This window comes from Oncorhynchus mykiss, chromosome 25 (assembly GCF_057628025.1).
Source record: "Oncorhynchus mykiss isolate SJ-2025 chromosome 25, ASM5762802v1, whole genome shotgun sequence".
NCBI lineage: Eukaryota > Metazoa > Chordata > Actinopteri > Salmoniformes > Salmonidae > Oncorhynchus > Oncorhynchus mykiss.
The window spans coordinates 51,303,514-51,375,602 of record NC_143046.1 but is presented as its reverse complement, the minus strand read 5'-3'; the positions used below and the strand labels follow the sequence as shown (position 1 = coordinate 51,375,602).

At 42.1% G+C, this 72,089-nt stretch overlaps 2 protein-coding genes and 1 pseudogene across 3 annotated transcripts; all 3 read right to left on the bottom strand.

Moving 5' to 3' along the window:
* Positions 1-1,633: 1,633 nt before the first annotated feature.
* On the bottom strand, positions 1,634-12,725 carry si:ch211-266g18.9 (transforming growth factor-beta receptor-associated protein 1). Its single transcript, XM_021584358.3, has 12 exons — positions 11,471-12,725; positions 10,534-11,278; positions 9,925-10,119; positions 8,327-8,481; positions 6,879-6,961; positions 6,339-6,683; positions 6,175-6,232; positions 5,774-5,917; positions 5,495-5,635; positions 5,222-5,381; positions 4,504-4,925; positions 1,634-4,358 (listed from the first exon to the last, which is right to left on the bottom strand). The coding sequence occupies exons 2-12, from the start codon at positions 11,219-11,221 to the stop codon at positions 4,218-4,220; spliced, it is 2,532 nt and encodes an 843-aa protein (XP_021440033.3). The 5' UTR covers positions 11,222-11,278; positions 11,471-12,725; the 3' UTR covers positions 1,634-4,217.
* Positions 12,726-42,022: 29,297 nt separating this feature from the next.
* Positions 42,023-63,280, bottom strand: LOC110505253 (4-galactosyl-N-acetylglucosaminide 3-alpha-L-fucosyltransferase 9). Of its 2 annotated transcripts, XR_016491870.1 has the most exons (3): positions 62,879-63,280; positions 46,698-46,910; positions 42,023-45,768 (listed from the first exon to the last, which is right to left on the bottom strand). XR_016491870.1 is itself a non-coding variant. In XM_090220450.1 (2 exons), the coding sequence occupies exon 2, from the start codon at positions 45,758-45,760 to the stop codon at positions 44,672-44,674; it is 1,089 nt and encodes a 362-aa protein (XP_090076576.1). In that variant the 5' UTR covers positions 45,761-45,768; positions 46,698-46,821; the 3' UTR covers positions 42,023-44,671. The 2 variants fall into 2 exon arrangements, 1 of the variants encoding a protein (XP_090076576.1); XM_090220450.1 differs by lacking the exon at positions 62,879-63,280 and having other exon boundaries at positions 46,698-46,821.
* A 2,526-nt stretch (positions 63,281-65,806) lies between these two features.
* LOC110504174 (glycoprotein endo-alpha-1,2-mannosidase pseudogene) lies at positions 65,807-68,817 on the bottom strand (annotated as a pseudogene).
* Between the last annotated feature and the right edge of the window lie 3,272 nt (positions 68,818-72,089).

Below are 72,089 nucleotides of genomic sequence, written 5' to 3'. Positions count from 1 at the left end.
CAACCCCACACATGAATGGTCTCAGGATGCTTTACTGTTGGCATGACACAGGACTGATGGTAGTGCTCACCTTGTCTTCTCTGGACAAGCTTTTTTCCAGATGCCCCAAACAATCGGAAATGAGATTCATCAGAGAAAATGACTTTAACCCAGTCCTCAGCAGTCCAATCCCTGTACCTTTTGCAGAATATCAGTCTGTCCCTGATGTTTTTCCTGGAGAGAAGTGGCTACTTTGCTGCCCTTCTTGACACCAGGCCATCCTTCAAAAGTCTTCGCCTCACTGTGCGTGCAGATGCACTCACACCTGCCTGCTGCCATTCCTGAGCAAGCTCTGTACTGTTGGTGCCCCGATCCCGCAGCTGAATCAACTTTAGGAGACGGTCCTGGCGCTTGCTGGACTTTCTTGTGCGCCCTGAAGCCTTCTTCACAACAATTGAACTGCTCTCCTTGAATTTCTTGATGATCCGATAAATTGTTGATTTAGATGCAATCTTACTGGCAGCAATATCCTTGCCTGTGAAGCTCTTTTTGTGCAAAGCAATGATGACGACACGTATTTCCTTGCAGGTAACCATGGTTGACAGAGGAAGAACAATGATTCCAAGCACCACCCTCCTTTTGAAGCTTCCAGTATGTTATTCAAACTCAATCAGCATGACAGAGGGATCTCCAGCCTTGTCCTCGTCAACACTCACACCTGTGTTAACAAGAGAATCACTGACATGATGTCATCTGGTCCTTTTGTAGCAGTGCTAAAATGCAGTGGAAATGTTTTTGGGGGTTTTAGTTCATTTGCATGGCAAAGAGGGACTTTGCAATTCATTTCAATTCATCTGATCACTCTTCATAACATTCTGGAGTATATGCAAATTGCCATGATACAAACTGAGGCAGCAGACTGTGAAAATTAATATTTGTGTCATTCTCAAAACTTTTGGCCACGACTGTACACAGTAACTGCAGTAGAAAACTTTCACATGCATATGGTCGTTTACACACCAAACATTCTATTTCCATCTTCATATGTATGTACACAGTGGAAATTGAGGGTGGAGACATAGAGCAGGACAGGATGGCCAAATGGTCAAATTTATTTCAGGATGGCCAAATTCTACCCTTTGTGGTTTCCATATTCAAAATATCGGTCTGATCATTGAATACAGTATGTCCCACAGAGTCCTCAATGTGGATTTACATTATAACTATTGCTGTCTATGGTTTTAAAGGAAATGGTTTAGACATACCACAGTGAACATGTGCATTGCGTGCTGTATCATGGGCAATGGTGTACTTCCTCAAACAAGTTATTGTATAATTTGGTTATTTAAACATTTTATTTACATTATTCTAATTGGGGAATGTGTCTGGTGAATGGTCCTTAAATTGGAGTACTACACTGAGTCCACAGACACTGTTAGTATGCAATAAATATTACACACTGAGCATATAAAACATTAAGAACACCTTCTCTCTCCTTGACATAGACTGACCAGGTGAATCCAGGTGAAAGCTATTATCCCTTATTGACGTCACCTGTTAAATCCACTTCAATCAGTGTAGAGCAGGTATTCCCAAACTGGGGTAGGTACGCGCAATGCCGTCGGGGGTACGCCAAATAAAAATGTGATTCATATTTTTATTTTTTTATTTTTCGACACATTTTCAAACAGTACATTTATATTTTCCAACGGGATATACATTTGGGTGAATATTCTTCTCGCCTGAGTAGCCTCGTTTTACGGCCCAAAATGAAATTAAACCATCTACTGTTCTAGGAAATAACAACACAATGTCAAATACATGTATCCTAGTCAAATAATTAACATCCAATCACATCAACTGTTATTCTCTCGTGGAAAACCTTCACTCTTGTGCAGACATTTAGAAACGAAACATGACAATTTGAAAAATAAGCCACAGGAGTTTTTTGAGCAAGAATAAAGATGACTTTTGAGTATTAGGACATGTATAAAAGCAACAGACACCATTAATAAGAAGGGGCTAGACGCATTTTATATGGTGAGCTATCGAGTGGCTAGGACAGGCAAGACCCATATTATTGTGGAGGACTTAATTCTTCCTGCTGCCACAGATATGGCTGGGACAATGCTGGTGGAAAGGGCCAAAAAACTATACAGACAATTACTTAATCAAACAACACTGTTTCACAACACATCAGTGAAATGGCAGGAGATGTTTTTCAACAATTACTGCTTTCGCATACAAGCCAGTGAATTCTATGCATTACAGCGGATGAGTCAACAGACGTGGCGGGCCCGGCACAGTTCCTGGTATATGTCCGTTACGTTCATGGGTGGTCAATTAAGGAAGACATCCTCTTTTGCAAACCACTGGAAACTGGGACAACATGAGAGAATATTTTTAAAGTACTGGACAGCTTTGTGACATGAAATGGACTTTGGTGGTCAAGATATGTTGGTATTTGTACTGATGGTGCAAAAGCCATGACAGGGAGACATAGTGGAGTGGTAACTCGTGTGCAAGCAGTTGCTCCCGAAGCCACTTGGGTACACTGCAGCATCTACCGAGAGGCTCTTGCTGCCAAGGGAATGCCTGACAGCTTGAAAGACGATTTCTGGATTGGGCTGCACTCGGAGTATCCTGCCTTGGCAAATCGTGCTGTTAAGACACTGATGCCCTTTGCAATCACGTACCTATGTGAGAGTGGATTCTCGGCCCTCGTTAGAATGAAAACGAAATACAGGCACAGACTGTGTGTGGAAAAGGATATAAGACTGAGACTCTCTCCAATACAACCCAAGGTTGCAGAGTTATGTGCATCCTTTCAAGCACACCCTTCACCATTTTTGATGAACAAAAAATGTTTTATATGTAAGATCGCTAAATAAAGAATGAAAATTATTGAGTATTATTCAATTATTATTTGTGCCCTGGTCCTTCAACAGCTCTTTGTCACTTCCCACGAGCCGGGTTGTGACAAAAACTCACACTCATTCTTATGTTTAATAAATGTATCGTATAGTGTTTGTGTGGCAGGCTTACAATGATGGCAAAAAACAACATTTGAGAGTGCGTTGACCCTGGTGCTAGAGAGGGTACGCAGCTGGAGGTTGAATGTTTGAAGTGGTACGGGACTAGAAACATTTTGGGAACCACTGGTGTAGAGGGAGGGGACAGGTTAAAGAAGGATTTTTAAGCCTTGAGACATGAATTGTGTTTGTGTACCACTTAGAAGGTCAATGGGCAAGACAAAAGATTGAAGTGCCTTTAAACGGGGTATGGTAGTAGATGCCTGGCGCACCGGTTTGAGTGTGTCAAGAACTGCAACGCTGCTCGGTTTTTCACGTTCAACAGTTTCCTGTGTGTATCAAGAATTGTCCACCACCCAAAGGACATCCAGCCAATTGACACAACTGTGGGAAGCATTGGAGTAAACATGGGCCAGCATCCCTGTGGAAGGCTTTCGACACCTAGTAGAGTCCATGCCCTGACGAATTGAGGCTGTTCTGAGGGCAAAAGGGAATGCAACTCAATATTAGGAGGTGTTCCTAATGTTTAGTATAACTCAGTGTGTTTGGACCAGTAAGATTGCAAATTCCCCATAAAACGTGAAACTAATGATTGGGTAAGAAGCAGACACAGTGCCTAGTGGAATTCGTCACACCCCTTGCACGGCTGTCGAATGTTGCTGCCTTAAAGGGATAGTTCATCCTAATTGCAAAATGGCATATTAGTTATTTCCCTGTAAGCAGTCTATCAACAAGGTATGACAGCAATCCATGCTTTGGCTTTGTTTCCCTGACCACTGTTTCAAATGCTAACTTTTTAACAATTGTGGCACAAATTCAATGCAAATAATTGGATTTGGGGCGGCAGGTAGCCTAGTGGTCAGACTGTTGGGCCAGTAACCGAAAGGTTGCTGGATCGTAATCCCCGTGGTGACAAGGTAAAAATCTGTCGTTCTGCCCCTGAACAAGGCAGTTAACCCATTGTTCCAAGGTAGGCCGTCATTGTAAATAAGGATTTATTCTTAACTGACTTGCCTAGTTAAATAAAGGTTAAAAAAAAAACAATGGTACCTATAATTATTATCATTTCCGCGCATTATGTCCAAATCATCCTAAAGTATCTAAAAATGGATTGTGTAACTGAATGAAGTTACTTACAGAGGATTTTGAAGTGAAATTAGAAAATGCTAATATAGGTACCATTGACTTGCATTGGATTTGTGGAAGCTACTCTGTGTAGCTTCCACAGTTAGTGTGAACCAGCTCACCCCTAAGACTACACACAAACTCTGGCTCTGTGAGATCCTTCTGGCAGGTATTGCACACCAGACCCTTATCCAATTTCAGCATTCTTTTTGAGGCTTGGGCCTGAGGGGACAAGAGATGAATATGAATACAATGCACAACATGTACTAATAAAACGGAGTCTACTTCCGCATTACGGAAACCCTGAAGATTCCCATTGTAAACAAAGCAAGTGCATCCCTGAGAAAATATTGAAGCGTGTGCTCACCCAAGTGTACTTGTGTCTAAGGAGTTCTACCTGGGCCAGGCCCCTCTCTACCCCTGCCATTCGTCTTTGATGGAAAGTCCCTCGAAGGGACCCCAACAGGAACTGGGAGACCAGCTGAACAGACCAGGAATCCGGCAGAACCTGGAGGACTGTATCCAGGTCAAAAGCAGCAGTGTTGGCATTCAACAGGTCCACGGCCGCACTCGCTAGCTCATTGGAGCCCAGGTAGATCCGGAGCAGGGTGAGGAAAAGGGTGTGTTCCAGTTCCCTTTCCTGCCACCCAGCAGCCCTCCTGCAGTAGGCCCCTGCAACCTGGAGGTCTCTCTCTTTGTGGACCAAGGTCTGTAGGGCCTGATAGTGGTCACCAGCTCTCCCGAGCAGGATGGCCTGCTCGGTGTGCAGGACTGTCGGCTGGATGGCCTCTGTAATATCAGTCATACTTATATTATTATAAAACAATAATCACACACACTATTCAATCTAACCTGGGAATCAGGTTTCGAGAGAGAAGAAAAAACAAATATGAATGATGAATGAATAGAAGTTTATTAAGCTACATCAATCCGAATGAATATAGAGTTTAGTAAGCTACATAATTCTTAGAGCAACAAGAGTAATAATTATATTTATCCTGTTAAGTAGTTTTGATTAAATAGTTAGGTGAGTAAGGACTTCCTACATTCATTAAGCATGATACATTTTCATATGACTCACATACCATGTACTGTCATGGTGTCATAGAGGGAAGACTGCCACAGCAACTGTTGCAGTTTATCTCTGGTCATTCCTCCATCTGAATCCGTACCCTTTCCATTCTGTAAGGCTCTGAGTATATGGGTGACATATGCGGTGGCCAAAAGGGTATGATGCTTCTCCTCCTGAGAAATGATAAAAAGGGGGGGATACAAATATGTGCCTTTAATTCATTTCAAACAACAGTTTAATATGGGTAAAAGTGGTGTGGTGCTATTGATATACTGGTGGTACCAACCTTGCTTTTCAAATCATGGACCAGAAATTCCAGGAACAACATCAAAGCTAGAGAGTAATTCTTTAAAAAAGTGAGGACATCCTCCTGTGCAAATGTGTCTTGGTCTTCTGGATCTCTTTTTGTGAAAATCTGGATTCCAACCTTAAATGTTACAGTAAAGAAATTACACTAAAATCGGTCAACATGAGGTATAGTTCCGATCAAATAATGATGTTATTTATTATAATTATAATATTTTTTATACTTTTCTACAGTTGCGCTATATGGATACTCAGATACCTCCTGGTTTCTTTGGAGAGCCCAGTCTGCAAACGTCCAAACCACGTCTCTCTGTTTTAGTCGACTGAGAGTTCTCACAATGTGCTCATACACATTTGAACATGAGCTGTCTTCATATTGCCCATCAGTAATTTTCACCCAAGTCTGCAACATCATAAGGACTTTAAGTTCTACCCGAAGTCAACCAAGGTCAAATAACATTTGTGATGACCGTACTTTTACACATCTTATTTTCAGTATGGTCTGAAATCCTAATTTAAGCAGAAACTACATTATCTCATTGTTCACTGTCTTATAACACAAAGATGGTACAAAGTAAGATACAAAGAATATGCTATTGATTAGACTGGCTAAAATAAATGCAAATCATCTATTTATTGAATGCTAAACTCAGAGATTACCTGGATTGCTTTGATATGGTGACCATGACTCTGGTAGAGTAATCCAAGTGTGAAAAATCTGAGATGACAGTATAATGAAATTATAGCAGTATTATATTAAATGAAGCATTGCAAGATTCAAATATGTTGTTCTCAGTTTATACTGAACAGCCACCCATTCTCACCTCTTGTGCAGCTCAAGGAGAGGCACACATTTGTCAATTGAGCAGGAATTGGGAGAGGACACAAGTGCATCCAGGTCTACTCTGTCACCTTGCTCTGTGTACATTCTCAGTTGTGCAGTATCGATATCCTCACTGCACTCAACTCCCTGCTTCGTCCCTCGAACCACCATTAGGAAATCGCCCAGGAAGTCTAGATACTGTTGAAATGTGGTCCTGTCCTCTTGCCGTAGTGCCAAGAGCTCCTTTGCATTGTTCACTTTGACCAGCTGGGAATGAAAGGTCTCACAGAGTGGTTCCATCTCTGGATACAAGCTGATGAGTTCTCTAGGGTCCAACTCCCCTTTGCTGTCAAAAACAGGAATGAATGATTGAAACATTATTGAAATATTTCAACAGACAGCAGAACTAATAATTCAAACTGTTATAACAAAGCAATACATAATGCTAGTGACATGATCTACTTTTACTATGATTGAAGGTAGTCTCTTTAAATTTAGGGGTCCATACTGAAAATAAGATGTGGAAAAGGACTGTCCTCACATAAAAAGTTCTTTGGCCTCTGAAAAATACCCCTGGTAGAATTGAATGAATCCATCCATGCAAGTGATGATCTTATGCAGCTCCTGTCAAATCAAATACAACATTTGTCAACTCAAATAATATCACTTATCTTCTAAGATCTGGTACATATTTACAAATAAGCATATTTTAAATCAATTTATTTTTCTCAAGTCACTGGGGCTGAAGTTAATGTATTTGCAACTAAATCTTACGAGCAACACGTTAATGTATGTCTAAATTTAGTACCCACAAACCCAGATTTCAAAGCTTTCGAGACAGACAAAGTATAATGAAAAAGTCATGAACAGAAGGCATATTCATTCAAGAATACTCAATTCAACCCTCAACCTATAACTTGAGAATCTACCATGATTCCAACAAATCTCTGATACCATCTGTTGCCTTCATCATACACCATGTGCAGCTCAATAACTGATGAACATGATTACCCCGATGAAATATTACATTATATACCATGTTATGAGGGTATTCATTTATTTAATGTTGTCTACACATCAGTTATAAAGTTGTAATATAGAATAAGGTTCTGATGCAATTTTGAACTTGTAGTCTTGTGGATTAGGCTATTGTAGTATGTTTGATTTGATTTTGATTTGATTTGGATCTCTTTTAGTCCGAATTTGGACTAATCTTCCAAGAGTCCTTAAACATTAAAATACAATTTATAATACAAACACACTTTCACATATAAAAAATATTGATTCTTCATCTACTATAGTCCCACAACATTTCTATATACTATATTAATTTTTTTTTAAAATAATGTTTAAATCTATATATTGAAAGGTTTCTAGTTTGCTCAGTTAATTTATTCCATTCCTTTATTGCTCTAAATCGAAATGTTCTTTTGCCTATTTCTCTTTTCTGTCTGGATAACACATGGTGGACAATCTATTCCTAGTATTTACGGAATGTCTGTCTCTTACCAACTGAATACCGTTGTGAATAGAACTTGGCCGTTTTAAATTATGTATATTATAAAATAAAATAATAATGTTGTTTTTTTCAATAACTTGTCGATTGATGACCAACCAAGAACACGGCGCATGACTGCAACAGAAGAACCATATCTCCACCTTAAAATAATCCTTGCTGCTTTATTCTGCAGTCTCCTAACTTGTGAATATGTGAATAGTTGGATTTGTTTTTGTCTTTATTTTCTAGGATGGAAGAGTCAAGGAAGATGAGAGATTAATCATCTGTTAAATTTGTTAAAATCTGTGTTTTACCTTGTAAGAACCCTTGGGTACAAGAGCTTGCATTGTCTGGGTTCGACTTTCCTTTCATTTTCAAAGTCATAACCATGTTTGATTAATTACGTGAGAGTTGTAGTTCTTATTCTTGGTGTTCAGTTAGGCAATTTGATTCAGAGTCAAAAGGAGATCCTGTTTATTGTCAGGGATTACCTTGTAAGAAACCTGTGGAAGATGAGCTTGAACTCCACCAAGCAGTCCCAGTGCCTCCTCCACTCTCTCATACCTTACCAGGGTTTGGATCTGCTCCTCAAATGGTACATGGGACAAACCGAGGATCTCTCTCTCCATAAAAACGTACACACCCTCTAAAGAGAGGATAACATTGACATGTTCTGACAGAAACCCAAAACAGAGTATTTGAACCAGAGTGGAAGTCACAGTATGCAGAATGACCACAATTAAACATTGTCACATTGTCATTGTCACTGACTGACTGACTGACTGAATGAAATGAATAAACATTTAAATGTGTTATTGGGTGGCAGCTTGATTGATTTGTTGGTCAAATACACTGTAAACCATTTCTTGTAAATTACTGCAGAAAAAGGTACAGTATGTTACCATACTGTATTTTTGCAGTATTCAATACTGTTACTGTGATCTTTTTTTACTATTGTTTTTATTGTAAGTAAGCAACTGGCTGCCTGTAAGTTACAGTAAAACAACAGTATAATGCAATACAGTGATCGTATTATGGTAATTGTAATGAATGAACGAATGGGTTAATTCATTAATTTAATTAATTGGGGGTGAAATGGGGTTTGTATTTTACAGTATTTTACCATAATTACATTGAATTGCTGCAAGCAGGTTGGCTGCTAGGTAATGTGTTTACATATTACAGCATATCAAGGAATGCCAGTTTGGAAGCCTTTGTTAAGGCCTCCAGAAGTGCAAGTGATATAAGATCACAATTTGGTCATTTATATCACTTGCAATTCTAGAGGCCTTAACAAAGGCTTCCAAATAGTGACGGGGCTAAACAGACCAAAGGACATGTCAAATACTCAACCATTAAAGGTTTAAGATTTGCAGAAACTCCAAAATGTCGCTTATATACATTTAATTTATAGGACACCACTACCACATTTCAGTTAAATTGGTACAGCACTCTTGGAACATCACAAGGCACACAAGGCATGCCTCAAAATATGTTAATGAGCCAGAAACAACAATACCATGCACCCACTAGTGGTCAAAAGGTTTGGGCGCTCCAAAATACTGTACTGTACTTTTTTCTGTGGGGTGGAAGTTACAAGCCATTGGAAATGCAGCACCAAATAACATATTTCTTACATTAAAGAATGTACTTTGATTTTGTCAACCATTATACCGTTATATTTTGAAAATTCACAAATACAGTCAGTAAGTGAACTGCTACTGTATTTTGTATAGCATATTTTATGGTAATGTCCAAAATACGTAAAATATTTCCCAGACGTTGAATATTTTCACATAATGCTGTTTTTTTTACGGTAATCTACTCTATTCAGTTTATACAATGATTTAGAGTTTTTATTTTATTTTACCTTTAGGCAAGTCAGTTAATAAGAACAAATTCTTATTTTCAATATTTTCAATAGGAACAGTGGGTTAACTGCCTTGCTCAGGGGCAGAACGACAGATTTGTACCTTGTCAGCTCGGGGATTACGATCTTGCAACCTTTCGGTTACTAGTCCAACGCTCTAACCACTAGGCTATGCTGCCGCTCCAAGAGTGATAATAACAGGATGGTTTTACAGTGTACCTGTTGTTGAGAGTAGGCCCCTGGCCCTAAGCAGAGGCACAGTCTGTTTGAGATGCTGATCCACCATACTGTAGACATAGAGAGCCTGAGGCTGCAGGGCCAGGATGTAAGGGTAACACACCACCGCTGCCAACAGCTCCTCAGACCACTGCACTGGAGGCCGCTGGCATATGCCATTCTTCATGACAAACATGCCTGTGGAAAATAAATAATAGTACATCTATACAACAAATATCCTATAGATACGTAAATTGTACCAACCAACACGTTATTTTAAATAACACATATTAGCCACTCATTTTGTAGTTTATAACGATATCTTACAGTAAATGTGTAAAAACAGGAAATCTATACTTTTCCCAGCAGTGGATTTGTATCCTTCTGTGTTCACTGCCGTGATGAACGGCGATATAAACATGACCATTTATACAACTACTAGTGTGTAGTTGTTTATATTATGTACAGGCACAATGCTTGACTATAAAATCAGACAAAGTAGCTGTCTATAAGGTGTCTGCGTCTGGTGTGTTTGTCCACAGGCATTCTTTTGAAGGGCACAGAGCATGTGCTGCGTGCGAGTGTAATTGCTTTCATGACAGCAGCTCTTACCCAAGGAGCCGGGCCCATTTAAAAGGAATTCCCCTTTTCCTGCGGTGCTCACAATGATATTCTGCCTGCTCAGGTTGTGAGGGAAGAGATCAACGGTGCTTCCACTCTTGTGGTCGTGGAGGAAATACCTGTCACTGGTGGCCACACACAAAGTGTTATCATACACAGCTAAGGCCACAGGTTCCTGGGGTAGAGACACCTCTTTAACACAATCCCATCTCTCCACCCCCACAACATGGATCCGGACCACTCTGCTCCTGCTAGAAGCTGTCACCAGCTCCACACACACAGACTGCGATGAGGTTGACAGTGCCGATTCACACACCTCAAAGAAAGACACGTGTTGGATCCGCTTCAGGAAAGGAAGGGGTTCTAGGGAGAACATGTTTAGGGCGCTAACGGAACGATCCCACAGAACCAGAAGGTGATTGAGAACTGGTATCACCCTTAATTGGGTGACTGGGCTGCTTGAGCCTAGCAGTTTCATCCTCCCCTCCCGAGGACTTTGACTGGAGTCCTTCGTGTCACTGCTGCTGGGTAGGATAAGGTGTTGGACCAATGAGTCTTTGGTTCCAATGTATATATTTCTGTCATAACACTCCAGGCTATGGATGCTGAATTTGTCTTTTTCTTTAGGGTTGGGAAGTTTTTCATAGACTTGCACTTGAGTGAAGGCTTTCAAACTCATTGCTGCTGTATTTGTTGATGTATGCCGATGCTGTTCTCGATATTAGATTAGAATACCCTAGACAAAAAAAATAAAGCAAATCATGTTTCATCAATGATCTACAACTGAACCCAAAAAAGTTGGAAATGAAATGTATTTCACCAATGTTGTCACACAGACAATAATGTAAATCTATAATCAAATGAAAAAGTATATTCACGGGGTTTAGATGAACATCTATTCATATTTATTCTAATAAATTGTCCATACCTCGATCTTGTGTTGTTAGAAATCCCTTCTCATGTGAAGTGTAGTTTGACCTCATCATGTGACTCCCATCCTGAGAGGAAGTCTGTGTCAGCCTTTTACACCACTTATTCTCAGCCTAGGAGTACAATTGCACAATGCCACCACAAGTTAAACCATAAAACAGTTTTACAAGGATGAAAACAATCTGTGTGTTGAGGAATTATATTTTGACGTGCCACAAAACCTCAAATGAATTGTAGTGTTTGGTTTGTGGTCAGTCGCAAATGTGTCAGGAAACAGTAGGTGAACAATTCAGTATAAACTGGGGTATGTTTGGTATGGTGCAACATTCAGAATGTTATAGAAATGTAACAGGCCTTTCTGTAATATGGGAAAGAAAGTGCTCTTCCAAGATGTCATGTTTATTTGAAAAGTGTTTCAGCCTTTTAAATAAGCCAGAGAGGACTTACAACTTTTCTATGTACAGTATACACTGTTGTCTATTTTGCAGCAAGTTTAGTGCACTGTGTGTGTGACCTGACATAATTGGTTACGTCCTCTGGGTGGCATCATTGCTACAGGTTTCTTCCCAGAAACAGCCCTCAAAATCTTTGGTGCAAAGGACAAAAGGGCATGATCACATACGTTTTATTAATTAAAGCAAAGCAGTGTCATTCATTTAACACGACAGATACATTCAATTTTAGGCATACATAAAAGAGGGTCACATTTTTTAGTTGAACAAAAGATTGTCACCTTATTTGAACTACTACAAAACAACTACTACATTGATGTGAATAATGATGAACACATAACACGCAAACAGGACAGACTAATGTGCAGACAAAATTATTGGGGTCAACTACATTCCTTTGTCATGTAGATCATCACAAGTTAAATTGTTCTGTGAATTATACATTTAACTTGGCAAACAATTATATTACTTCTCTTGAAAAGGGAAGCTACAGGTGGACATCAAAGGGTCCTGTCCTCAAAATCATCACACTAGCAATGAAACAACAACAACAATAAAACAATTAAAGGTAAATATCGTGACCATCCTCTGTCACTTCTTGCTGGGTAGGGATTTGTTGTGGTGTTTCAGAATACGTTGTAGTAGTAATGTTTCGAGTGTGGTGCGACCATTTGCTGGATTGTTACAAGGTCATAAGGTCGTGACCTCACCCACTAGAGACACGGAGCACTGCATGCAGGTGAAAGACTCACTGTACCGCTGGTGCTCCTCAAAGGAGATGTACTTGGTTCCTTGCCAGACCTGCCACACAGATTCAGACACAGATATGCACACATATAAACACACCTACTGTATCAGCACAGCACACTATGCAGAATAATGCAAGCATAGACAGACACACACTTACAAGTACACACATATGATGTTACAAACACAAACACCAAGAGACAACATGTGATTGCCTGGCATCAACAGAGAATATTCATGGAAAATCTTAGCCTGGAGGGTGAGAAAATAAATGACAATATTTGTAGGGTGACTCACCGGTGACCAACAATTTACGACATTTGGAATAAGATTGACGTGAGGTAAAGAGTTCCTTGGTGCCCTGACTACCTAGTTAATTACATTTACATGATTAGTTTAATCACATAATATTGATTAGATTTCACATTTAATGATGCGAAAGACATGACAGTGGTGTGTGAAGTGGTTTAAACTACAACTCTATCAAAGGACAAGACTACACCACGTGGCACATTGGCTTCACGGCTGGAAATGGTTCAACTCAGAGACTATCGATTCACTACAGAATAAATGAGAAATTCTAGACGACACAAATTACTAGGCTGCAGGTAGAAATTACATAAACCTAGGACGAGAATACAGACAACCGCCGAAGCACCTAATCTATGGGAACATTTCTGAAGGGTACTCTGAAGTATCCATTCTAACCAACTACAACCACAAAATACTTTATGACTTCAATTAATGTTAATCTGAGACTCTGATGAACCCTACAGGACGATCAAGGATTCCAACAGAGAAGACAACAACGACAACAACGTAAATATATATACATTGTAATTATTCTTGAATGAGCAGCCGTTCATGTGCAAAGATTTAGCAATTCAATGAATATAATAATAGACTGTGTGCAATGAATCCATTTTTTTCGTTCCCGCTCTTTCTTAGCCCCACCCCTTTCATTTTGTCTACCAAGCTGTCACATCGGCTTAGCCCACTAGGGACTTTTCTATCATTGTTAGTAACCAATATCTACTGTTTGTTTGTTATGTACTTCTGAGATTATTTAGTTAGTTAGTAAATCAATAATTAAGCCAATTTGTATATTGCTGAATGATAATTTATACTATGGTTCGTGCAGGTAACCAATCATTTTACAATGTTTGGAATGAGAATAACAAGGTAATAATAATAATAATAATACATTCATGACAATGACTAATCGATCAGATATTAAAATATCTGAAGAGTTATATTCTGAATAATATAGCTCTGTAAATCAACATTTTCCGTGGTGCCATTAGTTTAATCACGTAATAATAATTACACATAGAGTATTGATTTGATAAAATCTTCACATTTAATGACATTACAGGCATGACATAAGTAATATGCCTAAGTCCAGTTACAGCTTGTTATGATCAAGTAGAAACAAAAAAAGAAGTGTATTTTTCATTGTTTTTTTGGTGGCATTACAAATGTGAATTCATATTTACAAAACATTTTACCAAACAAAAGACATTACAAAGTAACCTTTACTTAGGCATGTCATTTAAGAACACATTCTAATTTATAATGACAGCCTACCCCAGCAAAACCCAGATGAAGCTGAGCCAATTGTGCACCGCCCTATGGGACTCCCAATCCCAGCCGGATGTGATACAGCCTGGATACGAACCAGGGACTATAGTGATGCCTCTTGCACTGAGATTGTTGTTCAATTTCTTCAACAGATGATCAGGTTTATATACAGATGAAGTCAGAAGTTTACATACACTTTAGCCAAAAACATTTAAGCCCAGTTTTTCAAAATTCCTGACATGTAATTTCAGTTAAAATGTATTTGGCTAAGGTGTATGTAAACTTCCGACTTCAACTGTATATTCGTCTTCATTTCAGCACCAATTGGTCGATAAAAAAATACTCTGATCTTGTATATTATACTATAAAAGAAATAGTGGTTTGATTCATCCTGAAAGTTGACATATTAAATTGTTCAATCCATGAAATATTGGAAGGTGAGAAGCGAATATGGGTGGAACAGTAGTCCTATAAATCACACACATCCTCACTAATCATGTTACTGTGATGACAATGGTCCAGTCGTTGTGAACCGTGTGCCAGGCTCCAGGTTTAAACTACTACATATGGTCTGCGTTGCAAAATGATTCAAATAGGCTACATTTCCCAAAATATTTCACAACTTGTAATAAGTTAGCCTAATATGATTCACTATTACTAGCGATCTTCGGGAACAACCACATGAATATGACACAAAAAAGAAATGTAAACTAACGGCATGATGGAAAATAACACTGAAGTGACAGTTATACATTAAACATTTATGTGGGTGTAACAGACGGTGGCTGCCGATAGAGGGTAACATTTAACACAATACAAATTGTAAAAAATACAGAAGCATATACACTGTTCAAAAGTTTGTTGTCAAGTAGAAATGTCCTTGTTTTTTAAAGAAAATATATATTTTTTGTCCATTAAAATTACATCAAATTAATCAGAAACACAGTTAAGACATTTTTCATGGTGTAAATGACTATTGTAGCTGGAAACTGATTTTTAATGGAATATCTACATAGGCATACAGAGGCCCATTATCAGCAACCATTACTTCTGTGTTCTAATGGCACATTATGTTAGCTAATCCAAATGTATAATTTTAAAAGGCTAATTGATCATTAGAAAACCCTTTTGCAATTATGTTAGCACAGTTGAAAACTGTTGTCCTGATTAAAGAAGCAATAAAACTGGCCTTCTTTAGACCAGTTGAGTATCTGGAGCATCATCATTTGTAGGTTTGATTACAGGCACAAAATGGCCAGAAACAAAGAGCTTTCTTCTGAAACTCATCAGTCTATTCTTGTTCTGAGAAATGAAGGCTTTTCCATGGGAGAAATTGCCAATAAACTGAAGATCTCTTACAACGCTGTGTACTACTCCCTTCACAGAACAGTGCAAACTAGCTCTAACCAGAATAGAAAGAGGAGTGGGAGGCCCCAGTGCATAACTGAGCAAGAGGACAAGTACATTAGTGTCTAGTTTGAGAAACAGATACCTCACAAGTCCTCAACTGGCTGCTTCATTAAATATAGTACCCACAAAACACCAGTCTCAACATCAACAGTGAAAAGGAGACTCCTGGATGCTGGCCTTCTAGGCAGAGTTCCTCTGTCCAATGGTTGTGTTCTTTTGACCTTTTCTTTTTATTGGCCAGTCTGATATATGGCTTTTTCTTTGCATCTCTGCCTAGAAGGCCAGCATCCCAATGGTAGCCAGTTAGCTTGGGTGCTTTACTACTGTTGTTAAGTCAGTATGCTCAGATCAACCCTACTCCTCGGTCAAGGCATCCAGTGTGCACCAACGCTCCAAGAGAGAAACACTCTGAATTTACGAACGGAAAATCTGACAATGCTCTGAGTTTACGAACACCCACAGCACACTCTGGCACTCCAGATTAAATTTACGAACACACCCATAGTATAGCCAGCCTTTAGTCTTGAAATCTTTGGTTGTTTAGTACATGGGCTCACATGTGAATCCTTAAATAGATGGGTGGGGCTAAAGCTTAAGAGGGTGTGAACAATGCTGAATGGGTGTAGACAAAGAAGAGCTCTCCAGTAGATACCAAGATCCTCAAAAGGTTCTACAGCTGCACCATCGAGAGCATCACTGCCTGGTATGGCAACTGCTCGACCTCCGACCTCAAGGCACTACAGAGGGTAGTGCATACAGCCCAGTACATCACTGGGGCCAAGCCATCAAGTCCTGCCATCCAGGACCTCTATACCAGGCAGTGTCAGAGGAAGGCCCTAAATATTGTCAAAGACTCCAACCACCCAAGTCATAGACTGTTCTCTTTTTTTACCTGCATTTTTGGTTAGGGGCTTGTAAGTAAGCATTTCACTGTAAGGTCTTCCTACACCTGTTGTATTCGGCGCATGTGACTAATAACATTTGATTTGATTTGAAAATATTCAAGGGCCATTTTCTCAAAAGTGAGGTACAAGTTTATCAACTTTCAAAGCAGAATTACTTTCCCATTGTTCCTCAACTGTAGTGTATGATACACGAGATCTTCAGTTTCTTGGCAATTTCTCACATGGAATAGCCTTAATTTCTCAGAACACGAATAGACTGATGAGTTTCAGAAGAAAGTACTTTGTGTCTAGCCATTTTAAGCCTGTAATCGAACCTACAAATGCTGATGCTATAGAAACTCAACCAGTTTACCTTCTTGTGGGCCGGTGGCAAGATTCGGAAGTTCGGATGACTGACATGCCCAAAGTAAACTGCCTGTTACTCAGGCCCAGAAGCTATGATATGCATATAATTGCTAGCATTGGATAGAAAACTGTTCTAAAACTGTTAAAATGATGTCTGTGTGTATAACAGAACCTATATGGCAGGCAAAAATCAGAGGATTATCCATCCGTAAAAAAAAAAATTTGAGCTGACCACCCATTGAAAGGATTGTTTATGGGAAAATCAAAGGAAATCCTCCCAGATTGCAGTTCCTATGGCTTCTACTAGATGTCAACAGTCTTTAGAAAGGGAAAGGGTTTCAGGCTTGTTTTTTGAAAAATGAGCTAGAATTTGTAGTTTTTCAAGGTGGCTCTCATTTTGACTGTAGTCTTGTGGGGTGCGTGGATGAGGGTGCGCACTTCATTATTTATCTCCGGTATTGAACACACTATTCTCTGTCTTAAATTTGATTGTTTATTTACATATTTGGGTACCTGAGGATTGATTAGAAATGTTAGAAATGACTTGTTTGTATGAAGTTTATTGGTAGCTTTTGGGATTCCTTTGTATGCATTTTGAACGAGTGGAACAAGTGGATAACTGAATCAAGCGCACCAACTAAACTGACTTTTTTGGGATATAAAGAAGTACTTTATCGAACGAAACTACCATTTGTTGTGTAGCTGGGACCCTTGGGATTTTAAACAGAGGAAGAAAGTCAAAGGTAAGGGATTTATTTTATTGCTATTTCTGACTTTTGTGATGCCTCTGCTCGTTTGGAAAATGTTTTTAATGCTTTTGTACGCGGGGCGCAGTCCTTAGATAATCGTGTGATATGCTTTCACCGTAAAGCCTTTTTGAAATCTGACAAAGCGGCTGGATTAAAAAGAAGTAGCAGCAGCATAAAAACAAAGGGGAGGTTCAATGTAAATAGTCCGGGTGGCCATTTGATTAGCTTAGTTGTTCAGCAGTCTTATGGCTAGTAGAAGCTGTTAAGGAGCCTTTTTGTCCTAGACTGGCGCTCCGTTTCCTCTTGCCGTGCGGTAGCAGAGAGAACAGTCTATGACTTGGGTGACTGGAGTCTTTGACAATTTTTGGGGCGTTCTCTGACACCGCCTTGTATAAAGGGTCGGCAGGTAGCCTAGTGGTTAGAGCGTTGGGCCAGTAACTGAAAATTTGATAGATCGAATCCCTGAGCTGACAAGGTAAAAATTGTTCTATCCCTGAACAAGGCAGTATACCCACTGTTCCTAGGCCGTCATTGTAAATAAGAATTTGTTCTTATTTGTTCTTAAATAAGGTCCTGGATGTCAGGAAGCTTTCCCCCAGTGATGTACTGGGCCATACGCACTACGCTCTGTAGCGCCTTCCGGTCAGATGCTGAGCAGTTGCCATACCAGGCGGTAATGCAAGTGGTCAGGATGCTCTCGATGGTGCAGCTGTAGAACCTTTTGAGGATCTGGGGATCCATGTCAAATCTTTTCAGTCTCCTGAGGGGGAAAAGGCGTTGTCGTGCCCTCTTGACAAATGTCTTTGTGTGTTTGTTGGTGATGTGCTTGGTGATGTGGACACCAAGGAACTTGAAACTCTCAATCCACTCCACTTCAGTCCCATCGAGGTTAATGGGGGGCTGAAAGGCCCTTTTTCCCCTATAGTCCACGATCAGCTCCTTTGTCTTGCTCACATTGAGAGAGAGGTAGTTGTCCTGGCACCACACTGCAGGTCTCGGTGATCAGGCTGTGATCAGGCTACCACTGTTGTGTCGTCAGCAAACTTATTGATGGTGTTGGATTCGTGCTTGGTCACGCAGTCGTGGGTGAACAGGGAGTACAGGAGGGGATTAAGCACGCACCCCTGAGGGGCCCCAGTGTTGAGGATCAGTGTGGTAGATGAGTTTCCGTCAGGAAGTCCAGGATCCAGTTGCAAAAGGAAGTGTTTAGTCCCAGGGTGAGTGCTACGGGTAATCATTTCGACAGGTTACCTTCGCTATCTTGGGCACAGGGACTATGGTGGTCTGTTTGAAACATGTAGGTATTACAGACTCAGCCAGGGAGAGGTTGAAATTGTCAGTGAAGGCACTTTGGTGAAGGCCAGTTGGTCCGCGCATGCTTTGAGTACACATCCTGGTAATTTGTGTGGCCCCGCGGCTTTGTGAATGTTGACCTATTTAAAAGGTCTTGCTCACATCGGCCAAGGAGAGCGTAATCACACAGTCGTCCGGAACAGCTGGTGCTCTCATACATGCTTCAGTGTTGCTTGCCTCAAAGCGAGCATAAAAGGCATTTATGTACTCTGTTAGGCTCGCGTCGCAGGGCAGCTCACGGCTGGGTTTCCCTTTGTAGTCCGTAATTGTTTTCAAGCCCTGCCACATCCGACCAGCGTCAGATCCGAAGTAGTAGGATTCAATCTTAGTCCTGTATTGAAGCTTTGCTTCTTTGATGGTTCGTATGAGGTTATAGAGGAATTTCTTATTAGCGTCCAGATTAGTGTCCCACTCCTTGAAAGCGCAAGCTCTAGCCTTTAGCTGGGTGCGGATTCTGCCTTTAGTCCATGGCTTTGGGTTAGGAAATGTACGTACGGTCACAGTGGGGACGACGTCGTTGATGCATTTATTGATGAAGCCGGTGATGGGGGTGGTATACTCCTCAATGCCATTGGATGAATCCCAGAACATATACCAGTCTGTGCTAGCAAAACAGTCCTGTAGCATAGCATCCGTGTCATCTGACTACTTCTGTATTGAGCGAGTCACTGGTACATCCTGCTTTTAGTTTTTACTTGTAAGCAGGAATCAGGAGGATATAATTATGGTCAGATTTGCAAATGGAGGGTGAGGAAGAGCTTTGCTAGCATCTCTGTGTGTGGAGTAAAGGTGGTCTAGAGTATTTCCCCCCTCTGATTACACATGTGACATGCTGGTAGTAATGAGGTAAAACAGATTTAAGTTTGCCTGCATTAAAGTCCCCGGCCACTAGGATGAGCATTTTGTTGTTTGATTTTGTTTGATTATGGTGTTGTTTGATTATGGCCTTATGCAGCTCGTTGAGTGTGGTCGTAGTGCCAGCTTCGGTTTGTGGTGGTAAATAGACGGCTGCTAATAATATAGATGTGAACTCTCTTGGACGATAGTTTGGTCTACAGCTTATCATGAGGTATTTTACGCTCACTATTTTACGCTTAGTCTATGAGACAAGGCTGATAAGACTGGTGGAATCGTTCATAGAGGGTTCTCTGCAATGGGTTCTACCTAGCACCAAAAAGGGTTCTCTATGGGGGAAACCGAAGAACCCTATATGGTTCTTCTCAGCACCTTTTTTTCAAAGAGTGTAGTTTTTCATGTACAGTATATACACAGGAAGGTCAGTGACTGAGAGGAATGCATCTTATGTTATGGGCTTTTCCTCTGCTGTCTACTCCACAATTCTCGCTAATGTACATAATTAGAATGTAGCATCACTAGTTGGTCGATGTTTAGTGGGAGGCAGACACTATTATATTTACTTTGTAATGTGCTGAGTAAAGGGGACTGTTGAAGAATCTTTGTCAGATAGCAGAGGTTTAATTAGTCTTGGCCTGTAGTATTCATGTGAACCTTATCAGCTTAATATAATGTTAGCTATCATGTTTGCTAACTTCACAAGTTTGAGGACGCAAATACTAATTATACTCAGATGGACTCAAAGTCACAAATGCTGCAAAAGTTGAGACTGTAGATCCAACTACACTTGAACTATTCACACACTTCTAAAATGTGTTGCTTTCATTGGCATGTCTTTCTGTAATGTAATGTACAAAGACAGAGTAGATGTGGCCTATATTTATGAGCAAACAAAAGGGCACAGATCTCATGCTGTGGACTGGCTTAATCTCACAGTGGTTGTGAAATAGCACTTCTGTGTTAACACTACTAAACAAACATTAACACATTGAGGTTTGCTAGTTGAGCACTATCTGTCAGACAACAAAGCGGCTGCATTGGCTTGAAAAGTGATGTGTAATTTCTATTGAAATCCAGCCAGAGTGGAAAAACCCTCTCAGTAACGGGTGCAATAAATGTATGTTATTTACCGACATCCAAAAATTGGAACTGTTAATTTAGAAGGACTACGAGGGTACAGGCATTTGACTGATGAGACTGCCTGGAACATCTAAACCGGAACAACCATCTCAGTAATGGGTGCAATAAATCCAACTACAAACAGATTGGATTCGTTTGGAAAAATATGTTATCTATGGCTGCATTAGGCCTTGAACAACGAGGCTTCAAGAAAGTGTGATTATTTTACTTTGTTGGGTACATTAAGGTGGTGACTTGTTGGGGAGGTGGAGTGATGTTTCACATTGAGGCACAAAGCTTCCCTGCAATGAGCCTTATAGTTGCCTGGTATGGTGATGACAGGATAAGTGGATCCATTGGGTTGAGATGGGGCTTGTTCTAGTGGTTAATGAGAGGCCTCACACAAACCTGTTCCTCAGAGCCAGGCGATACACTTTTTCCGCCATGGAGACCCAAGGTCCAGGCTCTCAGCCAAGTACTCTGCCTAAACAGGATAGCCTCAAAGGGAGTGGGCAGGGGACAAGTAGGAACAATCGCAAACTCTGTGATCTAGCAAAACCTTACACCTCTTCAGGGCTAATCTGTGAGTGCCTGTGAAATTGGTTCCCACCCACTCTTGCCAAGTGAGTCATCGTAAGACAAGACCTGTTAGCGAGCCAGACATCTGATCCCTTCTTCTAAGGAGGAGTTAAAAGCTGTAACACGTTGAATAGAGTAAACATCTACTATTATATATTTTGACAATGAGAGTAGGGTAACAATGATTACATACAGTAATCATGCAGCATGCATCTGACAGGTTTGCTGGTATAGCACGTCATCAATCAACTATTTCTTGATTGATGAAGAAAAAATCTACATGTTCAACCAGAGTCAAGGAAAATGGCTGAGAATAGAAGGATCCTCAAAAAGTTCTACAGCTGCACCAGAGAGCATCTCGACTGGTTGCATCGTCGCTTGGTATAGCAGATGCAAAGCGCTGCAGGAGGTGGTGCGGACAGCCCAGTACATCACTAGGGAAAAGCTCCCTGCCATCCAGGACCTCTATATCAGGCAATGTCAGAGGAAGGCACAAAAAATTGCAAAAGAGTCCAGCCACCCAAGCCATAGACTATTCACTCTGCTACCTTCCGGCAAACGGTACCAGATCAACAGGTTCTGAGACAGCTTCTACCCCCAAGCCATAAGACTGCTAAATAGCCTGCCTGCTAAATAGTCAAGTAATGCTACCCAAACTATCATGACTGACTATCTTGCACTGATACACACACTCACTAGACTCACTTTGCCTTCAAAGTATTCACACCCCTTGACTTTTTCAAAATGTTTTTTTTTGTTGTTGCAAATATGTTTTTTTTTGTACAAATACGAGGTATTTGAGGTAGGGTAAAGTGTCTAGGCATTAGGATAGATAATAACAGTGAAATAAAGAACAGAGAAGCAGCAGCAAAATGATAAATAAAATTGTGTGTGTGTGTGTGTAGGTGGAGGCACATTTATTTAGTTTTGGCACTCCCTGCATATAGCTCCATTCTTGTGTATTTTATGTTATTATTATTAAACTCTGCATTGTTGGGAAGGGCTCGTAAGCAAGCATTTCACTGTAAAGTCTACACCTGTTGTATTCGGAGCATGTAACAAATACAATTTTCAACATTTTTTTTTTTTTACAATTCTGTGTTGAATTGAAACAATAGCTGTTGATGACTTCGCAACTGGTATTTAGGCCTAAATGGCATCATTGATTACATATGACTGATATGGTTCTATTTAATTTGCTCTGTGAAACTTATCCTTTGAAATGACTTCCATAGCCACAGTGAATCTATTACATTGTTAAGTGGAGATCATTCAACAATCATTCTCACAATTGATAATAGTCAATGACAAATATCATGGCTGGGCTTGGTTAAAACCCTGGATGGGAGATCAGAGGTTAGCTGTAGATAAATCAGGTGCTGCTGCCCAGCCTTTTTTCTTTCTGATAGTGGATATAATGTTGAAGATCTGATGTTGTTTAAAAGGTACAATTTCAACATATTTTATACAAGAGTTGTTGATGCTGAAAATTGGTTACCATGATGACATAACCCCGTGGTTTAAATTTTTACCTATTTTCCGCGTAGATTCCATGCCACATGACCTTGACAAATTACATTGAATCAACGTTGATTCAATCAGTTTGTCACCAGTGGGGTGACTCTTTTAATAAAAAAAACGTGTCTCTGCAGGCCTTTTATTTGAAAGACAGAGTGGTTTAAGGATCTCTACAGATCGGTGTCCCATCCGTTTTGTTCAAGAACTTGTTGCGTTAGATAGCAAACGTGTCCACACTGGTCTTGGCACGTGTTCTCTAGCCAGCTCAACAGCTTGCTGATAAGCCTACAGTGTGGGTAGTTTACCTATATTATGAGATTATTATGGATAAGAGCAATATTTTTATTTGTCAAACAGCAGCCAAGCATCAATCATCATGTCACCAGAATAAGACCCTCAATATTTATTGGAAAGGAGCATCAAGCTTATCATTGTGCACTTTCACCACCATGTGAAGTTCATCATAACTTATGTAATCTGTAGCCTAATAAACTGTATGGTTTGTATGAGTCATAGTGGGAGGACCGCTCAACATAGCATGACATACCATAGGCCCACCCACTTGGGAGCCATGCCCACCCACTGGGGAGCCAGGCCCAGCCAATAAGAATGAATTTGTCCCTACAAAAGGGCTTTACAGACAGAAATACTCCTCTGTTTCTGTCTGTCTGGGTGTCTGGTCTCAGATGATCCCACAGGTGAAGAAGCCAGATATGGAGGTCCTGGGCTGGCGTGGCTACACGTGGTTTGCGGCTGTGAGGCCGGTTGGACATACTGCCAAATTCTCTAAAATGACATTGGAGACGGCTTACAGTAGAGAAATTAATATTAAATAATCTGACAACAGCTCTGGTGGACATTCCTGCAGTCAGCATGCCAACTGCACGCTACCTCAAAACTTTAGACATCTGTAGCATTGTGTAGTGTGACAAAACTGCACATTTTAGAGTGGCCTTTCATTGTCTTCAGCACAAGGTGCACCTGTGTATTGATCAATCTGGTTAATCAGCTTATTGATATGCCACACCTGTCAGATGGATAATTTCTTGGCAAAGGAGAAATGCTCACCAAAAGGGACGTAAACAAATTTGTGCACTAAATTTGAGAGATATAAGCTCTTTGTGCGTATGGAACATTTCTGGGAACTGTTAAGGATCGGGGTCCCGTTAGCGGGACAACTTCCGGTGAAACTGGAGGGAGCGCAATTCAAATCAATTCTAATATTTATATTATATTTGAAACATTTAGGTAAATATAAGTGTCTTATATTTGCTGAAAGCTTAAATTCTTCTTAATCTAACTGCACTGTCCAATTTACAGTAGCTATTACAGCGAAAAAATGCCATGCGATTGTTTGAGGATGGAGCCCCACATCAAAATATTTTCCCACTGGCACAGGTTTCATACATTCACAAATAACGATTAAATATTCACTTACTTTTTGCAAATCTTCCTCTGATTTGTCATCCAAAGGGTCCCAGCTATAAAATGTAGAGTCGTTTTGTTAGATAAAATACTTCTTTATATGCCAAAATGTCAGTTCAGTTGGTGCCATCGATTTCAGTAACCCACTCCTTCAACTTGCAGTGAAAGGAATCCGAAAATCTACCCCTAAACTTAGTTTCAACAAGTCAAAATAAGTTTCTATTTACTCCTCAGATACCCTTAAATGTAATCAAACTACATCATTTATTTCGGAAAGAAGTATGTTCAATAGGAACCGACTTTAGCAGGTGCATCATTTCTTCAGGGCGTCCCCTGACACGGATTTCCAAGACTGTGTCCTTCTACAAAAACTGTTCTTTCTTATTTGTTTTTCAAGTTACAAGCCTAAAACCTTGAACATAGACTGCTGACACCCTGTGGAAGCCATGGGAATTGCATCCAGGGAGCTATTTTACAATATGGCCTTTCTCTTGCATTTCTAAGAGGATGGTCTCTCAAAAAAAAACATTTCCGGGTTGGTTTTTTGGATTTTCTCCTACCATATCTATTGTGTTATATTCCCCTATATTATTTTAACATTTCTACAAACTACAAAGTGGTTTCTTTCCAATGGTACCAATTATATGCATATCCTGGCTTCAGGGCCTGAGCAACAGGCAGTACTTTGGGCACATCATTTAGGTGGAAATGGAGAAAAAAGTTGCCTAGCCCCATTTTACATGTTGCGTTTATTTTTGTTCAATGCAAATATAAACAATATTGGTTAGTCTGTAAGAAATTGTAACCTCCATTTGTATGCGGACGATACTGTTGTGTATTCTGTTGCTTAAGGTGGCCAGATTTCTGAAATTAAAACCGGGGACATTTCCAGTTCGGCGGTTAATATATCATTAAAATATCCAATGTTACTATCTATGAAATAAAAAAAAGGGGACAATTCCAGTTTCATGTATTTAGTAGTGCTCCAAATTCGCTCCATTCATTAAAATCAACATCTATTTGTTGGACTACCTGGACCTGCCATTTGGTTTTTAAGGTTTGAAACCAAACTATTTGAATTAAAAGTATTTTAAATTAACAACATGAAAAGGTTACTGTAAGAAATAGAAATAGGCTAAAATGTTGAAATAGGCTACATGTTGTTTTAATTGGCATATAAACACTCTTTTAATAGGTCAGGAGCCAGAAAGGTAGCCTAAGAAGGAAAGAAAATGTATTATTTTGGCTATGTTATTAGCCTATTTCAAGGATGTAGCCTATAAAGAAATACATTGTGAAACATTTGAGAGTGCGACACACTAGGCTGGTAGGGACATTAAGCTCTCCGCAATTAAACAATATTTTGTTGTATTAAATCATTATAGCCAACAAATTACACATATGGGCTTTCACTTAGAATGAAATGCCTTGTTAGGCTCAGTCTACAGTGCCTTTGAATTCATTTTTAGAAACACTAGTTTGGCTTCAGGAGAGCAGGCCAGCAGGGCTTGCAGAAGAAACAAGAACAAATTCTTATTTACAATGAAGGCCTACCCCGGCCAAACCCGGACAAAGCTGGGCCAATTGTGCGCTGCCTTATGGGACGGATGTGATACAGCCTGGATTCAAACCAATGACTGTAGTGACGCCTCTTGCACTGAGATGCAGCGCCTTAGACCGCTGCACCACTGGGGGTGCTAAACACCGTTCAGGCCACTCTTGCCAGGCTGGGCAGGGATGCAGAGTTTTTGTTTTATTTTCTATATGTAGGCCTAAAGGTTTTTAGGCAAAATAACCCTATCAAAACGGAAAGCTCCTTGAAAGAGGTAATATGTTAGGCCTATTGGGCAAAAATCAATTATAGCCTATTGTATAGATAATATAATATTTAAGAGATCAGATTTGTTGTTTATACTGTACATACTTTGCTACAATGACACACTTAGCAAGCTACCTACTTGTTCCTTTCTGTTAGCATGTGCACATAGAAAGTACACCATGCTTTTGGGATACATCTTTTTTTCAGATTCCATTATTATTTTTTGTTGTGGACACTGTATCATTGCACTCCCACTCTTACGCTTGGTCCTCCTCATAAGTCACCTTGATTTTGCATGTTTTATCAGTTTCTTTATGAAAATATTTAGCAAACTCCATGACAATAGGTAAAGCAAGGGGTTATAGCAGCACACAAGTAGCCTACAATTGCATGCTGGGATGGTAATGCCCTGAGCTCAAAGTGAGCGGTACTGGAGAAAAATTGGAGCGGGTGAGAAGGCTGGTGCTCAAGCCTTTGGGAAACTCGCTCACCACTCCAGTCAAATTGGGCACGATCCCGCTCACATACTTTGGTCAGGAAGAGGTTGAAAATGCGAGTGAAGACACTTGCCATCTGATCAGCACATGCTCGGAGTATGCGTCCTGGTAATCCATCTGGTACGGCGGCATTGTGAATGTTGACCTGTTTAAAAGGACTTACATCAGCCAAGGAGAGCGAGATCACACAGTCGTCGGAAACAGCTGATGCTCTCAAACTGCGAAGCGAGCATAGAAGGCATTTAGCTTGTCTGGTAGACTTGTGTAACTGGGCATCTCGCAGGTGGGTTTCGCTTTGTAATCCATGAGTACTGCCACATCCAACTCAGTCTTGTATTGACGCTTTGCCTGTTTGATGACTCGCCAGAGGTCCTAGTGGGAATTCTTATAAGCCCTCTTGCACAAACTTCAGCCATACCTTACTTCATTGTTAACCTACTGGTAAGAGCTACCAGTCCCGTTGTCAGGGATGTCTAACTTTGGAGATCCCTTCGATCTCCACTTAGGGTTAGGTACATCTGCTTTCAGTGTGTTTTTCTTTGCACCTTACTTGTGTGATAATCTCCTAAACTCTCTACAACTGGATGAATTGGTGCCTCTAGGGCAATTCAGCCAGCTGAATGTGGAAGTTTTTACTAAAGAATATGTCTAAGAGCCAGCTGGCATATCAGAAGAGCCGAATCTATATGAATAATTAAAAGATTTAAATAAATAGATTTACCTAATTCGGAAAAAAAATATATAATAATATAGGCCTAAATGCTCAAGCGCACACACATTCGTTCTGACTGTCTGCTGCTCAGACTTGACATTTTTTTATTTTATTTCACCTTTATTTAACCAGGTAGGCTAGTTAAGAATGAGTTCTCATTTAAAACTGCGACCTGGCCAAGATAAAGCAAAGCAAACAACAACACAAAGTTACACATGGAATAAACAAACACACAGTCAATAACACAATAGAAAAAAACAAGTCTATATACAGTGTGTGCAAGGTAAGATAAGGGAAGTATAAGACAATAAATAGGTCATAGTGGCGAAATAATTACAATTGAGCAATTAAACACTGGAGTGATAGATATGCAGAAGATTCATGTGTAAGTAGAGATACTGGGGTGCAAAGGAGCAAAAATAAATAACGGTATGGGGATGAGGTAGTTGGATGCGCAGATAACATGCGCAGTTATCTGTGAGCTGCTTTGACAGCTGGTGCTTAAAGTTAGTGAGAGAGATATGAGTCTCCAGCGTCAGTGATTTTTGCAATTTGTCCCAGTCATTGGCAGAAGAGAACCGAGAGGAAAGGCGGTCAAAGGAGGAATTGGCTTTGGGGGTGACCAGTGAAATATACCTGCTGGAGCGCATGCTACGGGTGGGTGCTGCTATAGTGAGCTGAGATAAGGCAGGACTTTATCTAGCAGAGACTTATAGTTGACCTGGAGCCAGTGGATTTGGCGACGAATATGAAGCAAGGGCGAGCCAACAAGAGCATACAGGTCACAGTGGTGGGTAGTATATGGGGCTTTGGTGACAAAACGGCTCTCTGATAGACTTCATCCAATTTGCTGAGTAGAGTGTTGGAGGCTATTTCGTAAATGACATTGCCAAAGTCAAGGATCGGCAGGATAGTCAGTTTTACGAGGGTACGTTTGGCAGTATGAGTGAAGGTTGCTTTGTTGCGAAATAGGAAGCCGATTCTAGAGTGTTTCCTAGCCTCGGTGCAGTGGGCAGCTGGGAGGAGGTGCTCTTATTCTCCATGGACCTTAGTGTCCCAGAACTTTTGGAGTTTGTGCTGCAGGATGAAAATTTCTGTTTGAAAAAGCTAGCCTTTGCTTTCCTAACTGCCTGTGTATATTGGTTTCTAACTTCCCTGAAAAGTTGCATACCGTGGGGGCTATTCAATGCTAATGCCGTATGCCACAGGATGTTTTTGTGCTGGTCAAGGGCAGTCAGGTCGGGAGTGAACCACGGGCTATATCTGTTCCCAAGTTCTACATTTTTTGAATGGGGAATGCTTATTTAAGATTGTGAGGAAAGCACTTTTAACCTCTCTTGGGTGGGGGGCAGTATTTTGACTTCCAGATGAAAAGCGTGCCCAAAGTAAACTACCTGTTAATCAGGCCCAGAAGCTAGGATACGCATATAATTGGTAGATTTGGATAGAAAACACTGAAGTTTCTAAAACTGTTAAAATTATGTCTGAGTATAACAGAACGGATATGGCAGGCGAAACCCCGAGGACAAACGATCCCCCCCCCCCCCAAAAAAAAATCAGCCTACCCCTATTTTCAATGTCTATCACTTTTATTATAAGGCCAAGTCCTCCCAGATTGCAGTTCCTAGGGCTTCCAGTAGATAGTCTTTAGAGTAGTCTTTAGAAAGAGTTTCAGGCTGGTTTTTGGAAAAATGAGCCAGAAATTGTAGTTTTTCTAGGTGGCTCCCCTCTCACATATGGTGTCCAGGGCACAGCTTTGAGCAGAAGGTGGTCTATAGCAAGCAGCAACGGTGAGTGACTTGTTTCTGGAAAGGTGGATTTTTAAAATAGAAGCTCGTGTTTGGGCCCAAGCTGTGTTTGGGCACAGACCTGGATAGTAAGACCGAACTCTGCTGGCTACTGTATCTCTGCAGTAAATTGCAACTCCGCCCCCTTTAGCAGTTCTATCTTGATGGAAAATGTTATAGTTAGGGATGGACATTTCTGGGTTTTTGATGGCCTTCCTAAACCAGGATTCAGACACATCTAGGATATCCAGGTTGGCAGAGTGTGCCAAAGCAGTGAATAAAACAAACTTAGGTAGGATGTTAACAGGCATGAAACCAAGGCTTTTGGGGATGAGAGCACCTGGGGAATAGGAGTGGAGCTAGGCACTGCAGGGCCTGGATTAACCTCTACATCACCAGAGGAGCAGCGGAGGAGTAGGATAAGGGTACGGCTAAGGGCTATAAGAACTGGTCGCCTAGCATGTTTGGAACAGAGAGTAAAAGGAGCAGATTTCTGGGCGCGGTAGAATAGATTCAATGCATAATGTACAGACAAAGGTATGGTAGGATGTGGATACAGTGGAGGTAAACCTAGGCATTGAGTGATGATGAGAGAGGTATTGTCTCTCGAGACATCAATTAAACCAGGTTAGGTCACCGCATGTGTGGTGGGTGGGACAAGAGGGTTAGCTGAGGCATATTGAGCAGGCCTGGAGGCTCTACAGTGAAATAAGGCAATAATTACTAACCAAAACTGCAATGGACAAGGCATATTGACATTAGGGAGAAGCATGTGTAGCCGAGTGATCATAGGATCGAATGAGTAGCTGAATGGGCTGGAGACACGGCGATTCAGACAGCTAGCAGGCCGGGGCTAGCAGGCTAGCAGAAGGGCCTTAGAGGGATGTCACGACGGAAGAAGTCTGTTGTCGCCCCCTCTTGCGGTCACGTCGGCAGGCCAGTCATGATGAATCAGCAGGGGTCCGTGTAGTAAAAGGGTCCAGGCCAATTGGCAAAATAGGTATAGTAGCCCAAGAAATTGACTGATGGACCACTTCAACTAACAGTCCGGTATGCTCTAGACAGCTAGCGGGCCACGGCTAGCAGGCTAGCAGATGGGCATTCAGGGGATGTCGCGATGGAGTTGCCTGTTGAAAAACCACCTCGGGCGGATTATGTCGGTAGTCCAGACGGGATGGATCGGCGGGGCTCCGTATCGGCAATAAATGGGGTCCAGGCCAATTAGCAAATAGATATTGTAGACCAAGGAGTGGCTGATGGACCTCTTCAGCTATCCGGAGATATGGAGAAAGGGAGTCTGATAAACTCTGGGTTGAATCAGGCTGTGCAGACTGGCAGGAGTTGTCCAGGTTTAAGGTTAGCTGATGACCACTAGCAGTGGGTAGCTGACTACTATCTAGTAGCTAGTTAGCTGGCTAGACTCTGTTGGGGGATCCGGTTCTAAAGTAAAGAAAATAGCAGAGAGAGTTGCAGGAGAGTGTATTGAAGTTGGGGTTAATAAAAATCAAAAAATATATGCAAAGAAAAAAAAATAGAGCGAGAGGAAGTCCAGCTGTGAATACAACAGCAGGAAAATGAGTCGGAAGCACAGTAGTATTTTGGATGCATTTTAATAATGTGGACAATGTTAGCGCACAGTGTAGAATTTGCCAAAACAAAATCTCATATAAAGCCGGATCTATGCACAACCTACAGCGTCATATGCGAACTGTGCACCCAACTGTGAAGCTAGCTGTAGCGGAGCTTCGAGAAACTAGCAGGCCTGCTAGTGATAGTGGTGGAGCCAGCACCTCCACACGTGGAGATGTATCTACTCAGTCAAGTAGGCCTACTCCACGACCCACAGCAACGCAGTCTTCTATGGAACAGTTTATGCCAAAGTCTATGTCTGTAGCAAAACAAGGCTAAATTGATATTGCTTTGGCTAAAATGATTGCCACCTCGATCGTGGAGGACAGAGGTTCTTAGAAATGATAGCTATAGTCTAAATCCAATGTACACAATTCCAAGTAGGAAATCCCTTTCAAAATCACTTATTCCACAATTGTACGAGAGCACACAGGCTTCAGTGCGGGACCTGATAGTAAGAGATGCTCTGAAGATGATGAAGCCCACTGTTGTTACGGTGCGTGAATGAGGACCCAAAAGCGAATTAACGTAAACAGAGCTTCTTTAATAACAAAACATACGTAGGCTCAGATGGACCGGCAGATTCCGACAGGACAGGACAAGGTTGCAGCAAACATGACGATAGTCTGGTTCAGGCATGAAAAACACAAACAAGAATCCGACAAAGACAGGAACAAAAACAGAGAGAGATATAGAGGACTAATCAGAGGGAAAAAGGGAACAGGTGGGAAAAGGGGTGACGAGGTAGTTAGGAGGAGACAAGGAACAGCTGGGGGAAAGAGGGGGAGAAAAGGTAACCTAATAACGACCAGCAGAGGGAGACAGGGTGAAGGGAAAGGACAGAAACAAGACACAACATGACAATACATGACAGTACCCCCCCACTCACCGAGCGCCTCCTGGCGCACTCGAGGAGGAAACCTGGCGGCAACGGAGGAAATCATCGATCAGCGCACGGTCCAGCACGTCCCGAGAGGGAACCCAACTCCTCTCCTCAGGACCGTACCCCTCCCAATCCACTAGGTACTGATGACCACGGCCCCGAGGACGCATGTCCAAAATCCTACGGACCCTGTAGATGGGTGCGCCCTCGACAAGGATGGGGGGGGGGGGGGGGAAGACGAGCGGGGGCGCGAAGAACGGGCTTGACACAGGAGACATGGAAGACCGGGTGGACGCGACGAAGATATCGCGGAAGAAGAAGTCGAACTGCGACAGGATTAATGATCTGGGAAATACGGAACGGACCAATGAACCGCGGGGTCAACTTGCGAGAAGCGGTCTTAAGGGGAAGGTTCTGAGTGGAGAGCCAAACTCTCTGACCGCGACAATATCTAGGACTCTTAGTTCTACGCTTATTAGCAGCCCTCACAGTCTGCGCCCTATAACGGCAAAGTGCAGACCTGACCCTCTTCCAGGTGCGCTCGCAACGTTGGACAAAAGCCTGAGCGGAGGGGACGCTGGACTCGGCGAACTGAGATGAGAACAGCGGAGGCTGGTACCCGAGGCTACTCTGAAAAGGAGATAGCCCGGTCGCAGACGAAGGAAGCGAGTTGTGGGCGTATTCTGCCCAGGGGAGCTATTCTGACCAAGACGCAGGGTTGCGAAAAGAAAGACTGCGTAAGATGCGACCAATAGTCTGATTGGCCCGTTCTGCTTGACCGTTAGACTGGGGGTGAAAGCCAGAAGAGAGACTGACGGAAGCCCCAATCAAACGGCAAAACTCCCTCCAAAATTGAGACGTGAATTGCGGACCTCTGTCCGAAACGACGTCTGACGGAAGGCCATGAATTCTGAAAACATTCTCGATGATGATTTGTGCCGTCTCTTTAGCAGAAGGAAGCTTAGCAAGGGGAATAAAATGAGCCGCCTTAGAGAACCTGTCGACAACCGTAAGAATAACAGTCTTCCCCGCTGACGAAGGCAGTCCGGTGACAAAATCTAAGGCGATGTGAGACCACGGTCGAGAGGGAATGGGAAGCGGCCTGAGACGGCCGGCAGGAGGGGAGTTACCGGACTTAGTCTGCGCGCAGACCGAACAAGCAGCCACGAAGCGACGCGTGTCATGCTCCCGGGTGGGCCACCAAAAACGCTGGCGAATGGAAGCAAGCGTACCCCGAACGCCAGGGTGGCCGGCTAACTTGGCAGAGTGAGCCCACTGAAGAACGGCCAGACGAGTGGGAACGGGAACGAAAAGAAGGTTCCTGGGACAAGAGCGCGGCGACGGAGTTTGAGTGAGTGCTTGCTTTACCTGCCTCTCAATTCCCCAGACAGTCAACCCGACAACACGCCCCTCAGGGAGAATCCCCTCGGGGTCAGTGGAGGCTACTGAAGAACTGAAGAGACGAGATAAAGCATCAGGCTTGGTGTTCTTAGAGCCCGGACGATAAGAAATCACGAACTCGAAACGAGCGAAAAACAGCGCCCAGCGCGCCTGACGCGCATTAAGTCGTTTGGCAGAACGGATGTACTCAAGGTTCCTATGGTCAGTCCAAACGACAAAAGGAACGGTCGCCCCCTCCAACCACTGTCGCCATTCGCCTAGGGCTAAGCGGATGGCGAGCAGTTCGCGGTTTCCCACATCATAGTTACGTTCCGACGGCGACAGGCGATGAGAAAAATACGCGCAAGGGTGGACCTTGTCGTCAGAGAGGGAGCGCTGAGAAAGAATGGCTCCCACGCCCACCTCTGACGCGTCAACCTCGACCACGAACTGTCTAGAGACGTCAGGTGTAACAAGGATAGGAGCGGATGTAAAACGATTCTTGAGGAGATCAAAAGCTCCCTGGGCGGAAACGGACCACTTAAAGCACGTCTTGACAGAAGTAAGGGCTGTGAGAGGAGCTGCCACCTGACCGAAATTACGGATGAAACGACGATAGAAGTTCGCGAAGCCGAGAAAGCGCTGCAGCTCGACGCGTGACTTAGGGACGGGCCAATCAATGACAGCCTGGACCTTAGCGGGATCCATCTTAATGCCTTCAGCGGAAATAACAGAACCGAGAAATGTGACGGAGGAGGCATGAAAAGTGCACTTCTCAGCCTTCACAAAAAGACAATTCTCTAAAAGGCGCTGGAGGACACGTCGAACGTGCTGAACATGAATCTGGAGTGACGGTGAAAAAATCAGGATATCGTCAAGGTAAACGAAAACAAAGATGTTCAGCATGTCTCTCAGGACATCATTGACTAATGCCTGAAAGACAGCTGGAGCGTTAGCGAGGCCGAAAGGAAGAACCCGGTATTCAAAGTGCCCTAACGGAGTGTTAAACGCCGTCTTCCACTCGTCCCCCTCCCTGATGCGCACGAGATGGTAAGCATTACGAAGGTCCAACTTAGTGAAAAACCTGGCTCCCTGCAGGATCTCGAAGGCTGAAGACATAAGAGGAAGCGGATAACGATTCTTCACTGTTATGTCATTCAGCCCTCGATAATCTATGCAGGGGCGCAGGGACCCGTCCTTCTTCTTAACAAAAAAAACCCCCGCTCCGGTGGGAGAGGAGGAGGGGACTATGGTACCGGCGGCAAGAGCTACAGACAAATAATCTTCGAGAGCCTTACGTTCGGGAGCCGACAGAGAGTATAGTCTACCCCGGGGGGGAGTGGTTCCCGGAAGGAGATCAATACTACAATCATACGACCGGTGTGGAGGAAGAGAGGTGGCCCTGGACCGACTGAACACCGTGCGCAGATCGTGATATTCCTCCGGCACCCCTGTCAAATCACCAGGCTCCTCCTGTGAAGAAGAGACAGAGGAAACAGGAGGGATAGCAGACATTAAACATTTCACATGACAAGAGACGTTCCAGGAGAGGATAGAATTACTAGACCAATTAATAGAAGGATTATGACAAACTAGCCAGGGATGGCCCAAAACAACAGGTGTAAAAGGTGAACGAAAAATTAAAAAAGAAATGGTTTCGCTATGATTACCAGAGACAGTGAGGGTTAAAGGTAGCGTCTCACGCTGAATCCTGGGGAGAGGACTACCATCCAAGGCGAACAAGGCCGTGGGCTCCCTTAACTGTCTGAGAGGAATGTCATGTTCCCGAGCCCAGGTCTCGTCCATAAAACAGCCCTCCGCCCCAGAGTCTATTAAGGCACTGCAGGAAGCTGACGAACCGGTCCAGCGTAGATGGACCGACAAGGTAGTGCAGGATCTTGAAGGAGAGACAGGAGTAGTAGCGCTCACCAGTAGCCCTCCGCTTACTGATGAGCTCTGGCTTTTACTGGACATGAAGTGACAAAATGACCAGCGGAACCGCAATAGAGACAGAGGCGGTTGGTGATTCTCCGTTCCCTCTCTTTAGTCGAGATGCGGATACCTCCCAGCTGCATAGGCTCAGCACCCGAGCCGGCAGAGGAAGATGGTAGTGATGCGGAGAGGGGGGCAACGGAGAACGCGAGCTCCTTTCCACGAGCTCGGTGACGAAGATCAACCCGTCGCTCAATGCGAATAGCGAGTTCAATCAAGGAATCCACGCTGGAAGGAACCTCCCGGGAGAGAATCTCATCCTTTACCTCTGCGCGGAGACCCTCCAGAAAACGAGCGAGCAAAGCCGGCTCGTTCCAGCCACTGGAGGCAGCAAGAGTGCGAAACTCAATAGAGTAGTCTGTTATGGATCGATTACCTTGACATAGGGAAGACAGGGCCCTGGAAGCCTCCTCCCCAAAAACAGATCGATCAAAAACCCGTATCATCTCCTCCTTAAAGTCCTGATACTGGTTAGTACACTCAGCCCTTGCCTCCCAGATTGCCGTGCCCCACTCACGAGCCCGTCCAGTAAGGAGAGATATGACGTAGGCGATACGAGCAGTGCTCCTGGAGTAAGTGTTGGGCTGGAGAGAAAACACAATATCACACTGGGTGAGGAACGAGCGGCATTCAGTGGGCTCCCCAGAGTAACACGGCGGGTTATTGATTCTGGGCTCCGGAGATTCGAAAGCCCTGGAAGTGGCCGGTGGATCGAGGCGGAGATGGTGAACCTGTTCTGTGAGGTTGGAGACTTGGGTGGCCAGGGTCTCAACGGCATGTCGAGCAGCAGACAATTCCTGCTCGTGTCTGCCTAGCATCGCTCCCTGGATCTCGACGGCTGAGTGGAGAGGATCCGAAGTCGCTGGGTCCATTCTTGGTCGGATTCTTCTGTTACGGTGCGTGAATGAGGACCCAAAAGCGAATTAACGTAAACAGAGCTTCTTTAATAACAAAACATACGTAGGCTCAGATGGACCGGCAGATTCCGACAGGACAGGACAAGGTTGCAGCAAACATGACGATAGTCTGGTTCAGGCATGAAAAACACAAACAAGAATCCGACAAAGACAGGAACAAAAACAGAGAGAGATATAGAGGACTAATCAGAGGGAAAAAGGGAACAGGTGGGAAAAGGGGTGACGAGGTAGTTAGGAGGAGACAAGGAACAGCTGGGGGAAAGAGGGGGAGAAAAGGTAACCTAATAACGACCAGCAGAGGGAGACAGGGTGAAGGGAAAGGACAGAAACAAGACACAACATGACAATACATGACAACTGTGGACAAAGTTAAAGCAACTGTGGAATACTTCCACAGGAGCGCAGTAGGTGCTGAAAAACTAAAGTCTACACAACTCCAGATAGGGATGTCTGAGCTGAGGCCTAAAACAAGACTGCACTACAAGGTAGAATTCAACATGTTGAAGCGGTTTCCTGAGTCAAAGGATGCCATCATCTCTACCCTGGCCATTGTCAATGCACCTGTTGATGCTCTGACCCAAGAGGAATGGGAGGTGGTGGAGGAGGTGTGCAGAGTCCTGGAACCCTTTGAGCAGGTCACTGTGGAGATCAGTGGAGAAAGGTACAGTAAGCACTTATTCCTACATCATTATTTCATCCAGTATTATATATGTATATGATGCGAATGTAGTATCAGTAGACAAAACAGGAACCTGAACTAATAAGTTACTGTTCTCTCTTTTCAGCTATGTGACAGCCTCACAAATGATACTCCTGTGTAAGGGTCTGCAGCGAATCACAGCCAGCTGCCAGAGAGAAGCACATGTAACCACAGGACATGTGACGGACACCCTTATGTTCATCAATGGACAGAAAGTTCCACAGAATGGTATCAGAAACCGCTGCAATTTGACCCCATGTTTAAGAAGTTAGCCTTCAGTGATGCCAGAGCGATTGATGAGGCTCTTCAAAGAATAACCTCAGCAGCAGGGAGGGACAGCCCCTCCTCCAAAGAACTGCAGATCTTCTGAGCTGGTGGAAGAACAAGGCCTCTGTCTACCCACGGCTTAGACTCTGCATAGCGGCCTCTGAGAGGGTAGTCTCGAAAACGGGACAAATAATTAAGAAGAAGAAACCGCATCAGCCCCTCGAAAGTGAGGCAGCTTGCATTTTTGAATGCAAATCTCTCATAAAAGCGAAATATGGGCAGCATCGCTGTGTGCTGCTGGCAATAAAGAAGAGAGAGAAGAGAGAGTAACGAGGGACCAGTTTAATGTTATAAGTGGGATGCTGCAGTTTTGTTATTTATTTTTCTTTCATATTGTTCAATATTCTATTATTATGTTGTTCAGATTGTATGTGTTTTGAAATGCTACATTTATATTCACTTTGTTTATATACATTAAAAAGTTATACTTTAAATGCAATTATTTTTCATAACAAACCAATGCATTTTTAAATACATTGTGTCTAAGGTAGAGTATGAATTAATTTAATAATTTAATTAGAATTGTTTTAACACCAATCGTAGTCAAAATATTGCAAACTGTTTGACTTGAAAAAATGCTAAACATATATTTTGAAATGAGCCGTTTGGGAGCCAAAAGAGCCGGCTACGTTTTGGTGAGCTGAGCCGAATGAGCCGGCTCACAGAAAAGAGTCGGAATGCACATCACTAATGTCAACACTACCACATATCAGTTAAATTGGTAGAGCACTCTCACAAACGGGTGGCAGAAATGTAGCCCCTTATAAGGCATGCCTCCATGTATGTTGATGAGCCAGAAACAACAATACCATGTAACCACTAGTGGTCAAAAGGTTTTTGGTGTGCCAACCATACTGTACGATACTATATTCTGTGGGGTGGAATTACAGAAAAATTTGAAATACAGCAATTCTTTGCACCATCATTTACAAAAGGTTGCCAGCATCCCACCATACTGTGCGGTGACAGTAATGTACTGTTAAACCAAAGTTAATTTGAAATTTAAGGAATCATTTACTGTTTACACCTAAAATCCCCGACTGCATTGCCATTTATGGCAATTTACTCTAAATAATTCATATGGAACTTTACTGTGAGTTTTATTGTATAATACTGTAAAAACAAGATTATTTTACAGTGTACAGTATCCACACTTAAGATTCATGCAAATCTTGCATTGAATTCTATCATGCTTATCTAAAGTTAGGGTTTGGCCCGCCGTGTCCAACTGAGACCATGGATCAATCTGTGTCAACTCTGCATGTTCGAAGGGATGATTGTGAATGCCAGAGTTCTAGTGAGGATCTTGGGTAACTAACAGCCAGAGAATTGAGGCGCTACCATCCTAACACTGGGCCCTTTTTTTTCAGGATCCTATACTGGTCTGAACATGTTTTTTTTTACAGGATCTAAACAGGATTAGCTAAAGTCTGGGATTTGGGACACTCTTCATTTAGAAGACTTTCTTATTGAAACCTTATGAACATAACATTTAGTCAATCTGGCACATTGTCTTCCAATCAATATGTAACGTATATGAACAACTTAAAACGTATTTTATTTTATCGATTTCTTTATTTTCTTGACACTAAAACACATTACAGTTCAACACAACATTTGGCAAAATACAATGATTTGGCAAAAACCTTGTAATGATTGATTCAACATCTCTTCCAGTAAACTGGCAAAAAATGAGCATTGTTCAATTAGGATTCGGCAAAACATGAAGAATGCACTTCAATGTCCATGACACTAACTTTGTGCCAACTTGAATAAGAAACACATCCTAAGCTGCTCTCCTAATACACTCACTCACAGACTTGAAAAGGGAGAACAGAATTTGTGCAAAGAAAAAGAGAGATCAGAGAACAAACCTTTTGCGACAGATCACCACCACATTGAACCTCAGTTTCATTTCTGTACAACAAAACAGTTTCATAATCATCTTCTGGGACAGTTCATGAACTCACAATAGCTCAATTTGAGACAGCCACCAGCACAATGAGTTACACATGAATAAAAGTTATACATCTCTGCTGAATTTCTAAAAGATGGTTGAAATAAGGTAATGTCACAACAGGATTAGCATCTAAGCCAATAATTGTCTGCATTCTCCTTTGTGTAATTGTCTCACTGGTGGAAAAATGTCCTTCCCACAACAGTATTACCACTGTCTTCAACACTGGCTCTCCGGTTTAAGTGTCTCTTTTCCCCCCATCATTCATGAGCTGCTTTGAAGCACCAACATTATTCAAAGCTGAATACACTTGAACGTTAGCGACTGAAATATTACAAATACAAAACATACACTATATTATGCTACAGTGTTTAGAATGCCGTTTGACGGTCTTGATTGACTGTATTTTATTGCATAATTTGAAAATATGATTGGTTTATACAACTATGACATAGCCAGAAGATCGAAGCAAGGCAATGCCAGTGGCTGAGCTGAAGAATACAATATTTTTATTAGCTACAATCTGTGGCTGTAAAAATGTAGTGGTCTGCTGACACTAATAGGCTATGCGCTGTCATTTTATTTTACTAGCAAGTTATTTATTAATACCTACCTCTGCAAGTTGGGCTCCCGAGTGGCGCAGCTGTCTAAGGCACTGTATCTCAGTGCAAGAGGTATCACTACAGTCCCTGGTTTGAATCCATGCTGAATCACATCTGGCCGTGATTGGGAGGTGTGATTGGGAGGTACACAATTGGGCCAGCGTTGTCCGGGTTTGGCCGGGGTAGGATGTCATTGTAAATAAGAATTTGTTCTTAACTGACTTGCCTAGTCAAATAAAAAAAAGTTAATCTATTAGCCAGTAGTTGTTGGCCTATTCACTGGGCATTATTAGCTAGTGAGAATTAGTGTTAGCAATTTGCTTTCCAAACTTAAATAGCTATTAATGGACAAGCTAACTTAGTTGGAGTATAGGTCAACTCTGGGCTCCCGAGTGGTGCAGCGGTCTATGACACTGCATCTCAGTGCTTGAGGTGTCACTAATGACCCTGGTTCAATTCCAGTGTGTATTACAACCGACCGTGATTGAAAATCCCATAGGGCGGAGCACAATTGGCCCAGCGTCGTCCGGGTTAGGGTTTGGCTGGGGTAGGCTGCCATTGCAAATAAGAATTTGTTCTTAAAATGACTTGCCTAGTTAAATAAAGGTTATAAAAATGGACCAACCAAGGGTAGCCTACATATTACTGTCAGCTGCCTACAATATCAGCTAGATTGATTGACTTTGCTGTGCAGCTCACCCTTGACTGGCGGCAGGCTATAATGCACTGCTGGCGCAGCTCTGCTTCAGCCTTTGGAACTAGGCTATGTCACAGCGGTATAAACCAATCACAGACCGGAACAGTGGAACAAAAAGCCATTTGTTGAACGGCCTTCTTAAATCTTTCTACACTTGTTTTTAAAATGAAAGTTACAGAATTCCGCTTGTCTACCTATAGGCATTGATATGTGTCAGTGGACTAGTTTGTTTGAAGGATGGAACACACCATTACGAATGTCGGCCGTGCACAGTACTCTAGATCATCTTCTGGGAGTCAACAAAAGGTGACGTTTGGACATGTAGAGGCTATGATTGTTTTTTTCCCCCTACATAGTCTATAAGAAAAATACGTATTTACCCTCTTTATACAAATGGTCCCACACAAAAATGAAAGCAGCCTGATAGTTGTTTACACCGTTTGCTCTAAGATTCAATGGTAACCCTTTAGGTGACAATATCTTTGAAGGTTGCATGTATAACTTGATTGAATGCGTATCGTGGAAGATGGCGCAAGTTGATATTTAAAGGCAATGTCACTGTGTTTGCGGAGACTGCATTCATGGTAAAACGCTGTGTATGTTCGGCTCAAACGGAAATGACCTTTACACTTGAATTGCGCCATACTGCGGATCTTCTGCGAAATGGATTGAATCAAGCCCGAACTTGGCTTGAAAGCACCACCAGCAGCACTGCATTGGTGATGTAGCTTTTTGGTAGCGCAGCTTGCTCAAGGTGTTTCAAGAGGGTTGTCGTGTGTTGCGAGGCAGAGGTTATTTTCTCGGTGTGAGCTGGAGGAAGTGGCACGGCTTAGCAAGCACAGTGACATCCATTACTCCTACATAAAGCATTGATAACAGCATAAGAAACATTCATAACACATCCATTAAGGTATAAGTCACATTTATAAAAGACCTTCCATAGTGCATTCGTAAAGCATCCACAGAAAGAACTCAACATTGGGAATGGTGGTAGTTCGGAACACTGAAATGTCCTTAATGTCCTTAACTTTTAAATTCAACTTCTCAAACCTTTTATTATTACTTTTATTGATTGCATTTTTACATGTGTTTGCAAAACATATAGCCAGATACTGTAAACATCTGGTGTATTTCTAGAGCATGTAAGCAACAGAAGTTATATTTCCCATTCGGTTGACCGGTCAGTCTAACTCTGAGGTTCATATATTTGAGGATCAACTGCATGTCATTAGTGACATTAGTCCACAGTTAATTATTGTTTCATGACAAATATAAACATTTTCTTATTTCATGTTTTGGTTGATCACTATCATTTACATTACGAAATAGTATATGGTAAGTAAACCTTGTGTTTTTTACATTTGGAAAGCAAAAGGAAATGGCTAAATTGTTTTTAACAATTGCCGGTGACAGTGTTCTGTTTTTGGTAAAAACATCAGAGGTAGGATATTATTTCAGACCATTTCAAGAATATGCTTTATGCTGGCTATGGATATTTGGAAATTCAATTCAAAGTAAGCGAAGTATAACAACGGCAACATTCATGATTACTTTGTAGTGATACATAATAATGCTCTACAGGGAAGAAAAATATGTGTTCTGACAAAAATGTATTTGTTCATGTGACTTTTATTTTCACATTTATCCTGTCATGTGACATACTATTCAATAATGACTATATGAATGCACTCTGAAGGTCATTAGGGTGCCGATTTCATGAACATTTTATGAATCGTTTATGTATGCTGAATGGTTTGTGTATTCAACCTTCAACGAAAGAGATACACTGTATTTGAACTATACATCATACCAGCATCATAATAAACAAACATGACATAATGACAGGTATTATGATATACACTATCGTTCAAAAGTTTGGGGTCACTTCAAAATGTCCTTGTTTTTGAAAGAATACACTGCACTCCTCAATACACTGCATTTCTGATCAATTTGATGTTATTTTAAATGGACAAATATTTTATTTTCTTTAAAAAACAAGGACATTTCGACGTGACCCCAAACTTTTGAACTGTAGTGTACATAATGTACATACTACCTCAGGTCATTGTGTGGTGTTTAAGTTCAAGGTTGGAGGTATTTTTGGTATAAAAATTTAAAAAACAAATCTAAGAAAGTTAATAGCATTTTCAATCTTTCACAATGAAACCACAGATGTGTGGGCAGATCCAAGCTTGAATAGTTATCCTATTTTTCAAGCACTGAAATTTGCTCAAAGGTTAAAAATATACAAGTGAATATTTAAGACAATGTGGCTAGATGGCAATAGACAAGCCCACACAGATAAGCATATGGTTCATTATTCATGTCAAATGTGTGCTCTCATCATTGTACCACAATAGGCGTAAATATTTGAGAGCAAAAACATTCTAAATTAAATTGGATAATGTTCGCATTGTAAGTAAAATATTAATGGAGCATATGATAGAACAGCAATGCATTTAATGTGATAATGCTCACTAAGAAACCACTATTAACATAATAGTTATCTATTTTTTATTTATCTTCCTTTCCTTCTTTCTGCACTGTATTACTGTACATGCATGATCAAAGATGAGTGTCAGTGTGTTTTGCAGTGCAAATGCTACCTTCAAACAATACAAAATGTCAATTTTTACAGTAAATGACACAATTTACAATTGAATTATTTTCATGTGTTCAATAAAACACTGCATAGATGACTGTATCACTAATACATATGAAGGTCTATCATAAAATGCCTCAATTGAATAAATAGTACATATTTTAATTGACAACTATTTCTTCAATTTCAAAAATGTATTGTATACTGCCATAAGAAAATGTCATGCCAGCCCGATTCCCACATAGCAAAACAGTTACAGTACATCATAAAAAACAAAATAGCAGCAAATTCACATTCAGAGATTAAACACCTATATACACAAAAGTATGTGGACAGCCCTTCAAATGAATGGATTCTGCTATTTCAGCCATATTCGTTGCTGACAGGTGTATAAAATCGAGTACACAGCCATGTAATCTCCATATACAAATATTGACAGTAGAATGTCCTTACTGAAGAGCTCAGTGACTTTCAACGTTGCACTGTCATAGGATGCCACCTTTCCAACACATCCGTTTGTCGAGTTTCTGCCCTGCTAGAGCTGCACCAGTCAACTTTAAGTGCTGTATTTCGTTTTTATTAGGGATGTGGAAACGTCTAGGAGCAACAACGGCTCAGCGGCGAAGTGGTAAGTCACACAAACAGAGTGCTGAAGCGCGTAGCGGGTAAAAATCGTCTGTCCTCGGTTGCAGCAGTCACTACCAAGTTAAAACTGCCTCTGGAAGCAAAGTCAGCTTAAGAACTGTTCGTCGGGAGCTTCATGAAATGGCTGAGCAGTCGCACACAAGCCTAAGATCAGAGAGGTGTAAATATTACCTCCATTGGACTCTAGAGCAGTGGAAACACGTTCTCTGGAGTGATGAATCACGCTTCACCATCTGGCAGTCCGATGGACAAATCTGGGTTTGGCGGATGCCAGGAGAACGCTACCTTCCCGAATGCTATAACTGTAAAGTTCGGTGGAGGAGGAGTAATGGTCTCAGGCTGTTCATGGTTCGGGCTAGGCCCCTTAGTTCCAGTGAAAGGAAATCTTAAGCTACAGCATACAATGACATTCTAGATGATTCTGTGTTTCCAACTTTGTAGCAAAAGTTTGGAGAAGAACTTGACTGGCCTGCACAGAGCTCTGACCTCAACCCCGTCGAACACCTTTGGGATGAATTGGAATGCAGACTGCGAGCCAGGCCTAATTGCCCTACATCAGTGCCCGACCTCACTAATGCTCTTGTGGCTGAATGGAAGAAAGTCCCTGCAGCAACGTTCCAACATCTAGTGGAAAGCCTTCCCAGAAGAGTGGAGGCTGTTATAGCAGCAAAAGGGGATCCAACTCCATATTAATGCCCATGATTTTGGAATGAGATGTTCGACGAGCAGGTGTCCACATACTTTTGGTCATGTATAAAAGTGAGATTTTATGAAACAAATATTAAATGCATTGCAAATGACAACATAAATCATGATTGAATTGAAATGCAAGAGACAAATTAAGGCTGAGCAAATCTGTCTGGCATCAAAATAAAAAAGAGAATGGCTTATTTGGGCCCCTATAACCAGTGAGAAAAACATGTTGGAACATTGTCATTGACAATGTCAAATACATCATGACTGAATATATTTTAAAGCAATGCCTCCAACTGCAAAACAACAATTTCATGGCCCTTCAAGGCATTCCACCCCAAAACCATTTATCAAGGTTATTGAATGCCTTGTACTCCTTGTGCCTTTTGAGATGATCACAAGCGAGGCATGTGTGTTCGGCCCAGAAGTATGCCTTTTTCACTTTAAAGTGCCGTCGCCACTCAAAGTATCTGAGATACATTTCCTCATTCCTGTCCAAGAGCAGGAGATAATCAGCCAGCTCCTTGGGTGAGGTGAAGTCATCCACATGGATAAAGGCTTCCCCCTGGACAAAGTTCTCGTAGTTCTGTCTTGGGGGACCTAAAACCACAGGCACCGTCCCTACAGAGAGTGGGTTATACAGTTTCTCTGTGATGTAGTCTTTGTGAATTGAGTTCTCAAACGCCAAGTAGAATTTACAACTGGCGATGGTAGGAAAGTATTCTTGATCTGCAATGTACTCTCCAAAGGCTTGTCCATAAGCGTGAACCTCAATATGTTTATAGAGCTCATTGTAGTACTTCACTCGCACGTGATCCTGGTTCCAGTTGCTGACAATCCAGCAGATCAACTTGCTTTTGCTCGGTGGCACGAAATCCTCGTCCCCTTGGGCCGTCACAATCGACCCATAAGGCACTTCGATATCAGCATCCTGACGATAGTTCAAAGTTAAATTGAACAAGTTTTCAATACCGGGCAGCTGAGAGGAGTGGGATGGTGACTCTAGGTTCATCCATATCCACTTTTGGAAGGAGGGACGCTGAAGGGGGGGCAGGTTGGAGAGATCAGTACAGATATCCCTGTGATGTATGACGACCCCATCTGACTTATTATATAGGTTCCGATCTGCTGTGATGAAACAGCCCTCGATGTTGAACAGAGAGCTGCAGACACCCAGGTCATAGGTCTGTCCAAAGGGCCAGAGCCAGACGAGTACAGTGGTAAGGTTTTTCTCACCCTTGGTAGAGAAGAGATTTTTAACTTGGATAGTGGATGCGGTTGACTCTACAGGACCTGATAGCCAGCTAGTTGACGGTTTGAAGTACATCAAAACCAGAGTCACAAAACAGCCCAGTAGAAAGGTGCCAAGTAGAAATGGTCGTAGAATTCTGTGGAAAGATGCAGATGGCATACTCTGTCCTATAAAGATACGTAAAAAAAAAGAAAGAAAAGAAATGACATTAAACTCAAATCAGTAAATTCCTTATTTAATCAAAGTTACTCTTTCCAGTGAATAAAATGGAAGACTGTGCGAAATCGGCTACAATTTTCCCTAGAGGCCTGATGACACATTTTCAAGATTGTTTGTAAACAGTATATCTCGTGGCATCCTTGCCTCGTACAGTATGAAAGGGCCAACCACATTAAGATAATGGCTTTTATGTTATTTTGTCACGTCCAATTAATAGTTTGGCAAACATTTTTGTCATGGCTCGTGCAGAGTGAGGCAATTTGTGAACAGAAACACTAGATTAGCTCGCCCAGTTTATAGAGTAGGTGGAGTTTGCAACTAGGAATAAATAGAATAGTTCCAAACGTGAAACTCCGCTGGCCAGGGTAGATCAAATGTGCCTTTCGACAACCAGCAATAACCAATGGATATAAACAAACTACGGTACGAAAGGTACGGGGCAAATTACTGAAAGTGTACTTGCATCATGTTGTGTAGTTTGGTTTGAATAAAGACCGCAAGACGTGGAAGCTTGAACGTACAGTGTGAGATGCTTGGGCTCGTTTGCAATTGGTGAAAATGTATTGCCTCTCGCTGGCATACATTGCAATCCTATAATTATAATCCAGATCTTCCATCTGTAGATGCTCATACTATCAACAAACTATCTGTTGATAAGTAAGTGCTTGCTAAGGTTATGGTTAAAATAAGGTTTAGGTTAAGGGTTTGTAGATAGTTAGTTGACATGTTAATGATAGTCTGTAAAGCATCTACAGATGGACTATCCAAATAAAGTGTTACCTATAATAATTATTCAATCAAAAAGGTAATGTAACATTGAATATGCATTATAGAATTTTACTAGGAGTTACGAAATAAAAAAATAACTATTCCACACCTGGTAGATCTGACTGTGTGCTGAAATCCAGGCAAGGAAAGAAGTCATGCAATCCTGAAGGTGCAGTTTCTACATTGGCTCAGCAATGAGATTGCCCTTCTCGGTGAAGTAGCGTTTGAATGAAGTGTTGCTGCAAACAGTTGGAATAAGGTCCTTAGTCGTCTAGTGAATTTGGTCTGATTTTGAGTTCCCAGGTCATCTCATTGATGTCTCCTTAGGAAAGAGAGAATAAGTGAGGTTACAATAGTTTGTTAAAGAGACAATCTTCAGTTCAAACAATACTCCACTACTGTTTTTGGGATAGAGCTGGAGAAATTCATAGACGGCGCTATGGATGCAAGGACTGACCATGAGATCATAATTATAGTTTTAATCATGTTTTGAGGCTATACAGTGTTTATTTACGATTACAGCGTTTACAAACAATGGAGTAAAACAAGCTTGTATTTGTAGCAATCACAGATTGCTCCTTTAACTCCCTAGAGTCGATTTGACTCACCGGTACAAAAAAAAAAATTACCATAAAAATCTGTCAATTTAAGCTAGAGATATGTTTTTTTTGCATTGAATGTGTACACTAATGGAAAGGGGAGATTCTCACGAACACGATGGCGTGTCCATTTTGCTCTGTCACAGGATGATTCTGAAGGTATCTGATACCGGTTTTAAAAAATGAATGGAAGTATGAAGGTAGTTTTGTGCCTACCCAAATTGGTAGAAACACTTAAAAACCTAGTTTTTTAAGTATTTTTTTGCGTTTCTTTAGGCTATAGTAGTAAAAAGCCAAATTCAATAATTTATCCACATTTTATTTATATCCCAAATCCCCAAAAATCAAAATCAAATAGCTCAATGATCCATAATATGACCACCTTAAAACAATGTTATGTCAGTTGAGACCCCCCCCCATGGCTTAGAATTGTAAAAATGAAATGACAATTAAGGCTATAGACTTGCACAACTGAAATAACTTGCTTACATTACTTTACATGTGTGACTGGCTTGATACTGAACTTCATTAATATCAGTGATGCAAGACAGTGTTAGCCTATTTAGTTAAAGCCAAGGTATAAGTTCCGGGAGCTAGCACAATTCTTCAGGTCTCAGGCATGGATACTCATCACACATGCATACTGGTAGTTCAATTAAGCACCTACTCCTCCAATACACATGACACTCCGAAAAATACAGTATTAATATCTTAAGATATGTCACACATCAATCACACGCATATGAGAATTATGTTATCTTAAGGCTAAGAGGAAAGTGGACACGTGACATATGCTGGCCCATATTTTTATTTAATCTTAATGTAACTAGGCAAGTCATTTAAGAACAAATTCTTATTTACAATGACGGCCAAACCCGGATGATGCTGGACCAATTGTGTGCCGCCCAATTGGACTCCCAATCACAGCCGGCTGTGATGCAGCCTGGAATCGAACCACGGACTACAGTGCCAGGGGAGGTTTAAAATGTCAGTGGCCACTTGACAGTTGGTCCACGCGTGCTCTGAGCACACGTCCTTGTAATCTGTCTGGCCCCGCGGCCAGAGCGTGCTCACACAGTGGTCTGGAACAGCTGGTGCTCTCATGCATGCTTCAGTGATGCTTGCCTCGAAGCAAGCATAAAAAGGCATTTAGCTCGTCTGGTAGGCTTGACTCACCGGGCAGCTCGCGGCTGACAGTTCTGTATTTCAGCCCCTTTTCAGGTGTCCCAACGTTTCTTTCTACAAAAAAACATTTTTGTCAGCAACACGCATGAATCGCCAAATGTCATTTCACTTTTTGGTTCATCAAATGGTGTGATTGCTCTTTTTAGTGGATGAACATACGCAGGTAGCCTACTTTTTGAAGTGGTGTTTTTTTAAATAAGATAACAACGTGACGTCTGGTTGTATTCATACCCAATTAAAAAGGTAATAAAAAAATTCAACAATACATCTGCCATGCTGATCCTCAACACGGGGGCCCCTCAGGGGTGTGTCCCTAGTCCCCTCCAGTACTCCCTATTCACCCATGACTGCGTGCCCAAGTACAACTCCAACACCATCATTAAGTTTTCTGATGACACAACAGTGGTTGGCTTGATGACCGACAACGATTAGACAGCCTATAGGGAGGAGGTCAGAGACCTGGCAGTGTGGTGCCAGCACAACAACCTCTCCCTCAACGTGAGCAAGACAAATGAGATGATCGTGGACTACAGGAAAAGGAGGGCCGAACACGACCCCATTCACATCAACAGGGCTGTATTGGAGCGGGTTGAGAGTTTCAAGTTCCTTGTTCCACCTTACCAACAAACTTTCATGTTCCAAACACACTAAGACAGTCGTGAAGAGGGCACGGCAACACCTTTTCCCCACCAGGAGACTGAAAAGATTTGGCATGGGTGTCTAGATCCTCAAAAAGTTATACAGCTGCACCATCGAGAGCATCCTGACCGGTTGCATCACCACCTGCTATGGAAACTGCTCAGCATCCGAATGTAAGGCACTACAGAGGGTAATGCGTATGGCCCAGTACATCACTCGGGCCAAGCTTCCTGCCATCCAGGAACTATATACTAGGCGTGTCAGAGGAAGGCCCCAAAAGTTGTCAAAGACTCCAGTCACCCAAGTCATAGACTGTTCTCTCTGCTACCGCAAGGCAAGCAGTACCGGAGCGCCATGTCTAGTTCCAAAATAAACAGCGGGGGTGGCCATTTGATTATCTATGCATAGTCACTTTACCCATACCTACATGTACAAATTACTTCGACTAACCTTTACCCCCACACATTGACTCGGTACCAGTACACCCTGTATATAGACTCTGTATTGTTATTTTATTGTGTTAATACTTTATTTTATTTTATTTAGTAAACATTTTCTAAACTCTTTCTTTAACTGTATTGTTGGTTAAGGGCTTGTAAGTAAGCATTTCAGTGTAAGTTCTACTACACCCGTTGTATTCGGTGCATGTGACAAATACAATTTGATTTGATACAATGATTATCTACACTCAGTGCTTGTTCAGTCACAAGCTGGTAATTAGGTGAACTATTTCAATTTTTGCAACCACGAAATGGCGTAGTGATTTCTGCATCTAGCACCTTTAATAACAAACGTGTATGTAATCTGTAAATATAAATCATATGTGAAATCACAAAGATGTTTAGCCACAGAGAAAATTCTGAATCTTGCCTGGCCACGGCTGGTTGAGATAATGAGGGGGCTGGGACATTGACGAGAAAGAGAGTCCATTCTGTCACTCAAGGCTTCTCTGTCAAATGGCACACCCTGCTCCCTGCGGATATAGAACTCACCAGTTTATAGTCCTGAAACCCAGAAATTAGTTACCTCTGGTTCGTTCAGCCATCTCTATGGGGAAAGAATAGTGTTTTGTAATTAACACTAAAAATAAGGTCTGAGGTTAACACAGGCTTAGTAGATATTATACATTTTGTTCTATGAGATAATAGCAGTCAGTTAAAATGACCTTTGAATTATAAAGCCTTTATGTGCTTTTTACAAAAAGACACCATTTCTATTTCTCTCTATTTGAAAGATCCATAGCTTGATCAAAGACAAAAATGCCTTGAACATTGGACTTACTCATATTTTAATAATGGACAACATGCTAAATGTAGCTACAGCTTTTAAAAACATTGTTGTCCTGAATTCAGCTGTAGGTATCAACACAGCTCTGTCTTCAGTGGCAAAGGCAGTCTGGTTGAAGTCCAGTGGGAAGGATTATTTTGAAAGTGTTTCAGTCTGCCGTGAATCATAAACCCTAATGGTACACAGGTAAGAGTCTACAGTGGAAATGGCAAGCTAGCTACATGTGCATACGTTATTGGCTCAACTGTATCAAAAAGTAGTTTTCATTGCTACGTAGCTAGCTAGACAGTTAGATACAGGTATAGTCAGCTGGCCAGTTGCATTCTGCTGTTATTGTTGATTGTTGATGTATTCTTTGTCATGTTTAACTTACTAGCTACCGAAAATAGCCACTGTGGTGTGAATGGTAATTGATTAGCAAGTTAATCAAATCCCTTGTTAAGTGATAGGGACACATGTTACCTAAATTGACTAGCTAGCTAGCCATGATGAAATTATGGCTAAATACATTGGATTATACAGTAGATTAAGAGGTCGTTTTTTGCATGCTCAACTAGCTGGTTAGTTAGATGAATACAGTGGGGAGAATGTACAGTGGGGAGAACAAGTATTTGATACACTGCCAATTTTGCAGGTTTTCCTACTTACAAAGCATGTAGAGGTCTGTAATTTCTATCATATGTACACTTCAACTGTGACAGACGGAATCTAAAACAAAAATCTAGAAAATCACATTGTATGATTTTAAGTCATTCATTTGCATTTTATTGCATGACATAAGTATTTGATCACCTACCAACCAGTAAGAATTCCGGCTCTCACAGACCTGTTAGTTTTTCTTTAAGAAGCCCTCCTGTTCTCCACTCATTACCTGTATTAACTGCACCTGTTTGAACTCGTTACCTGTATAAAATACACCTGTCCACACACTCAATCAAACAGACTCCAACCTCTCCACAATGGTCGAGACCAGAGAGGGTGTAAGGACATCAGTGATAAAATTGTAGACCTGCACAAGGCTGGGATGGGCTACAGGACAATAGGCAAGTAGCTTGGTGAGAAGTAAACAACTGTTGGCGCAATTATTAGAAAATGGAAGAAGTTCAAGATGAAGTTCAATCACCCTTGGTCTGGGGCTCCATGCAAGATCTCACCTCGTGGGGCATCAATGATCATGAGGAAGGTGAGGGATCAGCCCAGAACTACACAGTAGGACCTGGTCAATGACCTGAAGAGAGCTGGGACCACAGTCTCAAAGAAAACCATTAGTAACACACTACCCAGTCATGGATTAAAATCCTGCAGCGCACGCAAGGTCCCCCTGCTAAAACCAGCGCATGTCCAGGCCTGTCTGAAGTTTGCCAATGACCATCTGGATGATCCAGAGGAGGAATGGGAGAAGGTCATGTGGTCTGATGAGACAAAATATAGCTATTTGGTCTAAACTCCATTCGCCGTGTTTGGAGGAAGAAGAAGGATGAGTACAACCCCAACAACATCATCCCAACCGTGAAGCATGGAGGTGGAAACATCATTCTTTGGGGATGCTTTTCTGCAAAGGGGACAGGACGACTGCACCATATTGAGAAGAGGATGGATGGGGCCATGTATCGCGAGATCTTGGCCAACAACCTCCTTCCCTCAGTAAGAGCATTGAAGATGGGTCGTGGCTGGGTCTTCCAGCATGACAACGACCGGAAACACACAGCCAGGGCAACTAAGAAGTGGCTCTGTAAGAAGTATCTCAAGGCCCTGGAGTGGCCTAGCCAGTCTCCAGACCTGAACCCAATAGAAAATCTTTGGAGGGAGCTGAAAGTCCGTATTGCCCAGCGACAGCCCTGAAACCTAAAGGATCTGGAGAAGGTCTGTATGGAGGAGTGGGCCAAAATCCCTGCTGCAATGTGTGCAAACCTGGTCAGGAATCGGTCATATGGACACCGAAACACATGGAGACATTCTTTTACTGTATCAGAGGAGAAGTGAACCTTTCCAACCATACCCTGTTTATGGTTCAACTCCTCAAATTGCGGGCATAGCAGACACTATTAAAATGGATGTACCAATGAACATTCATTCTGCAAATTGCATGCTTGGCTTTTCTAGCACGTATTCCGGTACAACGTATCACTAGCAGCATCTTTGTTAAATAATGATTGTTATACTAGCTGTTTAGTCTGTTTTATAAATGTGCAAAAAGCATAAAACAATTATACAAGAACCAGGGTTTACGTGAAATGTTACATACATAGCTGGACAAGATAGAAATGGACACAGGGACGATGCGCACAGAAGAAGAGAGGCCACGGACAGACAGAGCTGAAACTTCATACTTGACATGTATGATGACATCCTAGACAGAGCTGAAACTTCACTGCTTGACATGCATGATGAAATCCTGGTTGAGAATGAAATGACTGAACAAATGAACAATGAAACAGCACAGCATGTAAGTGAAAGAAATAAGGTTTTCATTATGTTTTACTGGTAAAGGGGACATATACGTAAATGCCCACAAAATAACTTCTTGGTTAGTGGTGTGTGTTTGTAACCTTTATTTAACTAGTCAAGTCAGTTAAGAACAATGATCGCCTACCCCAGCCAAACCTGGACAACGCTGTGCCAATTGTGCGCCGCTCTATGGGACTCCCAATCACGGCCGGATGTGATACAGCCCTGGAATCGAACCACGGATTGCAGTGACGCCTCTTGCACTGAGATGCAGTGCCTTAGACCGCTGTGTGTGTGTGTTTGTGTAACTATTTAACTGTCCTAGAATGCTTAAAAGGATGCTGAAATTTAAAATATTGGTTATCGGTATCTTTTTTTGGCAAGGAAAATATTGTATAATGGTATCAGCCAAAAATGTCATATCAATGCATCACTAATCTAAAATATTGAAAGGAAAAATGTGTGAAAACAGACCAAGTGTTGGCAAAGCCTGCTACATTATTAGTGTATGTGCATTATGCATGGTTCTGGTTCATTTTGTTACAAAAAGGTAATTTTTATAGACAGAAGTGAAAGCCAGGTCAGTGATTCATGTGCTTGAAAGCAGAATCCAGATGCATCGGATGTAGTGATCACAATATAGTAGCCATATCTAAGAAAACCAAAGTTCCAAAGGCCGGGCCTAATATAGTGTATACATTTTGTAGTGATTCGTATGTTATTGATGTAAATAATATTTGTGACCGAACGGGTCGAATTGGTCCTATGTAGCAAAACTTGAGATGGTATTTTGTTTTTACATTGGATAGAAGTAGAGACTCAGAGCTACAAAATGGTATATCATGCACTTCAGTTGAGGAACAATGGGAAAGTAATTCTGCTTTGAAAGTTGATCAACCTTTAACCTCACTTCTGAGAAAATGTCCCTTGAATGTTTTTGGTACCTACTGGAGAGCGCTTCTTTCTCTACACCCATTCAGCATCGTTCACACCCTCTTAAGCTTTATCCCCACCCGTCTCTTTAAGGATTCACATGTGAGGCTATGTACTAAACAACCAAACATTTAAAGACTAAAGTCTGTCATCCCACGTGTGTCTTCGTAAATTTAATCTGGAGTGCCAGAGTGTGCTCTGGGCATTCGTAAACTCAGAGTGTTGTCAGATTGTTCGTTCGTAAATTCAGAGCGTTTCTCTCTCCAAGAGGGTGCAAATATGTCATCAAGGCAAAGGGTGGCTACTTTGAAGAATCTCAAATATAAAATATATTTTGATTTGTTTAACACTTGTTTTGGTTACTACACGATTCCATATGTGTTATTTCATAGTTTGTCTTCACTACTATTCTGCAATGTAGAAAATAGTAAAAATAAAGAAAAACACTGGAATGAGTAGGTGTGTCCAGACTTTTGACTGGTATTGTACCTGTGGGAAGCATTGGAGTCAACAAGGACCAGCATCCCTGTGGAATGCTTTCGACGCCTTGTAGAGTCCATGCCGTGACAAATTGAGGCTGTTCTGAGGGCAAAAGGTGCAACTCAATATAAGGAAGGTGTTCCTAATGTTTGGTATACTCAGTGTAGTTTAATGTACACTTCAACTAGTATACCATTTTAAATGATTTATGGACAAACTACAGCAACACTTTGTTTTATTAAAAATAAATGTCCCGAGAATTTAATCCAGATGCATTTCGGTAATGAGAATTTTGGTTGAAAAATGTACAAAATTCAGGCGAAATTGTAAAATATACTTAAAAAATACACTTTCCCAAAAACATCTTATTCCTCAGAATCATAGTTGATTTTTGTAGATCATGGTTTTGGTAACTCAATTTGCTACATACATTTTAAAGCTGGTTTCATGAGAATCATACACTTGCATAGAAGCATCACTCCAGCATATCACACCTGTAAGGAAAGATATCACAGACACAGCTGTTATTTTGAGAATATACAAGAACTCAATGCAAATGGGTCTAACGTAATATCATGGTTTGTGATCACGGATGCTTATGAAACAAGTATTTTTTGATAGGGCAAAATAATTTCTCAGCTGTCAGGATGCAATCTTCCTGCATGTTTATGGACCAAGTACACTGTAGATCAGCACACGTGTGTCTGTGTGCGCATTCTTACTTCTCAAACTATGGGCAGATTTGAGTCATTCACACAGAATGTATCACGTTTTAGGAAAGACCCAGATGCAGACAGTGTCGAAGTAATAAATTATTAGAACAGGGGGCAGGCAAAACAACAGGGCAAGGGCAGGCAGAGGTTAGAAATCCAGTGTGGTGGGACAAGGTACAGGACGGCAGGCAGGGTCAGGGCAGGCAGAATGTTCAAAACCGGGAAAACTATAAAACCAGAACATTAGAAAAGACAGGAGCAAGGGGGAAAACGCTGGTAGGCTTGGCGAACAAAACAAACTGGCAGGTATAAATACACAGGGGATAATGAGGGGAGATGGGAGACACCTGGTGGGGGGTGGAGATCAGCACAAAGACAGGTGAAACAGTACCCCCTCTAGGGGCGCCACCTGGGCGCACGCATACCTGGTTGACCGGGGTATCGGCGTTGGATATCCGCGATGAGGCCTGGGTCCAGGATGTCCCTAACGGGGACCCAGCACCTCTCCTCCGGGCCATAACCCTCCCAGTCAACCAGGTACTGGAATCCCCTTCCCCGAGGTATAGTCTTCAGGATACACCTCAAAGTGTACGCCGGTTGGCCGTCGATGTGACAGGGGAGAGGGGTGGGCCTGGAAACAGGAGACAAAGAGCTGTGAGACATGGGTTTGATTTTAGAAACATGGAAAGTGGGATGTATACGGAGGGTATGGGGCAACAGAAGATGAACAGCAGAGGGGCTAATGTGGGGAAATTTTGCAGGACTCCGCCCGGAGGGGCAGATCCCAGGTGGACAGCCATACCTTCTGCCCGGGGAACCTGAGATCTGGTGGCGGTCTGCTTGTCTTCGATACCTGGAGGTGGTCTTAAGGGCCAACCAGGCTCTCTTCCAGCAAGGAAGGGCGTTGCGGACATATTCGACCCACACTAGTTGCTGGCTCTAGGTGGTGGGGTCAGCGGAAACCAGGCAGCGAAGAGTCGTTTCCAAGTCTTGGTTGGCTCGCTCCGACTGCCCGTTGGACTGGGGGGAAACCCGGAGGACAGGCTGGCCGACGACCCAATGAGCATGCGTAACGCCATCCAGAACCTGGATGAGAACTGAGGACCCCAGTCGGAGACCATGTCTACCGGGAGTCCATGAATCCGGAAGATGGCCCAGCTCATGGTGCAGCACGTCTCTTTGGGTAGCTTTGGGAGAGGAATGAGGTGGGCAGCTCTGGAAAACCGGTCCACTATTGTAAGGATGGGGGTGTTGCCATCAGACGGGTTAAGGGATATGTGAGACCAGGGACAGTGAGAGACAGGCATTGGTTGAAGAAGACCAGCCAGAGCTTGCCGAGGAGTCTTGTTCTACGCACAGACCGTGAATGCGGCGATGAACGTGGAGACATCCGGGACCATGGTAGGCCACCAAAAGCGTTGTCGCACAAAGTCTAGGGTCCAACGGGAGCCTGGGTGGCAGGCAAGCCTGGAGGAGTGGGCCCACTCCAGGACCAAGGAGCAGACAGCATCAGGCACAAACATCCGGTTATCTGGGACCCCGTGGGGTTCAGCTGGGAACGCTGTGCCTCAAGGACCTGCTTCCTATTCCCCAGCTGAGTGTCGTCGCCAGACACAAGGTAGGAAGGAGGGTCTTGGGGTTCGAGTGTGTAGCCACGGGGCTATAGTGGCGTGACAGCGCATCCGGCTTGATGTTCTTGGATCCTGGTCAGTAGGAGAGGGAGAAGTTGAACCGGGTGACAAACAGGGACCACCTAGCTTGCCTGGAATTGAGATAATTGGCTGTGCAGAAATGGAATCCAGATGGAATTCGCACTTCTCAGCTTTCACAAAAAGCTGTTTCTACAGGAGACATTGGTGAACCTGTCGAATGTGGAGCACGTGTTCTTTGGCGGAGCGGTAGAAGACGAGGATGGCGTTGAGGACAAACCGGTTCAACATGCCGGAGAACATCATTAACCAGAGACTGGAACACAAGCTGGGGTGTTAGTAAGGCCAAATGGCATGACCAGATATTCGTAGTGACTGCTGGCCGTGTTGAAGGCAGCCTTCCACTCTTCCCCTTCCCGTATCCGCACCAGGAGGTAGGCGTTCCGTAGGTCCAGCTTGGAGAACACGGTGGCCCCCTGGAGCGGCTTGAAGGCCGAGGAGATGAGTGGTAGCAGGTAGCGGTTCTTCACCGTGATGTCGTTGAGGCACCGGTAGTCGATGCACGGGCGCAGGGTTTTGTCTGTCTCCACAAAGAAGAACCCTGCGCCGGTGGGGGAGGCAGAAGGATGGATGAACGATGCAGCTCAGTCCTCAGTGTAGGTCTCCATAACCTTGGTCTCCGGACCCGACAGATTACAGTTGTCCCTGGGGCAGATTGGGGCCTGGGCGAAGGTCAATCCCGCAGTCATAGGGTTGGTGCCACGGAAGCGAAGTGGCCCAGGCCTTACTGAACACCTGCCGGAGGTCCTGGTACTCCGGGGCAACTTTCGAGCCCACAGGAAGATGTCACGGGGCAGGCTGCGCTGACTTCAGACAATGGGCATGGGAGGATGGGCTGCACCAGGAGTCCAGTCTATGATGAGATTGTCGTTGGAGCCAAGAGAATCCCAATACCACTGGGAACCTGAGGAAACATATTAATCAACATAAATTGGATTGCCTCGCTGCGGTTCCCTGACACTCGTAGGTTGATGGGAGTAGTATTGTGAGTGACCCGGCCTATAGAGCACCCTTCCAGCGCTCTAACATGCATGGGAATGGAGAGTCCTTCAGTGATTCCCGAGATAACTAGGGTGACGTTGGGTTCACTCGGACATGTAGACTTCGGGGGTCTCCGGGATTCTTCAGAGGCGAGGTGGGAATCGACGGCGAACAACGGGGACAGGGCACAGATTCCCTGTCCCTCCTACGTTCTCGAAGCCGCCCATCGATCTGGATGGTCACAAGGCTATGAGGGAGTCAAGGTCTATGGGGAGCTCCTGGACTGCAAGTTCATGTTTGACCACCTCCGATAATCCGTGAAAGAACATCTCGAACAATGCTTCCGGGTTGCAGGCACTCTCAGCCGCCAACATGTAAAAATCCACCACGTAGTCTGCCACACTATGGGAGTCTTGCCGCAGCCTGTCTCCCGGGCAACAGAGAATCAAACATCTTCCGAACTTCCACCATTAACTCCTCTAGACGGAGGCGGACGGCGGGCTGTTGCTCCTACAACACCATAGCCCAGGCAAGTGCCCTCCTGGACATTTGCGTGTACGCTATCCTCGAGCGGTCCGAGGGAAACGAAAAAGGCTACAGCTCGGAAATGAGGGAGCAATGGGAGAAAAAACTCTGGCAGGTTCCGGAATCTCCAGCGTAGCGCTCCAGAGGAGCTAAATGGGGTTCTTGGTACACTGGGGTAGGCTGGGAGATTACGGGTGTGGCCCGCTGCCCAGTGGGGAATCCGCGGAATTGCTCCAGCAAAGACTCGAAGTCTGGTCATGGCGTTCTGCCAGGGTATGGAGTCCCTCCATAAGACATTGCAGTAACTCCTCGTGTCATCCAATGGTGGCTCCTTGCAGGGAGACAGCATTGTGAAGCTAATCTGAGTCTGCTGGGTCGGTCATGGCCAGTTCGTACTATCACATTTTAGGAAAGACCCAGATGCAGACAGTGTCAAAGTCATAAAAGTTAATAACTAGAACAGGGGGCAGGCAAAACGACGGGTCAAGGGCAGGCAGAGGTAAGGAAGGTACAAGATGGCAGGCAGGCTCAGGGTCAGGGCAGACAGAATGGTCAAAACTGGAAAAACTAGAAAGCAGGAACTTTGGCAAAGACCGGAGCAAGGGGAATGCTGGTAGGCTTGACGAACAAAACGAACTGGCAACAGAGAACACAGGTATAAATACGAAGGGATAATGAGGGGAGATGGGAGACACCTGGTGGGGGGTGGAAACAAGCACAAAGACAGGTGAAACAGATCAGGGTGTGACAGAACGTGCATCGTCGTTTCATCTTTTTTTCCTACCCTCGCTCTCCTTGTTAGATTTTATGCCAAATTATAAACAAATCAATTGGCTATTTCAGCTATCTGTCAAGCAATGGGCAGGTTGTAAACTTGATCCTACTGCTATGATTGGATAGAGCGAGGCTAACTCCGCTCCCTTTCACATCTCCTCATATCACTTGCTGCTGTTTACTGCCACTATGAGAAAAAGCTCAATGGCGATGACATTTTCTACCCAGCCATAAATGTGCATAATATCTAACAAAGAGTGCTAGGGTTGTAAAAAAATCTGAAATGACGATGCACGTTCTGTCTGAATGACTCAAATCTGCCCATAGTTTGAGAAGTGAGAACGCATACACGTGCACTGATCTACAGCTTTCTTGGTCCATAAACATAAAATAACATTTGTAGGTAGCTAAACCTATTACCAACTTTTTATTTAGGCATTTTACAATGATTCCTTCTTTCCCTATAACACCAGTAAATAGCTAACGTTACACTGCAAGTCAGATGACTCGTTGCCGAAAATGGTGCATGTTCAAAATGATAACCAGCTAACATTAACTAGCTACGTTGGCTATTAGCTCATACCTGATATTTTAGCACCATGTTTATCTAGCCAGTTAGCTAAAATAGAAACTAATATACAGTTGAAGTCGAAAGTTTACATACACTTATGTTGGAGTCATTCAAACGTGTTTTTCAACCACCCAACAAATTTATTGTTAACAAACTATAGTTTTGGCAAGTCAGTTAGGACATCTAATTTGTGATTGACACAAGTAATTTTTCCAACAATTGTTTACAGGTATATTAATTCACTGTATCACAATTCCAGTGGGTCAGAAGTTTGCATACACTAAGTTGACTGTGCCTTTAAGCAGCTTGGAAAATTCCAGAAAATTATGCAATGGCTTTAGAAGCTTCTGATAGGCTAATTGACATCATTTGTCCATTGTAGGTGTACCTTTAGATGTATTTCAAGGCCTACCTTCAAAGCCAGTGCCTCTTTGCTTGACATCATGAGAAAATCAAAAGAAATCAGCTAAAAGATATTATAGACCGAAGAAGAACGCCAACACCATCTCAACCATGAAGCACGGGGGTGGCAGCATCATGTTGTGGGGGTGCTTTTCTGTGGGAGGGACTGGTGCACTTCACAAAATAGATGGCATCATGAGGCAGGAAAATTATGTGGATATATTGAAGCAACATCTCAAGACATCAGTAAAGCTTGGTCGCAAGTGGGTCATCCAAATGGACAATGACCCCAAGCATACTTCCAAAGTTGTGGCAAAATGGCATAAGGACAACAAAATCAAGGTATTGGAGTGGCCATCACAAAGCCCTGACCTCAATCCTATAGAAGATTTGTGGGCAGATCTGAAAAAGTGTGTGCGAGCAAGGAGGCCTACGAACCTGACTCAGTTACACCAGTATCGTCAGGAGGAATGGGCCAGAATTCACCCAACTTATTGTGGGAAGCTTGTGGAAAGCTACCTGAAACGTTTGACCAAAGTTAAACAATTTAAAGGCAATGCTACCAAATACTAATTGAGTATATGTAAACTTCTGACCCACTGATGAAATAAATAAAAGCTGAAATAAATAATTCTCTCTACTATTATTTTGACATTTCACATTCTTAAAATATAGTGGTGATCCTAACTGACCTAAAACAGGGAATTTTTACTAGGATTACATTTCAGGAATTGTGAAAAACAGAGTTTAAATGTATTTGGCTAAGGTGTATGTAAACTTCTGACTTCAACTGTGTGTTATATTTGAGATTCTTTAAAGTAGCAACCCTTTGCCTTGAGAGCTTTGCACACTCTTGGCATTCTCTCAACCAGCTTCATATGGTTGTCACCTGGAATGCTTTTCAATTAATATGTGTGCCTTGTTAAAAATGTATTTGTGGAATATCTTTCCGTCTTAATGTGTTTGAGCCAAGCAGTTGTGTTGTGAAAAGGTAGGGGTGGTATAAAGAAGATTGCCCTATTTGGAAAAAGAGCATGTCCATATTATGGCAAGACAAGCTCAAATAAACAAAGAAAAACGACAGTCCATCATTACTTTAAGATGTGAAGGCCAGTCAATACCGAACATTTCAAGAATTTTGAAAGTTTCTTCAAGTGCAGTCGCAAAAACCATCAAACGCTACGATGAAACTGGCTCTCATGAGGACTGCCACAGGAAAGGTAGACCCAGAGTTACTGTACCTCTGCTGTAGACGATAAATGCATTAGTGTTAACTGCACCTCAGATTGCAGCCCAAATAAATGCTTTATTGACTGTTGCCAATTAAAAAAAAGAAAAAAAAAGTATTTAATTAATTTTAGAATAAGGCTGTAACACAACAAAATGTGGAAAAAGTTAAGGGGTCTGAATACATTCCGAAGGCATTGTATGCAGTTTAAGGTGAGTGTAATCATGTTGGCCATATTGGATTCAGGATAAAATTGATTCACACCAACAGCCTTTATAGGCATGAGTGTTGCAAATCTCTGAACAATATGCCTCATTTACAAAATGCATATTTACAGGTGATTTATCCTGCATCAAATGTTATTATGGCAGCCATATTTAATTTTATTTTGGAAGCCATATTGGATTTGAGACTAAAGATAAAGATCATCTGTGATTGCGCCTTTGATTTAATTGCAAGACTAGGGGCTAAAGATCCAAAAACTTTGATGGAACCTTGGACTCCCAACATTTTAATTCTGATGTCTGTGCCCACTTGTTTTTCTTTGGCGCTACAACATCAAAAAACGTGTAACTATATGCCTTTCTTTCAGGCACGGCCATACAGCACTGAATGAGAGCAAAGTTGTCTATTGAACAGCTATGAACTATTGTGTCTGTGTTTACAGTTCTATATTTCCATGATTAATTTAGATTTCCTAATGCTGTTTGTGTGTGTAAGTAGACAGCCGACTACTTGTAATCCACATTTGAGCAATATCAGAGCTTGCAATATTGGGTTACGTGAGTTTATGTGGCCCAACCCCCTCCAGCCAGTTTAGGTTTGTTTTCAGTAGAGCAGATTACAATGGCCACAACATCAAAAACATGTGTTACTGTATGGACCATACAGCACTGATTGAGAGCAAATTTGACTTGGAAAGTTGTCTATTGAACAGCTATCAAAAAGTGAAGTCATCATAAATATGAATAGTTGATATTTCCGCATATTGTATCTGTGTGTTTACTGGTCTATATTTCCAACTTGCTTTTAGATATCCTAATGTTGTTTGTTTCTGTATGTAGGGCAGACTATTGACTACTTGTACTCTACCTTTTAGCAATATCAGAGCTTGCAATATTAGGTTACGTGAGCTCAAAAAAAAATCATAGGTAGGCAAATGCTTTAGTGGGGTGTATGCAATGGTCTTGTGCAGGCTATTGAATTTATTCGAGGGCAGAATAAAACGGATCCATTTGCAGGCTAGCTATTAGAATAATTCCCTAAAACATTTCTCCTTTGGTTTATAGGCTACACTAGCAGAAGCTGGTATAAGAGCAGTATCAAAAGTGAGAATGGATTTTTAGCCAGTGCAACTGAAGGTCATTTAAAAACGTGATGTAGCCTACACTCACTTGCAATGAGTGTCATTCGTCATGATGCAGCATTGTGTTTAACTGTTTAAAATATAAGCAATTGTTCAAATGTAGCCTTATTAGATTGGCTACCTATTCTCTCTGGTTAACAAACGCCCTTTTACGCACCAACACAGGTTCATATCACTGTTGGCCGTAAGCATATTTGAGAATACTACTCGTTATCCTCACGCATCAAGAGGCACATTGAAGGATAACGTCAATGACCTTAATACAAATGTGTACATTTCGCAATGCATCATTTTAATCCAAAATTGTGACTTGAACGAGATGACGAGATATACGCATTTCGTAGAATTTTTTATTGATGTTTTATTTTTAATTAGCTAGCACAGAATGTCTTGCGAAACCAGGTACCACTGTTCTGACATGGAGCGGAGAAAAAAATACATTTTACTCACCATCTCGACAAGCGTTTGTTAAAATATGCATATCTTCCCATTGGCTTGCCAGGTCGTTCCCTCATACCATCCTACATGCCGAAAACGTTAAGGATGTAAATACACTGCGCCGGTGGCAATATTTGCAGGAATTGGCCAAGATTCATGGGAGCCGAAACCCATATCGTTTCCACGATTTTGCAACGGAGGGCTATAAAAATACACATCTAATGCGACCTGATTGCCAAGGTTACCAGAATTAGAAAATGACTGTTAGGCTATTGTTAATTCACAAAATATGATCAAATGCAACGTTTCGTTAATATAAGGACGCAATGTAAGGCATGTGATGCGATGTGGGATAATTCCCCACTGGCTGCCCATGCGCTACCTTGTCCCTATTTACCAATAAAGCAGCTGTACACTGAACGCGTTTTCGCAAAACCGAATGTAGGTAGACTAGCAGAGATTTTAGTCGGGCGTGCTTGCTAAAAATGATTCGGGCTATTGATTCAATTGAATGTGATTCATGCGTTCCCAATCTGAATTAGGAATGATTGTGCAATATTGCCGCTGCTCATACAATTAGCCTATTTGTTCGCAGGTGATGTTTTCCAAGTAAATGTTCAAAATTACAAATACAACATAGGCATTGCCTATATCCAAACCCACGTTCACATATTTGACAAGATTCGTGCTTTATTTGGTAGACAATTTTGAATAGTCTAATCCTCTATCTAAATTGGAGGTACATTGGAGGTACATTAGTCTACAGTGCACATCACCAGAGATTATGTTGATGTATCCAGGTTGATGATTTCAATGACAATGTTTGCCCCTTTTGTTGCATTTCCTATATTTAAAGAAAGCTTATGGAGGAGAAGGATAACTCTGAAATGACACATCACATAAGAGTAGCCTAGATGTTCTCAATGTTGATTTAATGGTATGTTCCTCAATTTTAACATAATCTTCAAGCTAGAATCCTTAGTTGATACATATATTTTTGGACATACATTATATATATATATACCCACTGATTCTTAAATGTACAACTTGCCTCATTAACTTAGTTCAACTGTTTACCCCATCAGAACCCAAAATATGAGCTTGTTTTACTCTAATGTTTGTAAACAATGTAAATGTAAAATAACGGTATAATTTTTGGTATCATGGATGATAGCTCTGTCTATGAATTTGAGAGTGGTTACATTACTCCAAGCCTATCTCTCAGCTTTTCACCAAAACAGAGGAGGGTAGACCACTTTGTTATTGTTTCAATTAAGGACTCAAGCTTTAAACTGTGTAGTCATTGGTATGTATATGACAATTTGATTTATGAGGTACATTCACATTATTAAACATTCTCAGTGTCCTGTTAAATAGTGATGTGATTGAAAAGTAAGTATACAATGCTCTGACGTAAGAACTGTCACATCATGGTGGGTTGCCCAGAACCAGGTTACGCATTCCCTGGACTAAGAAGCATATTCAATTCAGACCCTCCATTAAAAGTACTTTTTAGTCAGGAAGGGGTTTATACAGGGTAGGCCCTAGGTAGGCAACGGCCCAAATATAATTTAAGTAAACAGTTACACATTAAAGTGCAAATCATCATAATCATATGAAGCAGGAGAAATATCACATAATTCTATACTTCTGCACATAAGGCTGACTTTTTATTTGTTAGCATGTTAATGTAACTCCGCAGGATAAAAAGTGAACATAGGTTTTCTGTCACACTATTGTTGTCAAATTCTACAATCTATACTGTGTATACCTGGCTGATTAATGCAATATGTGTGAAGTACATTTCTGGTCAGATTAAACAATGTTACACACTCATTCTGGCCATCTCTTCCTCTCACTGCTAAATATTACTGCTTATTTGCGAGTTCTCAAAATAGACAACAGGCTTGTTGAGTAAGCAATCTAGGTGTCACGCCCTGGCCATAGAGAGGCTTTTTATTCTCTATTTTGGTTTGACTAGGGTGGGCATTCTATGTTATTTTTCCTATGTTTTGTATTTCTTTGTTTTGGCTGGGTATGGTTCTCAATCAGGAACATCTGTCTTATCATTGTCTCTGATTGAGAACCATACTTAGGTAGCTCTTGCCCACATGGGTTTTGTGGGTAGTTGTTTTCTGTTTCGTATCTGTACCAGACAGAACTGTTTCGGTTATTATTTTTGTAATTTTCGTATTTAGTGTTCAGTTGCTAATAAATAAATTATGAACATGTACCACGCTGCACCTTGGTCCTCACCTTCTTCCACCAACAGCCGTTACAGAACTACCCACCACAAACGGACCAAGCAGCATGGTGAGGAGCATCAGTGTTATCTGGAGAAATTGACATGGGAGGAGATACTGGAAGGCAAGGGACCCTGGGCACAAGCTGGGGAGTATCGCCGTCCACAGGAGGAATTGGAGGCAGCAAAGGCTGAGCGGCAACACTACGAGGAGTTGGCACAGCGGCGCAAGCACGAGAGGCAGCCCCCAAAAAATGTTTTTGGGGGGGCACATGGGGAGTGTGGCGGCGTCAGGTTGGAGACCCCGTGCTTTCCGGGGCGAGCAGGTGACATGTCAGGCCGCGTGCTATGGGTGATGCACACTGTGTCTCGGCCGAGCATTCACTGGCCGGTGTGCTCGGGGCCAGCTTCCCGCGTTTGTCGGGTGGAAGCTGGCATCCAGCCAGAATGTGGTGGGCCAGCTATGCGGTCGAGACCGCCAGTGTGCCTCCACGGCCCTGTGTATCCGGTGCCTAGGCCAAGGAAGAGGCCGCCTGTATGTCTCCCCAGCCTGGTGAGTCATCTGCTTGCTCCCAGAACCAAGTCTCCCTCCAGTCCGGATCTGCCAGAGCCTCCCTCCAGTCCGGATCTGCCAAAGCCTCCCTCCAGTCCGGATCTGCCAGAGCCGCCCTCCTGTCTGGAGCTGCCCTCTACGAGGGTCTCCTTTAGAGTCAGGTTTTGCGGCCGGAGTCCGCACCTTTGGGGGGTGCATACTTAGGTAGCTCTTGCCCACATGAGTTTTGTGGGTAGTTTTCTGTTTCGTATCTGTACCAGACAGAACTGTTTCGGGTATTATTTTTGTCATTTTCTTATTTGGTGTTCAGTTGCTAATAAATTAATTATGAACACTTACCACGCTGCACCTTGGTCCTCACCTTCTTCCACCAACAGCCTTTACACTAGGTCAGTCTGGCTTGTTTTTGTAATTGCCATCTCAATCTGGGTTCCCTCATGCCATTCATTAAATTACGTTATAGAGATATCAGCACCTGCATCTAGGACTGCACGCAATGCCTTTTCATAGTACTTCACGTTAATGCGGTTGCATGTATTCTGGAAATTCCAAGGCCTAATATTGGTGTCAATATAACCTGGCCCCACACTTGGAATGAACAACAGGTTGTTGTCTTTACAGAATGGATTCCCAACTGCGGTAAGTGGAGCCATAGGAAAGACCTATTAGTGGCAAAGTGTAAACTCCGTTGAAACCTGAGGTGACTATATCCCTCTTGTTTCTCTTCAACGAGGAGTCCTATGAAGATGCCCTCCTAGGGAGTATCTCTAATGCTATTGCTTTTAGGTGTTTCAGATGTTTTTCCCCACTCTTCTGAGTTGAGTAGATCTGAATCGTACATGTAGAATAGTGGAAGAAACTTTCCAGTGTTCTATGCCTGTAGAATGCAGAGTGCTCACCATCTCTTAAGATAGAATGACACAATTACAAATAAAGTACAATTTTACACATGGGTCTACTTAAAAAGGTGAAGAATTAGACAATCTGCTTGAGTTAGACATTGGACTTCAATCATAGACAAATCCATGAAGCTGAGGTAGTATTTCATACATCACCAAGATAAGATATTACTGAACAAATACATGAATTAAGCTGGTTTTCAGTTTTTCACAATTCCTGACATTTAATCCTAGTAGAAATTCCCTGTCTTAGGCCAGTGGGTCAGAAGTTTACACACACTCAGTATTTGGTAGCTTTGCCTTTAAATTGTTTAACTCGGGTCAAATGTTTCGGGTTGCCGTCCGCAAGCTTCCCATAATAAGTTGTGTGATTTTTGGCCCATTCCTCCTGACAGTGCTGGTGTAACTGAGCCAGGTTTTTTCGGCCTCCATGGTCGAACACGCCTTTTCAGTTTTGCCCACAAATTGGCTATAGGATTGAAGTCAGGGCTTTGTGATGGCCACTCCAATACCTTGACTTTGTTGTCCTTAAGCCAGTTTGCCACAACTTTGGAAGTGTGCTTAGGGTCATTGTTCATTTGGAAGACCCATTTGCGACCAAGCTTTAACTTCCTGACTGATGTCTTGAGATGTTGCTTCAATATATCCACATAGTTTTCCTGCCTCATGTTGCCATCTATTTTTGTTTCATCAGACCAGAGGACATTTCTCCAAAAAGTATGATCTTTGTCCCCATGTGCAGTTGCAAACCGTAGTCTGGCTTTTTTATGGCGGTTTTGGAGCCGTGGCTTCTTCTTTGCTGAGCGGCCTTCCAGGTTATGTCGATATAGGACTCGTTTTACTGTGGATATAGATACTTTTGTACCTATTTCCTCCAGCATCTTCACTAAGTCCTTTGCTGTTGTTCTGGGATTAATTTTCACTTTTCACACCAAACTACGTTCATCTCTAGGAGACAGAAATCGTCTCTTTCCTGAGTGGTATGACGGAAACTTGTGGAGGTCTAAACTTTTTTTTTGAGGTCTTGGCTGATTTCTTTAGATTTTCCTATGATGTCAAGCAAAGAGGCACTGGCTTTGAAGGTAGGCCTTGAAATACATCCACAGGTACACCTCCGATTGACTCAAATGATGTCAATTAGCCTATCAGAAGCTTCAAAAGCCATGACATAATTTTCTGGAATTTTCCAAGCTGTTTAACGGCACAATCAACTTAGTGTATGTAATCTTCTGACCCACTGGAATTGTGATAGTGAAATAATCTGTCTGTAAACAATTGTTGGAAAAATGACTTATGTCATGCACAAACTAGATGTTCTAACCGACTTGCCAAAACTATAGTTTGTTAACAAGAAGTGTGTGGAGTGGTGTAAAAATTGTTTTTAATGACTCCAACCTAAGTGTATGTAAACTTCCGACTTCAACTGTATTTGACATTGGAAACGACTTACTTGTTTCATCTCTTCCTTTGTATGGTTCAATGTGAAAAGCAACCTGTGTAGTAGAAACAAATCAATGGCAATCGGGACAAGAGGCATTACATTTGAGTAAACAAAAAAATGACTTAGGACACATTTTTCTTAGCTTTGTTTTATGATATTTGTCAAAGAATAAATATGTATGAGCCATGCTTGCTTTTTTTTGCATTATCATACGCACCTGTTTTCATCCTAAATGCCAGGTGGGTACCAGGAAACAGCAAGAACACATACATGCACAGACTAAGAAATCCAACTGATGATGAATGAGATTACAAACTTGGGTCTTGTCCATAGAGGGGTGAATTGTTGAGGGGTGATTTTACTCAAATGTAAAGTAATTTTAAAAAAGAGGCTCCATTACCAACATCAGAGAATTACCAATAGCTGCCATTCACAGTTGCTTAATGTGAGCTTCAATAACAAAGGGGTCCCAGGAACTAAAAGCTCCCAAAGCAGGATAGAAGAAGGCTCCAATGTCATCTGGTGGGCTGTCTCTCCCTCTTGGCTATCTTGCTGCCACCTTTGAGTCCCAGTGTGGCAGAATAGGGTGGTGCCAGTGAATGTACTTTTCATCAAAAATGTGTGTTGCCATACCATGTGTAGTAAAAGGCATGCAAATCAAATCAAAGTTTATTCGGCACGTGTTACAGTGAACTGCTTACTTTACAGGCCCTAACCAACAGTGCGATTTTTAAGTAATTGCACCTTGTAGTTTAAAGCAGGGAATTGCCCGAGTGCAGCCTCCATGTTCTTGACCCTCTCGGGGGTCTGTGTCATTCGTTTTGATTAGTGCTGCTTCAGTGATGACAATGTCAATGTTACTATGGATTTGAATGTCATTTTTTCCAGGTCCCTTGATATTAAGGAACAATTTGAGACCAAATGGACTTCCAAAATTTAGAATCTTGTGGTGTAAAGGGCTTTAAAACAACTGTTAACATGAATATGAGCCATACCAAATCAATACATGTCTAAACCTTGCCATTCTTATGTTAATGCTTGTTGTGATCCACTGTCCATTCTTATGTTTTTGGGCTTATTGTTGGCTTTGAAATTTGGCTGCTGAATGTTGGTTCATCCTACACATTGAAATATTAAAAATAAAAATGTTGGCTACTTATCCATTTATGATCGGTCAGAAGTAGCCTACCGACAACTGAAATGCAAGTGACAGAATTGCTACTCCCAATTTTTGAAATTCTAGTTTGTTACATTATTATTAACTTGTTATGGCTTGGGGGAAGAATTTCGACATCTGGATGAGAAGCATGCCCAAAGTAAACTGCCTGTTACTCAGGCCCAGAAGCTAGAATATGCATAGAAAACACTCTAAAGTTTCCAAAACTGTTAACTTCTTGATGCATCCATCCCGTTACCAGGATCCTTTTCATAAACACCAGCTGAATTACAGCGCACCAAATTCAAATTAAATTACTACAAATATTTCATTTTCATGAAATCACAAGTGCGATATAGCAAAACACAGCTTAGCTTGTTGTTAATCCACCTGGCGTGTCTGATTTCAATACAGCTTTTCGGTGAAAGCATAACAAGCGTTTATGTAAGAACATCTCTCTCAGTAGACAAAATATTACAAACAGCTAGCAGCCAAGTATATTGGTCACGAAAGTGAATAAATTAAATCGCTGACCTTTGATGATCTTCGGATGTTTTCCTCATGAGACTCCCAGTTACACAATAAATGTTCCTTTTGTTCCATAAAAATTATTTTATATCCAAAATACCTCCATTTGTTTGGCGTATTATGTTCAGAAATCCACAGGCTCGAGCGGTCACGACATCACAAACGAAAATTCCAAATTGTATCAGTAATATCCACAGAAACATGTCAAACGTCAACAACAACTTAAAATATATAATCGATAATATATCAACCGGGAATGTAGCTTTTTCAATAGGAGAGGGAGAGACAATGGCTGCCCCACTCTGTTGTGCATGCAAAACGCTGCTGGCACCCAGCCATCCACTGACGCGATGTGATCTTTCTCGCTCATTTTTCAAAATAAAAGCCTGAAACTATGTCTAAAGACTATTGACACCTTGAGGAAGCCATAGGAAAAGGAATCTGGTTGACATCCCTTTTAAAAGGAGGCAAGGCATCCAATGGAACAGAGAGCTTTCAGGAAAAACAGCACTTACTTGTTGGATTTTCCTCAGGTTTTCGCCTGCAATATCAGTTCTGTTATACTCACAGACAATATTTTGACCGTTTTGGAAACTTTAGAGCGTTTTCTATCCTAATCTGATAATTATATGCATATTCTAGTTTCTGGGCCTGAGAAATAGGCAGTTTCAAATGGGTATGTTTTTTAGACAAAAACTAAAATCCTGCCCCCTACACTCAAGAAGTTAAAGTAATGTCTGTGAGTATAACAGAACAGATATGACAGGCAGAGGAAAATCCATCCAGGAAGTGGGATATTTTTGATGTGTGTAGCTTTCAATTGAATGCCTATAGAGAATCTAAATGGTTAGTACCCAGATTGCAGGTCCTATGGCTTTCACTAGATGTCAGTCTTTAGATATTGTTTCAGGCTTGTTTTCTGAAAAATTAGGAAGATTGAGACCATTTTGTAAGTGGCATGCAGAATTAAGCAGAGCTTCATCGGTCACGCAGAGCTTCAGCGTGCGTGACCGATTGTGCAATAGACAACCTGAGGATTAATTAAAAACATAATTTGACATGTTTCAACTAACTTTACCGGTACTATTAGGATGTATTCGTCTGCATGTTGTGACGATACTCCCGGACAGGATCAAACGGGCAGGAAACCCCACCCACTTTGCCAAAGCACAGCCCCCACACCACAAGAGGGATATCTTCATCCACCAATTTACCATCCTGAGACAAGGCCGAGTATAGCCCACAAAGAGGGGGGGGGTCACGTCAGTGACTCAACCCACTCAAGTGACAAACCCTCCTAGGCACGGCATGGAAGAGCACCAGTAAGCCAGTGACTCAGCCTCTGTAATAGGGTTAGAGGCAGAGAATCAGTGGAGAGAGGGGAACCAGCCAGACAGAGACAGCAAGGGCGGTTCATTGTTCCAGTGCCTTTCCGTTCATCTTCACACTCCTGGGCCAGACTAGACTCAATCATAGGACCTACTAAAGAGATGAGTCTTCAATAAAGACTTAAAGGTCGAGACCGAGTCTGCATCTCTCACATGGATAGGCAGACCATTCCATAAAAACGGAGCTCTATAGGAGAAAGCCCTGCCTCCAGCTGTTTGCTTAGACATTCTGTGGACAGTAAAGAGGCCTGCGTCTTGTGACCGTAGCATACGTGTAGGTATGTACGGCAGGACCAAATCGAAAAGATAGGTAGGAGCAAGCCCATGTAATGCTTTGTAGGTTAGGAGTAAAACCTTGAAATCAGTCTTTGACTTAACAGGAAGCCAGTGTAGAGAGGCTAGCACTGGAGTAATATGATCACATTTTTTGGTTCTAATCAAGATTCTAGCAGCAGTGTTTAGCACTAACTGAAGTTTATTTAGTGCTTAATCTGGGTAGCAGGAAAGTTGAGTATTGCAGTAGTCTACCCTAGAAGTGACAAAACCATAGATGACTTTTTCTGCATCATTTTTGGCCAGAAAGTTTCTAATTTCCGCAATGTTACGTTGATGGAAAAAAGCTGTCCTTGAAACAGTCTTGATATATTCGTCAAAAGAGAGATTAGGGTCCAGAGTAACGCCAAGGTTCTTTACAGTTTTATTTGAGATGACTGTACAACCATCAAGATGAATAGTCAGTTTCAACAGAAGATCGCTTTGTTACTATGGACCTAAAACAAGCATCACTGTTTTGTCTGAGTTTAAAAGTAAAACCTTTGCCGACATCTACAGGCAGGGCTTGGGGCTTCACCATCGAAATGTACAGCTGTGTGTCATCCAAATAGCAGTGAAAGTTAACATTATGTTTCTGAATGACATCACCAAGAGGTAAAATATATAGTGAAAACAATAGTGGTCCTAAAACAGAGCCTTGAGGAACACCAAAATGTACAGTTGATTTGACAGAGGACAAACCA

Bases quoted from the DNA above. Each gene is read 5' to 3' on its own strand.
- si:ch211-266g18.9 (XM_021584358.3), bottom strand. From the start codon at position 11,221: ATGAGTTTGAAAGCCTTCACTCAAGTGCAAGTCTATGAAAAACTTCCC. The intron at 8,482-9,924 runs GTACACTGTAAA...TCCTCTCTTTAG, and splicing joins GGGCCTACTCTCAACAACAG to AGGGTGTGTACGTTTTTATG. The intron at 6,233-6,338 runs GTGAGAATGGGT...CTGTCATCTCAG, and splicing joins CTCCTTGAGCTGCACAAGAG to ATTTTTCACACTTGGATTAC.
- LOC110505253 (XM_090220450.1), bottom strand. From the start codon at position 45,760: ATGCCATCTGCATCTTTCCACAGAATTCTACGACCATTTCTACTTGGC.